At 44.6% G+C, this 72,089-nt stretch overlaps 2 protein-coding genes across 2 annotated transcripts; one reads left to right on the plus strand and one right to left on the minus strand.

The window, feature by feature from the left end:
* Positions 1-3,097: 3,097 nt before the first annotated feature.
* LOC117046127 (60S ribosomal protein L18a) lies at positions 3,098-3,719 on the plus strand. The gene has a single exon (XM_033147973.1). It carries the CDS (start codon positions 3,133-3,135, stop codon positions 3,661-3,663), a length of 531 nt encoding a protein of 176 aa, XP_033003864.1. The 5' UTR covers positions 3,098-3,132; the 3' UTR covers positions 3,664-3,719.
* Positions 3,720-23,110: 19,391 nt separating this feature from the next.
* Positions 23,111-56,115, minus strand: KLF5 (Kruppel like factor 5). The gene is made up of 4 exons (XM_033147974.1): positions 55,821-56,115; positions 51,078-51,945; positions 49,047-49,106; positions 23,111-24,814 (listed from the first exon to the last, which is right to left on the minus strand). The coding sequence occupies exons 1-4, from the start codon at positions 55,998-56,000 to the stop codon at positions 24,636-24,638; spliced, it is 1,287 nt and encodes a 428-aa protein (XP_033003865.1). The 5' UTR covers positions 56,001-56,115; the 3' UTR covers positions 23,111-24,635.
* Between the last annotated feature and the right edge of the window lie 15,974 nt (positions 56,116-72,089).

Below are 72,089 nucleotides of genomic sequence, written 5' to 3' on the forward strand. Positions count from 1 at the left end.
ATGTAAAATCCAAAGGGACAATATCTGCTGCCACAGCTGAAATGGTTTCTGGGAAGGAATAATTATTTGAGGATGTCAGCAGAGAGACTTTTTCCAAGGGTATGCGATGAATGAAGCACAGTCCCTTGGAGGCCACCAGCTTAAAGGGGATTTTGACATATTCAAGCATGAAAAGGCTATCAGTGACTGCGAGTCATGATGGCTATAACTACCTTCAGAATCAAAGGGGTCGTGCCTCTGAATGCCTGCCACTGGAAACAACACTTTGACCCATGTCATGTCTGTGAGCACCCCAAACACATCTGGTTGGCTACTGTGGCAAACACAATGTTGGATTTATAAGCCATTGGGCTGAATCCAGAAGGCTCTTCATATATTTTCCCTCATCCTGCATGGACATAGCTGTCAACCTTCCCCTTTTTTTTTTACAGTGGGAAACGGCGCTGGAATAAGGGAATTTCCCACAAAAAATGGGAAAGTGGTGGCACTGTTCAGAGGTTGGTGCATTCTGGAATAATATATATGAGGAATTGAAGAAGAAGAAGAAGAAGAAGAAGAAGAAGAAGAAGAAGAAGAAGAAGAAGAAGAGTTTGGATTTGATATCCCACTTTTCACTACCCGAAGGAGTCTCAAAGTGGCTAACTTTCTCCTTTCCCTTCCTCCCCCACAACAAACACTCTGTGAGAGACTTCAAAGAAGTGTGACTGGCCCAAGGTCACCCAGCAGCTGCATGTGGAGGAGTGGAGACACGAACCCGGTTCCCCAGATTACGAGTCTACCGCTCTTAACCACTACACCACACTGGCTCTCAGAAACTATTGAAATGTACATTCAAGAAAAAACCAGAATTATTTTTATTAAGTATTGTGCCAGAGGAGTTTAAGGAATCAAAGAGAATATTAATATTGTATGGGATAACAGCAGCCAGAGTGTTAGTGGCCAGAAATTGGAAAAAATAAGATATTACCTAATATTATAGATTGGCAGAATTTAATGATGGAATATTTACAGTTAGCGAAAGCAACCGGAAGGGTAAGAGAACAACCAAAACAAAAAGTTGATAAGGAGTGGAAATTGTTTAAAGAATATGTGGTGAATAATGGTGTAGGAAGATCTTTCTTAGCAGAATTAGACTGAACCAGATGAGAAATCAAATTAGAACTAATAAAGAGAGAAATGAAATGGAAACAAAAGTGTATAACTGTGCGATAAATTCAGGAAAAAGAATATCAAATACAGCGAGACTAATTGGGAGTCTTTTTATTTAACAGTAAGAATGTTTTAAATTTGGGAAATTATGTTAATTTCCCCCCTCACCCCCTCCTTTGTCTTTGACCTTCTGTTACTATTGTACATTCTTCCTTTTTTGTTCTTGCTTTTCTTTGTTGTGTTTCGTTTGTGTTGTTCTTGAGTTTGTTAATTTTGTGAACATTTTTAAACAATAAAGTTATTTAAATTGGGGGGGGGAGGGGGGATAGTTGACAGCTATGTGCATGGAGCTCTCCATAAGAGCTTTCCAGTAGCTGCTTCCTGAGAGAGACTCTCCAACACTCAGAAGCCTGTATGACCAGATTCTTCCTCTGATCTCAGCCCCGAGGCATAGAAGAAGCTAGCTTGGATTAAGTAATCAAAATCAGAAGCATTTATCTTCTACATGCTTATCAATGATTGGGATAACGGCCAACCCTGAAATGCCTCTAAAGGTAAGGTCAGTTGCTCAGTTTCTTGTTGCCCCAAGGGTTAGCTGATGCACAGTCTGTCATCCAAAAAAGAAGAGGCTACACCAGTCTTGCAGAAATGTTATGGTATTGAAGACAGATATGAGAGTACAAGCATAGGATTGAAGTATAGAGCCCAGCCTTCAGGACATCATGACACTCTGACTCAAAGTATATATAGGTTGTGGGAGGCGAATCCATCATGACCCTTAGTATTAGGAAGTCCTCATACAGAGTCAGAACATTGGTCCATGAAGCTGAAGAGTGTCTCTACTGACTGGTAGTTTCTCTGCTGGCTTTCCATGATTTCAGACACTGGTCTCTTCCAGTCCAACCTGGAAATGATGGGCCCCGAAGCTGGAAAACAAGCAGATAGTTTGCCACTAAGCCACATCCCTTACTCTAGGTAAAGGTAAAGGGACCCCTGACCATTAGGTCCAGTCGTGTCCGACTCTGGGGTTGTGGCGCTCATCTCGCGTTACTGGCCGAGGGAGCCGGCATACAGCTTCTGGGTCATGTGGCCAGCATGACTAAGCCGCTTCTGGCGAACCAGAGCAGCGCATGGAAACGCCGTTTACCTTCCCGCCGGAGCGGTACCTATTTATCTACTTGCACTTTGACGTGCTTTTGAACTGCTAGGTGGGTAGGAGCTGGGACCGAGCAACGGGAGCTCACCCCGTTGCGGGGATTCGAACCACTGACCTTCTGATCAGCAAGCCCTAGGCTCTGTGGGTTTAACCCACAGAGCCACCTGCGTCCCGTCATCCCTTACTCTAGTTGGAATCAAATGTCACCTTGCAGTCAAGCAGAACTTGGGGTTATTATCCCATGAACTTGACTAGTGGTGGGTTCAAAATAGGCAATCGCTCAGTCCATATGGCCACTAAATTTTTAGGATTAAGCAAATCCTAAAATGGTGCGCATTTGTGGGTAGCCTGAACACTTAAGTGGAATGTCTGTGTGCAGAAGCAGTATGCTTTGCAGCACAGAGGAAAACAAGAGAGGATAACCATCATTTATACCACTTGATTGTAAAAATGACAACAAGAAAAACCAACCCTCAAAGCCAGTTTGTAGGTTTCCCGTTGGTATCTGGTAGGCCACTGTTGGAGAAATCTTCTGCAACAGCAAATCTCATCAATCAGGGACCATGCTGGCTGCATCTGATGTCATGGAGGACCACAACATCTGGAGAATACCAGGTTGGTGAAAGATTCTGAGTTCTTATAATCCTATAGTGTTGTTTTTTTCTCCTGTCATTGTAATTTATATTATTTGTTTTTATTTAACATATTTACACATCACCCTTCCTGAGAGCAGATTCCAGGGCAGTTTGCAATAATTAAAAGTACAGAGTTTGATGTTAAAAAGAATTATACGAGCTTTTCTGGGTGGCAGCGAGAGAGGCCGCACCATGAAGGCGTCGGGCACCCTGAGGGAGTACAAAGTTGTTGGGAGATGCCTCCCCACTCCTAAGTGCCCAACACCACCTCTCTATCGTATGCGCATCTTTGCTCCTAATCATGTTGTTGCAAAGTCCCGCTTCTGGTACTTTGTCTCTCAGCTGAAGAAGATGAAGAAATCTTCAGGGGAAATTGTGTACTGTGGACAGGTTTTTGAGAAGTCTCCGTTGAAGGTGAAAAATTTCGGTATCTGGCTGCGCTATGATTCTCGTAGTGGAACTCATAACATGTACAGGGAATACAGGGATTTGACAACTGCTGGAGCTGTTACACAGTGCTATCGCGATATGGGAGCCCGTCATAGAGCTCGTGCTCACTCAATTCAGATCATGAAGGTTGAAGAGATCGCTGCTAGCAAGTGCCGCAGACCAGCTGTCAAACAGTTCCATGATTCCAAAATCAAGTTCCCTCTGCCGCATAGAGTTCTGCGTCGCCAACATAAGCCACGCTTCACCACCAAGAGACCAAACACGTTCTTTTAAATGCAGACTTGGTTCATTTGCTCTGAGTTTCAATAAAGTTCTTTTTGAACTTCTGATTATTTTTGTCAGGTCTGAAACATAATTGTCCCGACCTTGCAAATAAAATGTTAAATGAAATGATAAAAAAAAAGAATTATACGAATTAAGTTGTACAAATTAGGTAAATATTGGGCTGCAAATGCTTGGATTAAATGCATTTTATTTAGTACATTTCCATCCTGCTTTTCTTCCATCAGAGAGGCATGCAACCTCCTGTTCAGGCACAGGCTAGGAAAAAAAACCCAACAACTAATTTGTTCTATGTGGTTGCAAATGGTAACCTGAATCCCGCTTTGCATTTTGTTGGTGGCAGACTGCAGTTTGCCCAAAGTAATGTTCCTTTCAGGTGTTCTCTTTTAGCATAGATAAAACAGAGCCCAAATCAGCAACCCCTCTAGTGCAAATTAGGCTAAATATCAAAGAAAACATCAAAAGAAAACTCTGCACCGCCTGATCTTCTTTCCATTACACTCAGATTAGAGCAACGATTTCCAAACGGCGTGCTGTGTGAGGTCTGCTAATATGCTGCAAGAAGTAAATTATATGATTAAAGGCTGCTCTGGGCCCCAAGTCCTAATAGAGGAGGGTGCCCACAGCATCTCTGCGTGATTAATTGCTCTGGCCTTGCCTGCTCTCAGTCAGCCTCTGCTGAGGGCAGCTAATTCTTCTGTACCTTTCCTGTAGGTGTGATTGGATCGTGTAATTACTCCCTTGCAGAGACGCAACAGCATTACCTGTCCTCGGAGGAGCAGACTTTGCATGTGTCTACACTGGGGGCATGACTCTCAGACAGAAGCCACACCCACAACAGTGACTCATGCAGACACAATAAGGATGGGCTGCTGTCCAGGTAGGTACTTCTTGCTGTTAACACTGGGAGGGGGTACCAGTCCCATAATTCCTGGGGAAAGCCTCAGCTATCAGAAGCTTTGGAAAATTTGGCCTAGAGAACTGGAGCATAAGAACCAGGCAGGAATGATTTCAGGCCTGGGGGATCTCTCAGCAAAGTGGACCTCTCCTAAATTGGTGGGCTTACCTGTCAGGGGAGGTAGAGACTCTGGCACCAACAGACGCCATTTAAATTTCCCATAATGCCCCAGTGTGACACCAAACCCTCCAACATTTTTCTGATGAAAATTGTTGTTGTTGTTGTTCAGTCATTCAGTCATGTCCGACTCTTCGTGACCAGAGCACGCCTATCCTTCACTGCCTCCCGCAGTTTGGCCAAACTCATGTTAGTAGCTTTGAGAACACTGTCCAACCATCTCATCCTCTGTCGTCCCCTTCTCCTTGTGCCCTCCATCTTTCCCAACATCTTTCCCAACATCAGGGTCTTTTCTAGGGTCTTTTCTTCTGATGAAAATAGGGACATTCTTAATAATAATAATAATAATAATAATAATAATAATAATAATAATAATTTTATTATTTATATCCTGTCCACCTGACTGGGTTGCCCCAGCCCCTCTGGGTAGCTTCCAACACATATAAAAACATAATAAAACATTAAACCTTCAAAAAAAATCCCTATACAGGTTACTTATGTCCTTGACCAGGAGGTCGCATAACTCTATTGGCCACCAACATGTCTACGATGAAAATAGGGGTGTCCTAAGGAAGACGAGCAGGACATTCAGGGATCAAATCAGAAACTGGGACGGCTTCTGTAAATCCGGGACGGTCCTTGGAAAATAGGGACACTTGGAGGGTCTGTGACAGTATTTTACTAAAAGGGAGCAGAGCAAACATAAGTGGTTGTCCCTTCGAGAGCACACTGGGCTCCTGGCAGTTGCACAAGGAACTAAGGATTTGATTTTTTTGCCGCACGTAGCTGCAGAAGAAGACATTCTTAGTCCATTTCAAGGGTGGTTTTTTTGTGTTTCTTGTTCTTTGCACTCTCACCTGCCTTTCCTCTGGATGGCTTTTCAAGGACAATAAGTAACGAAAACAACTGATCTCTCACGCTGGGGGTTGGGGGAGGCCATCTCATAATACCCTAGACTTCGCATTAATATCACCCTGTTAACTTTTTCTAAGGACCCAAATCTTCCTATAATAAATATCCTTCGCGGTGACAGGTAAAGCTCAAGTCACACATTGCCTTTGAAGTTTTAATGGCCACTCCAGCATCTCGATAAAGCTACTCAGCCTTTTTCGTTGGTAGTAATTTTGCAAAGCCCGAAGCGGTGCGAGTCATCTTTACTGTTCAGCTCCCAAGGACGGAGATCTCATAAAACGCCGGGCTTCAAAGAGGCTGCTCCTTTCCTTGCCCCTTTTAAAAAGGAAATTCCTTCTATGTTCTACACGGAGTCTACACAATTTAACACACGCCTCCCATATTTCGCCCTGCTCTTCAAGCCATCGTAAGTGTCAGCATCTACTTAACCAGCCAGCCAAAAGGGTTCCTTTCTCGCCTTTCTTTCTTTCTTTTTCCTGGCAGGGATCCAACCTTCAACACCCCTCTGAAATGCTTGGGGTAGAATTATCTGCCTTTTACCGAGTTATTTTTTTAATTAGTTCAGGGGTGCCATGGCAACTTGGACAGGGATCTGTCTGTTCTAGGAATCACAACTCTTTATGGCTGTCATCTACAGCCAATTTACTTTATGGGATCCCTACTTAAGTGTCCTGCCCTGAACATATTCATAACTGGAGCAAGGTCAGAGAACGAGAGAGATAGGGGGTTACTTGCAAACATGGGTAAGTGTGGTGTAGTGGTTAAGAGCAGTAGACTCATTATCTGGTGAACCGGGTTCGTGTCTCTGCTCCTCCACATGCAGCTGCTGGGTGACCTTGGGCTAGTCACACTTCTCTGAAGTCTCTCAGCCCCACTCACCTCACAGAGTGTTTGTTGTGGGGGAGGAAGGGAAAGGAGAATGTTAGCCGCTTTGAGACTCCTTCGGGTAGTGATAAAGCGGGATATCAAATCCAAACTCCTCTTCTTCTTCTTCGAGCAAGTTGACATTCTGTTAGGTGAGCTCCTGTGCATTTAAGGATGCGGCAAGAGGAAAGGCAGAGGCAGTGAGATCCTTTCGCTGCTCAGGCCAGGGGGGAAGTCTCAAAGAGGAAGTCATTATGGGGTGGGGGGGTCAAGGATTATCAGCTGACCTGACCTATAGGTGCACCGTGGCTTCCTTGTCTGATGTGAGCAGTCTCCCTCCAGGTTCCTGCACAGGCTGGATAAAGTACCACCAGTTCAAGACCTGGTCTTCCTCACACATTCCTTGGGTAGAAAATTCTTTCCAGTAGCACCTTAGAGACCAACTGAGTTTGTTCTTGGTATGAGCTTTCGTGTGCATGCACACTTCTTCAGATACAGATTTCGTGCATGCACACGAAAGCTCATATCATACCAAGAACAAACTCAGTTGGTCTCTAAGGTGCTACTGGAAAGAATTTTCTATTTTGTTTTGACTATGGCAGACCAACACGGCTACCCACCTGTTACTATTCCTTGGGTAGTGTCTTTACCTTCTGAGGTGGAGCCCTGACTGGCCCACATTGTAATAATAATAATAATAATAATAATAATAATAATAATAATAATAATAATTTATTATTTATACCCCGCCCTTCCCAGCCAAAAACCGGGCTCAGGGTGGCTAACACTAATTAAAATCACAGCAAAAACATAAAAACAATCAACTTAAAATACAGATTAAAATACAAATTCAAAATTAAAACTGCAGTCTCATTTTCAAATAAAGGTAAAGGTAAAGGGACCCCTGACCATCAGGTCCAGTCGTGTCCGACTCTGGGGTTGCGGCGCTCATCTCGCTCTATAGGCCGAGGGAGCCGGCGTTTGTCCGTAGACAGCTTCCGGGTCATGTGGCCAGCATGACAAAGCTGCTTCTGGCGAACCAGGGCAGCGCCCACCAATAAAAGAATGAAGCATAAGTATCAAACAGAAACCAACCCAAAGGCCAGGTGGAACAGCTCCGTCTTGCAGGCCCTGCGGAAAGATGCCAAATCCCGCAGGGCCCTGGTCTCTTGTGATAGACTGTTCCACCAAGTCGGGGCCAATACTGAGAAAGCCCTGGCCCTAGTTGAAGCCAACCTAGCATCTTTGTTGCTCGGGATCTCCAAAAGATTATTATTTGAGGACCTTAAGGTCCTACACGGGACACACCAGGAGAGGCGGTCCCTTAATTAACTGAAAGAGGCAAAGAGAGGTTTATGTCTCCCAAGTGTTGGTTTATGTTTTGCACTGAGCATCATAATGACTTTTAGAAGACATCTGAAGGCAGCCCTGTTTAGGGACGTTTTTAATGTTTGATGCTTTATCACGTTTTTAATATTCTGTTTGGAACCACCCAGAGTCGTTGGGAAAGCCCAGCCAGATGGGTTGGGTAGAAACAATTATTATTATTATTATTATTATTATTATTATTATTATTATTATTATTATTACTACTACCTTGGAAGTTGAACGGAATCCAATCCATTGAGTTCCAAAACATTCAGAAAGCAAAGCGCGGCTTTTAATTGAGTGCAGGAAGCTCCTGCAGCCAGTCGGAAGCTGCAAAAACCCTGTTGGACATTTGGATTCCAAAAATAGTTTGCAAACAGAACAGTCACTTCCGGGCTTGTGGTGTTCGGGAGCCAAAACATTCGAGAACTAAGCTGTTTGAAAACCAAGGTACGACTATTATTATAATCTGACGGTTACTGCAGTGCAACTAAGGAAGGCTGCAGACATGCATGAGAAATGCGCCACTACACCGCCCCCCGTCATGCTTGCGGACTTCCTGTTACCCACACTGCCCAGAGCGCATGTGAAACATCTGATCTCTTCATCATGGCTAAGAATTTGGGAGCAAGAGATTGGGAGTGCGTGCTCCCTGCCTCTTTTCTCGTTTCCTGTGTGAAACCTTCCCTACTTTTCCTTGTTAGCCTTAATCATGGCTGAGCATCACATTGGCGGTGTCAGAATGTGACCTGTGAGCAATGTGGACTCCGACAGCCATGATTAAAAGGCCTTTAGGGAGGACGGTACTGAACAGAACTAATCAGCTGCAATGAAGCCGGAGTTAGTCGTGTCCAAGGGGCTTTGAAGGGACGCGGGTGGCGCTGTGGGTTAAACCACAGAGCCTAGGGTTTGCTGATCAGAAGGTCGGCGGTTCGAATCCCTGCGATGGGGTGAGCTCCCATTGCTCGGTCCCAGCTCCTGCCCACCTAGCAGTTCGAAAGCATGTCAAATTACAAGTAGATAAATAGGTACCGCTCTGGCAGGAAGGTAAATGGCATTTCCATGCACTGCTCTGGTTCGCCAGAAGCGGCTTAGTCATGCTGGCCACATGACCCGGAAGCTGTACGCCGGCTCCCTCGGCCATTAACGCGAGATGAGCGCCGCAACCCCAGAGTCGGACACAACTGGACCTAATGGTCAGGGGTCCCTTTACCTTTACCTTTAAGGGGCTCTGAAAGAAACAGAATGGGACTAACTATATTCTTATGGGTTGCCATCAAGTAACCTTTACTCAGAGTAGACCCCTCGTAATTAACAGACCTAAGCTAGTCACAGCGATTAAATTTCAGTAGGCCTAACAGAACTCAGGCTAGCTCAGTCGGTAGAGCATGAGACTGTTCATCTCAGGGTCATGTGTTCGAGTTCTACGTAGGGCAACAAATTCTTGCATTGCAGGGGGTTGCACTTGACGATCCTTGTGGTTCCTTCCAAATCTGTGATTCTACACACTGCCCAAGCTTGTGCCCCAGAGAGGTCACTTCGGTATCGCTAACGCAGCAAAAACAAAGCGGGAGGCAGCAGTTAAGAGTTGTTGTTATTACTACTGCTGCTACTGTTAAAATTAGCCAGGAATGGCCAAACTTGGCCCTTCAGCTGTTTTGGGACTACAATTCCCATCATCCCTGACCACTGGTCTCTGCAGCCACAGCAGGTGCTGTGATTCTCCAGTGGTTTGACACCCCCCCCCCCCACTGCAGGTGCACTCTATTGTCTCTTGCGACAGACGGATGCCAACAATTCTCTGAGTAAAAGTCAGTTTAAATGCCATGGGGGGGGGCGGGACTTGGGTTGTATTTAATCACAGCTTGCTTCTGTCTGGACTGTGTCCTTTGCCTTTTTTTATATTTGGTAGGCCAGGGCTTCCGAAATGCCTGCTAGCTGACACACTGTTTATTTTTGAATTAAAGTGAGGGTTTTACCTTTAGAATGAGCAAGAGTGGAGAATTATCTCGCCCCTTGTTCTCCTGTGCAAGTCAAGACGGGAACAGTGAGTCACGCCAAGACACAAAAGGGAGCAGTCCTCTTAAGGGTGAGACGCAGACACGTGACAGAATTATTTGCCCCCCAGAGTGTGACTGGACTGAAGCAAGGGCAGAGCAGTGAATCATGCACAGATGGGCAGGCAGCTTCCTCTGAGGGTGTGCATTTTGGGCTCCCAGAATCCTTCAGTGGCTTATGTTAAGGTTGTCATATTTCAAAAAGTGGAAATCCCAACGCAAAAGGGCCATTCCATTGTCACGGGTGGGACACTTTGACCATGTTTTTTGGTATTCACACATGTGTAACAATGTAAATATACATTAAAAATTAACAACCAAAATTTAAACTATGTTCTTAATAAGATACTGAACATTTTACTAATTTTTTATTATTATTTTTATGGATATTTTTGACAATTTTATGAAATGTTAAAAGTGTTGTCACGGGTGGGACAAAAAAAGGACATGGATAAGTTTGAATTATGGAAAAACTCTGTGAGTTGGGAGGTGAATCAATGATAAACTCAGCATATCTGTTTAAATCAATGTTTAGTGGTTACAACTATGCAATCAGGAATTAAGTTTAAGAAATTCAACGATACAAAATTAAGGAAAAAATGCTGTCACGGGTGGGACAATCATCAGAAAACTTTTAACTTGAACACTTCTGTGAAGACTACGTGGGTGGACTTTTGAAAAGAAGGTCCATAAAATAAACTTCTTTTGTCTTTAGCTTTAAAAAAAATGGTTAGACTGCACGTTTGGAATCTTCCTCACCAAAGTCCAGCGCTCATCTAGCATTCTTATCAGGCTCATTTTTCATGGAATGGCCCAAAAGTTACTGAGCTCCAAAAATCTCCTGGTTCCCCCCCACCCCAGGAAAACAACACTTCTGACATGGACTGCCATACTTCCAGACATTTCTACATTTCCGACGGATGAACCCCAGTTTATGTGCTTCATTGTGGCACACATTTGGAGAATTGTGGCTCTAAGCGTACTGAGCATGCTCAAACAATCTCACCGCAGTGAGGGGAACTCAGGAGAACCCTTGGTGTAAGAGACATTAAAGCCCAGTTTCAAAGCATATATGGAACAGGTTCGGGGGCTACGCAGTTGTTGGGAATTGCCTTAAACCATAAGGGCGTGCATAGCCCCTTTCAGCTTAAACTAAATAACATTTGGAATCACTGTGACTAATGTATTTGCAGATGGTACAAGCTGACACCATTTCATAATCAGGTTTCTCTCGTCTTTATGAGGATTTGCTTCTTTGAGGTTCCTGAAAAGACCTTTTATATCGCAGAAATTAGCTGAAACGTCCGGAGGCATGGTATGTACCCTTCAAAATGCTCACATTTCACTTGATTGCTGCTGTTAATATTTCAAAGATGAAGTAAATCTTCTCCCCCACCCTCAGGGCATCTTAGCATGTGTGAACTTTTTGCAAGGACGAGTGGATCTCGGTTCCATCTTCATAACAGAAAGGCGGGGGGGGGGGAAGCATTGATATACCCACCAGAGTGTGGAAAATGATAACCGTATGGGGAAAGACTTTTACTTATGTTCAATTTAATATTCTGAAGGGACTGAACTAAATGCGTCATTTCATGTAATGTACACTCTTTAAAAATGCAAATAGCATGCAAGGGTGGGGGGTTGATAATTATAGGGGTTGAAGCAGGTGAGTAGGAGGAGCTTAACCCTCTCCTCCCTTGATGGACAAAATTTGAGGAGGAAAGGACTAAACTTCTCCTCTCAGACTTTTACAATCCCCAATAATTAACAATCCCTCCCTCCCCCCAGAAGCTGCTATTTGCATATATATATATATTTTAAAAAATGCATCCTAAGTGCAAACATGCATATGATGTCTACAGGTGAAACTTGAAAAATTAGAATATCGTGGAAAGGTTCATTTCTTTCAGTAATTCAACTTAAAAGGTAAAACTAATATACTGGATATTCTGGCGTATAAGACTACTTTTTAATCCAGGAAAATCTTCTCAAAAGTCGGGGGTCGTCTTATACGCCGGGTGGAGAATCTGCAGTCAAGTATATCTCAAACTCTATATTTTAACTGGAAAATTAGGGGTCATCTTCATACGCCCAGTCGTCTTATACGCCGGAAAATACAGTATGTGATAGACTCATGACATGCAAAGTGAGATATGTCAAGCCTTTATTTGTTATAATTGTGATGATTGTGGCATACAGCTGATTAGAACCCAAAATTAACAATTTCAACTTTGGGGTTCCCATCAGCTGTGTGCCATAATCATCACAATAATTATAACAAGCAAAGGCTTGACATATCTCACTTTGCATGTCATGAGTGTATCTCATATATTAAACTCCAGTAGCTAATGAAAACTATTGCTTACATAAATGGACTTTTCCACAATATTCTAATTTTTCAAGTTTCACCTGCAGTTTGTCTCAGCGCCTCTGTTGGATTGCAGCAAAATACAGCCCAAGGGAAGCACTTTTACAACCCATTGACTTCAAGGGGAGACAGCTAAGCATAGGTTTGGTTCACCTATTTGCCCCCAGTTGCTCCTTTGCAGCCACGGCTTTGATATCAGGTGTAGGGAAGGTGGTTTTGGCTGAGGGATTGGCAGATTCCCCCATGCCTGATCTCCTGAATTCAATGGGATGCCCATGTTTAACTTTGGCTGAAGTGGATTTATTTATCCTGCAGAGGATTTGCTGCGTTATCTGTTATTCTGGGCACACTTAAGCTACAATCTTTTATGCATTTACCAAGTCCCACTGAAGGAAAGAATGCTCAGGATTGCACTGCGAGGAGTAAGAACTTTTGACCAAATGTTGGAGAAAGCGAAGGCCACCCACAAAAACAGCAGCAGCCCACGTACTTCTACTATCACTGAATCCTTTAAACATATATGCAGAGCCGATTTGAATTACCTTGTAGTCCTAAAAGGATTTATTTTTACTTTTTTGCCAGCCCCATAGACCCCTCAGCTTGCTGTTTCTGTGAGGTGGGAGCAAGTGGTGGCTTTGGACGGGGTCTGCAGCTAGGAAAGCTGCTGGGACAGAATTCACTTGAGCCCACCCGTAAAACCTTGGCCAACAGGGTCTGGGGTCAGAAGCAGCACTTCCTCCTGCCTTTTCCCTGCTCTTTATAAGTGAATGGGCAGTGTGGTGTAGTGGTTAAGAGCGGTAGACTCGTAATCTAGTGAACTGGGTTCGCTTCCCCGCTCCTCCACATGCAGCTGCGGGGTGACTTCTCTGAAGTCTCTCAGCCCCACTCACCTCACAGAGCGTTTGTTGTGCAGGTAGTGATGAAGCGGGATATCAAATGCAAACTCTTCTTTCACTCTGTTTACTTGTGTGGGTCATGGGGAAAGAGCTGCAACTGGAAACACCGGCACCTTTCACTCAGACCCTATTTTCTGGGGTGGAGCTGGGGGCAATAGAGCCAGTGTGGTGTAGTGGTTAAGAGCGGTAGACTCGTAATCTGGTGAACCGGGTTCGTGTCTCCGCTCCTCCACATGCAGCTGCTGGGTGCCCTTGGGCTAGTCACACTTCTCTGAAGTCTCTCAGCCCCACTCACCTCCCAGAGTGTTTGTTGTGGGGGAGGAAGGGAAAGGAGATTGTTAGCCGCTTTGAGACTCCTTCGGGTAGTGAAAAGCGGGATATCAAATCCAAACTCTTCTTCTTCTTCTTCTTCTTCTTCTTCTTCTTCTTCTTCTTCTTCTTCTTCTTCTTCTTCTTCTTCTTCTTCTTCTTCTCCTAGCAAGTTTCCTTTATTATCCTGGAGCCTGCAGAATCAGCATGCAGCCACGGTATTGCTTATTGGGTCACCCCACTCCTGCATAACTGGGAATTTAAAGTCAATGTCTATCTACCCCAACATGCCATTTCCAGAAGTGGTCAGTAGGCTGCCACCAGGAAAGTCCATAGGCAGATATCAAGGCAGCAACCCTTCTCTGCTGTTTGGCCCTCGGCCACTGGAGCCTTGCTGCTTCCGAGCCACGGCTAGTAGCATTTGATACATATGATTATACATATAGAGTCTAAGCATTGCTTAATGCCGGTGGCCATTGCAACATCCTACAGCAGCAGATTCCGTAAGTTAGTAGGCTATGCATTGTGTGAAGAAGTACTTTCTTTCGCTTTTTTGTTGTTCAGTCGTTCAGTCATGTCCGACTCTTCGTGACCCCATGGACCAGAGCACTCCAGGCACGCCTATCTTTCACTGCCTCCCACAGTTTGGCCAAACTCATGCTAGTCGCTTCGGGAACACTGTCCAACCATCTCATCCTCTGTCGTCCCCTTCTCCTTGTGCCCTCCATCTTTCCCAACATCAGGGTCTTTTCCAGGGAGTCTTCTCTTCTCATGAGGTGGCCAAAGTACTGGAGCCTCAACTTCAGGATCTGTCCTTCTAGTGAGCACTCAGGGCCGATTTCCTTGAGAATGGATAAGTTTGATCTTTTTGTAGTCCGTGGGACTCTCAAGAGTCTCCTCCAGCACCATAATTCAAAAGCATCAATTCTTCGGTGATGTTTTCTTTATGGTCCAGCTCTCACTTCCATACGCCTAAATATTGTCATTTCCCACAAACTGGTGAAAATGGTTCCTTCCTGCTTTTGTTTCCAGTAACAAGGTTATAGAGAGACGTTTTTCATGTTTGATGTCTTATTGTGTTTTTAATATTCTGTTGGGAGGCCACATATAAATAATAAAATTATTATTATTAATTATTACTCCACCCCCACATGCATGGTGTGTGTGTGTGCACCTAAAATCACAGACCTGATGGTCATCTAGTCCAACGCCCTGCAATGCAGAAATCTTGACTAAAGCATCCATGACAGCCAAGCTCTTGTTTAAAAACCTCCAAGGAAGAAGAACCCTCCATCTTCTGAGGGAGCCCATTCCACGGTCAAACAACTATTACCGTCAGAAAGTTCTTCCTATTTAGTCGGAATCTCCTTTCTTGTAACTTGAGCCCACGGACTGTCTGTGGATCGGCGTGGGGATTCTGTTTGTTTGTACTGCGCCATTCCCCCCCCCGCGCCATTCCATTCCCCCCTTCCCTCACGCACACCGCAGCGGTGCCTCCTCCCTCCCTCCTCCTGGCTTCTCCCTGCCCTGCCTAGAGGAGGAAGGGGGCTGGGTGGAGTGTCATTTTAAGCAGCCCCTCTCCAGAGCCAGCCCTTTTGCGCTGCTCATCTTCCCTCCGCCGCCCTGGTGCTCCTGTGCGCCCTGGTGCTCCTGTGAGCTTGCTCTGCCTACCCACGAGGAGAAGCAGCAGCAGCGGTGGTAGCGGCAGCCCCAGGGAAGGTAAGCACAGCGGCAGGGGCAGACTACTTGCCCCCCTCGCCTCTTCTTCCAGCTCCCCCCCCCCTGTACTACTTCTTCAGCCTGCCACAAGTTCTGAGGGACAGTGGACGGGCCCGCAGCTAAAAAATTTTTGCCAGCCCCTGGTTTGGGTCTTGCCGCCCTGGAGCAGGAGAAAACAAGCTTTCTCCATCTTCCATGTGACAACCCTTGAGATATTTGAATCATATATCCCCAGTCTCCTTTTCCAGGCTAAACACACCCAACTCCCTCAACCATTCCTCATAAGGCTTGGTTTCCAGACCCTCAATACCTTCTGCTGGAAACATAAGCTGGGGAATTCATAGGCAGCCTCTTATAGCTTCCATGTGTGCAGGATTCATGACAAAAGCCAAAATCAAGCATGAATCTTGGCCAGTCTCTCTCTCTCTCTCTCTCTCTCTCTCTCTCTCTCTCTCTGGTCAAGAGATGAAGTTTTTGTTGCTCTAATAACTGTTCCATTTCCACCAACATTTAGGAGAATCAGATGGTTGTTTTCCTGATGCGTTAAAGCAGCCGAGATTTGGGAGCCGCCCGCTCTTTAGATGATAAAACCTATCTGGAAATGTCCCGCTAGAGGTTTCCAAGAGAATGTATTAAAAACCAAGCCAGAGCCCTTTACACATTCCTGAAAATGGAAAAAAAATCCTTCATCTCTCTGAGGATCACATTAAAACAACTGTTGGAAAGCCTGTTAAATATGAAAGAGCCAGAATCCCGTGACTCCACGCTGCCTCGGTGTATGGAAGCCCCCACCCCCGACATGGTGTACCCTCTGCGGGTTGAGGAAAACTCAGCTGCGTGGAATCCATGCCTGAAATGTACGATTTGATCCACCATTAGCACAGCATTCCTATATGGAACAAATGGAAGACTGCCCCACAGTTATTGTACTGTATGGGTTTGCGGAACAAAACGCTCGGAGAGTCAAGTGAGCAAATGGAGAGGGTCTGACTGCATTCATTTAACACCCCTCACTCACTCTCGCACCTGTTGCTTATTGTCGAGACAGTTTGCCACTCTGCAGGTAGTGCTGCAGACCCAAAATCTCCAGTATTATTAACAAATTGAGCGGGCATATCTTCTTGTTGTTTAGTCGCTCAGTCTTGTCCGACTCTTCGTGACTCCATGGACCGGAGCACGCCAGGCACCCCTATCTTAGCCGCGCTATAAAACATGAAGCCAGGACACTTTCTGAAAATACCTTCTCCCGCGTGATCTGAAAATTCCTGGGTTCAAGTTGAGAGGTCCTTGGTCAAGTTCCATTTACTTGAAATATCAAACCCATGGGAATGTAATACTGGACCTATTTCAACAGAATTGTGGAACTCTACCTGGGGGGGATGCGGGTGGTGCTGTGGGTTAAACCACAGAGCCTAGGGCTTGCTGATCAGAAGGTCGGCGGTTCGAATCCCAGTGACGGGGTGAGCTCCAGTTGCTCAGTCCCTGCTCCTGCCCACCTAGCAGTTTGAAAGCACATCAAAGTGCAAGTAGATAAATAGGTACTGCTCCAGCGGGAAGGTAAACAGTGTTTCCGTGCACTGCTCTGGTTCACCAGAAGTGGCTTAGTCATGCTGGCCACATGACCCAGAAGCTGTACGTCGGCTCCCTCAGCCAGTAACGCGAGATGAGTGCCGAAACCCCAGAGTCGGATACGACTGGACTTAATAGTCAGGGGTCCCTTTACCTTTACCTTTACCTTTACCTCAGGGGCAGTTCAGCCAAGGTAAACACCCTCTGTTTGGAAGCTGCTAATTTCAGAGATGGCTCTTGACTGGGCCTAGAGCAGAAACTCAGAGAGAGAGAGATGCAGGAAGTAGCCATCTCTCTGAGAACACACTCCTCTATTGCATCCATGCAGTGGCATCAACCACACCTGGTGCAGCCGATTCACCTGCCTCTAGCAGAGTAGAGGGAAGGGTTGTAGCTGGGAAGAAAAGACCCGACTGAAATCCCAGTTGTCCACCAGTGTAGACCAGGTCTGGTGAACCCTCTGGCCCTCCAGATGTTACCGAACTGCAACTCCCATTGACCATGTTTGCTGAAGTTGATGGAAGCTGCAATTCAACAGCATCTGGTTGCTCTGGTTATCTCCCGCTTGGACTACTGCAATGCGCTCTATGTGGGGCTACCTTTGAAGGTGACCCGGAAACTGCAATTAATCCAAAATGCGGCAGCTAGACTGGTGACTGGGAGTGGCCGCCGGGACCACATAACACCGGTCCTGAGAGATCTGCATTGGCTCCCAGTACGTTTCCGAGCACAATTCAAAGTGTTGGTGCTGACCTTTAAAGCCCTAAATGGCCGCGGTCCAGTATACCTGAAGGAGCGTCTCCACCCCCATCATTCAGCCCGGACACTGAGATCCAGCGTCGAGGGCCTTCTGTCGGTTCCCTCACTGTGAGAAGCAAAACTACAGGGAACCAGGCAGAGGGCCTTCTCGGTAGTGGCGCCCGCCCTGTGGAACGCCCTCCCATCACAGGTCAGGAAAATAAACAACTACCTGACATTCAGAAAAAACCTGAAGGCAGCCCTTTTTAGGGAAGTTTTTAATGTTTGATATTTTTGTATTTGATTTCTGTTGGAAGCCGCCCAGAGTGGCTGGGGAAATCCAGCCAGATGGGCGGGGTACAAATAATAAATATTATTATTATTAATATTATTATTATTATCTGGAGGGCCAAAGGTGCCCCCACATCTGGTGTCTGCATTACTGAGCCTAAAGAAAACCAAGTCCGGAATAATAAAACATGCAGAGAGGTGGGCTCACAATAATTTTCTATTATTTCTTATGTGTACCCCAGCAAATTTGAAAATTAAAATCAAGACACGTTTTTCAAAATCAGGAGATCTGTTCTTGGACCCATTTACACACACAAACAAATGCTTTTAGGCACTTTTTATTTTCAAAAAAAAAAGGTCATATATATATATATATATATATATATATAAAGCATCTCATTCTCTTTCAGTAACAATACAGCTGTTTGCTTGATCATTTGCATAGGATATATCGCCATACAAAAATAAGGACAGGGAGTGGGCAGAGTAGCAGGGGAAGAGCAGCAAAACAATACGCTTGTGTGTTTTTTCCCCCAGGATTAAACATCTGAAGCCTTACAAAAAAAAATATGTACATCTTTTCCCATCATCTATTTACAATTAAGAGCAATGCTTTTTTTTAAAAAAAAAAAAGCTATAAACAACTTTAATTTATCAAGTTTGTGGAAAATTTTCTTAAAAAAAAAATCTCTACCATATACCACAAAAATAAATAAAAGACGCAAACAACAGTCTGAACAAAGTCTCCACCCCCCCCCCCTTTTTTGGCATGTTGGTTAGTTAACTATAGTTTCTACCCTTTGGTTGACAGCATGACATTGTCTGTGATGCAGAGAAGCCCCAAAAGCACATGCAAGGGCTTTCTGAGCTGGGCTGTGCACAACTTCAGAACCCTCTACCCACGGATTTTAGGCTCCAAGACATGCACAGCGGGAAAGAACAAGGAAACAGGCTAAAAACTTTTTAAAAACAAACCAGAGTTTCTAAAGCAGCTTGTTAATTAGCTGTTGGGAAGGGGGAAAGGCTCAAAACTCTGCTGGAAAGAAAAGCTTGCCTCGCAAGTCACACACACACACACACACACCATGTAACTGAATTACTTTTTTTTTTGCAATCTGACCGTATCCTACAATTTAATCCCTTCCTCTGTTGCTCGGAGTCCAGCATTAAGGACCTGGTTGGCAATGAAGGATAAGGCTCGGAATAATTTGTGGTTTTCTGGGGGAACCTGGAAATGTATCAGGGGCTGAATCAGGGTGAAGATCTGTCCTGGTCAACAAGCTTCCTTGGAAGGCAGCTCATCTTATCATTACTAATCTTCCTTTGCAAAACACAAGGAGTATTGGCTGTGCATCGGCGCATTCAGAATTCGCTTGAGCAACCAGGAGGCCAGAACAACACTCCATGTAAATTGGCCATGATCCCTAAACCACGCCCCAGAATCCTCTGCAGGATATAGAGTCTCTGCAATGGAAGGGCAGGTCTTCTTCAGCAGAGAAGTCAATGTGGCAAAGGTTCCCTGGTGGCTGAAGTCCACATCTCTCCTCTTTTATACTTTTTTTTTTTTTTACTCTTTTAAGACTTTAACCCAGTCTTCACGAAGGCGCTACATCTGCACTGCACAACTTAGCAGTGAACCTCAATCTGGTGTCAAGTAGAGAACTGATGGAACTGAACGAGAAAAAGAAATGTCCCAGAAGCGTGTCTCTAAGGGAAATAATTTAACACATTCTCCTGTTTTAAGAAAGCACTCCAAGTACTGCTTCTTTCAAAAGCGTCGCCTAAGATGTCCACCAGGAATATATGTTGGTCAAACAGGACTATGCACAGGGAATGAATAGGACAACCTGTTGACAGGTGGGGTTAGGGATGAGAGAGGGGAAAGACCATGAGAGAGAGATTTGCCCTTCCTAAAGAGACCAGAGTGGCCATACTAATAATGATTTACTCAGTTTATAGGCAAACTCGGCCCTCCAGATGTTTTGAAACTACAATTCCCATCATCCCTGACCACTGGGTCCTGTTAGCTAGGGATGATGGGAGTTGTAACCCCAAAACATCTGGAGGGCTGAGTTTGCCTGGTTTATATCCTGCCCTTTCTCCTGAGTGAGTGGTGCCACAGCAAGAATTCATACAGGATTTGTCTATATAAACGAGGACCTGATCTCAGCTACAATCTAGTAAAGATTTTGGGTCTCAGATTCCAGGAAGAGACCTTAGCTGCAACTCTACGTTCACTTGGGAGTAAGCCCCACAGAATATAATAGGACCTACTTCCAAGTAAGTTTACATAAGCACTGTTAAGAGCACACATTACTTTGTCCCACTGAAGCCAATTAAACCCGGAAGTGCTCAGCTTTTGTCAGGATTCAACCCATTATAATGCCTGAGGCAGCAGTCTTCAAAGCTAAGGTCTAAGTAGTAAATAAACAGAGTGGGACTTATTTGCAAGCAAACATGGACAGGATTGTTCCATGGTCAATGCAGAGTTTACTCTTGTGTATCTAACTGTCTTGTACCGCATGCTAGCACCATTTCCATTACTGCCTCTGAAAGAGATTAACCTGTGAAATTTTGTGTTGAATTAAAATTAAGTTTGAAAGGACTTCCGGCGGCGACGCCATCGCGGGCGGTCATGGGTTGCCTCGGCTGCGAGGCGACCCAGTCCGTCCCGGGGGTTGGAGCCCCGCTACCGCAAAGCGGGGCTCCGGTGGGGTGCGGGAAGAGCGTCCCTCACCTCGGGCTCCCCGGCGGGCCCATTATGGCTCTGAACCCTTCCCTCGTTCCCCCTGTAAAGGGGGAGTGGGGGTGAAGGGACAACAGAGCCGGGCTATAGGGGATATGCCCCAACCGGGACGTGGAGCGGCGGCCGCCGCTCGCGGTGAGCGACATCGTTCTCCCTGAAGAGGAAAATAAAAAGGAAAGCCCGGTGGTCGTGAGTACTGGATTGGATTAACTTTTTGACATTTAGCGATCTGGGAGGTATTATGGAAAGGAAGCCTGCCTCCCTCCCTTCGGTGGCAAGAAAATAACTGTTTTAAATGACTGCTGCTACAATGATGGTTACAATGTTCTGATTTATTGAGGAGTGAGACTGTTTAGATCTCCCTTTGGGGACTAAGAAGATGGAGAATATCTCTGTTTAAAGTTATGCTCTTTGCGCCCTGGCTTCAGGGAAAATGGCTGCGAAAGTTTGAGACTGTGTGGAAAACTACTGGCACTAAGATGGAAAATCACTGGAATTGAAACTGAAATTTGATACCTATGATTTGGTACCCTGATGCTCGATGCAAGGAATATTGTGGACTATGTTGGGATCCGTGGACTTATAAGAAAAGAGGACAATCTGAGGAGTGGTTCCGGAATAAGGTGGAGAAAGAAAATGGTTAGAAGGGGGATAGGGTGAACTGTATTAATGGTAAAACATAAATGGTTTATCATGGTACCCTGAAGCCGGCGTGTCAAGATTTTCAGTCTTTTTTGGAATTAGAAAAGGGATATTTTGACTTTTTTGTTATTAGCAGCAGTTTAAGTGAAAGAAGATATTTGTTATGACTCGATCCAAGAATAATATGTTAAGATATGGAATTTTGTTATTAATCATTATGAAGTTATGGTATGATTTGATTTTATTCAAGTTAAGAAGTGAGATATTATTATAAACTAAAAAATAAGATCTTAGGTAGAATGTTTAGTTCTGTTTTAAATGAATTTAATTTTTAGAGATGTGAAGTTATTAAAGTAGAATTTGGATTTGAAACCGAAGGAGAGAAGGCAGGGGAAGTCAATTGTTAAAGATTCAAACAAGAAGTTTTTTTTTTTTTGTATTCAAACAAGAAAAAGAATCTTTGGTATGTTTGTATTTGTTTTGATATAATTGTGGGTGGGTTGTGTCTGGGTTAATGTTGGTGTAGGTGTTGGATTGTTTTTTGTTCTGAAAAAAAACCAATAAATTCTTTATTAAAAAAAATTAAGTTTGAAAGGGCACCACTTGATTATTATTATATATATTTTTTTTTTTTAAAAAAAAAAAAGCGGAACTAGTCACAGATCATTTTCTGTAACCCATGAGAATGGCAGAACCGTTACTCTTGAAGACAGAACACGGCTGAAAGTTATCGCAGCAGACTTTATTTTTCCTGTTCGGTTCCGACATTCAAAATCCACCACTCTTTTGTGGTTCAACTCGTCTTCCTTGTCATTTTGAGCTAGGTAAGATGGTGGAGCCATCGGTGTGGTGAGATGCAGACAAAGCTCTCGTACCTTTCAATAGCTAGGCAGAAAAGGGAATTTCAGCAGCGGGAGCTCAAAGAGCCACAAAACACAGATTTTTTTTTTTTGCTCTAGGCAACAGCATTCCAACTGGTAGTGCCTCCCCCCCAATTTAAAATGGGATGAGGTTTGAGTATGAGCAGGAACACTGCCAACTCCGCTCTCATCCTGTCCTCAGCTATGGTATATTGAGCTAGATTCCAGCAACAGAGAAAATTCCCTCTCAATGTTAGAACTCCAGTTTTACAAAACGTGTTTATGCTTCAATTAGAAAGGGGTGTTTTTGTGTGTGTGTTTTTTTTGGGGGGGGGGATTACAGCATAGTTTACATTTTAACTAGCAGACTCAGGGGGAGGAGAAACTGCAGTATCCTTTGCCTTTGCGAAAGGTACAAGTCGTGTCCCAGCCGCTGCCATCCCCCAGATCCGTATTACATAAGACAGATACACAAAAAGTTTCAGTACACATTATCACTAGCTGCACCGGGAATGCCACACACACACACACGCACACAAACAGGTGGTGTGCATTTGATACCAGAACCTGAGCTGGGCCTGAACATATAGATCAAGCAGGCTACGAACCACACCAACATCAGATTCCCACAGCCCCCTTTCCATTCTCCAGACAGCTGATCGATACAGCACACTCAATACAGTTGAATCGGGGGCAAAAAAAAAAAATCCACACAGAATTAGATTGTACTGGTGTTGAACCAGCTTAGTGTTTCGATATTCTAAATCCTTCCTTTTTAAAGCAATATTAAGTTTAGCTTATAGTAAGAGGTTTAACATTATGTATCAGATCCATCCTTGTTATTTAAGCTCCTGGCAGTTGCTTAACAGTTCATATTTTGCAAATATTTTGCACTTGTAAAACGTTTTAGGGGGAGGAAGCGTGATCTGTTTTGGATTCTCAGTGCATCACATCTGTGTGAACAATAACAAAAGTGATTGAATGGCTAGCTCATTATGTGAAGCCAAGGTGGCGAACTTTTTTCTGAGAGGTATTTTAAAAAGATGGTTCAATTTTTAAATGTGCCATATTAAAACTGTCCAAAAGTTAAGATGGTTGCTACTTTTCCCAGCTGATTTCTAGAAAATCCTTTTGTAAGAAAACATTATAAGCTGATCTGCATATTTACAAAATCTTTGTCATAGCAAACATGCAACTTACAGAACATTTTGTTCTATGGCTATTTATGAATTTATATATATATATATATATATTTCATCTCCACAGAAAAAAAAACTTTTTTAATATAAAATATAACAAGTAATAAAACATCCAGTAAAATTCTGACAGAAAATAAATGGTGGCTTGTCCTCTTAGATTCACTTAGCTGTAAATTAAATTAGTTTTCCTAAACACTGCTTACCACAGCAAGAGTGTCTTGGTCAGGGCCCCAAAAACATAAGATTCCAGAGCTTTTGAGACATAATACTTACATTTAGGGACACCTCGTCATGTTATATTTTGCAGACGTGAGCTGGGGCATTTCTATACATCATAGTTAATTGGTATGGAGCTGATTAAAGTGTCATAGCTTTCCTCAAAGGAATCCTGAGGAGCATCGTCTGATCTGTCACAGAATCCCCCATCACAAAACAGTACCCAAGAGTCCCCAGGAAGAAGGTTATGGGCATTAAATACCTGTGGTGCAGATACGTTCATAGACACTTGTTTATATCCACAGACAAGAAGAGATTGCCAGACAGCACTGGCTGTTTCTGTACTTCACAGTAACCCATAAATCAGAGCTGGATCATGAATGAGCAGTCGCTGTCTGTGTGTGTGTTTCTTGACTGCTCCTCAACTGGCGCATGTGGGAACAACACAAACCTGGCTTATTGTGCCACCTGAAGCTGGGACCATGGTTTGCAGGAACAAACCATGGTTCTGGGTTTGGAAAACATGCCAAGCCAAGGTCTGCGGTTTGTTTCTTCTGCTCACGCAAGCGGAGTGGTGAAGCAGCAGTAGCTGGGAATCAGGCATGGCCACATTTTGCTTGTTCGCGGCTTACTGTGATGTGTGAATGTAAGTCGTCATGTGGTGTAACAGGTAACGGCAAAACCCTGGCTTCCCGACACATGTGATTAGCCAAAATCTGAGAAATGGCTCCCATGACTGCACAGAAACCACACGCTTGTGCAACCTGTTCTGGCAAAATGTTTTTGCCTATGTATATATGAAACCGATTAATCCTATCTGCAAAATATAGACCATGGTAGGGAGCCCTGAGATGACATCTGGGGGGGGGGCTGAAGTCAAATTCGTGAAGAGTAAGTCACGTGGCCGTAACATGGTAAAAGCATCAGTACTGTGACACAGTGTCTTCCCTGTTTCCTCATAAATATACAAAATATACACTTCCAGTTTCTTTCACAATTTTTCCTCTTTTAAAAATGGAGAGCAGTTCGTATGTAGTCAAGACACTTAAGCTAATTCTAACTGAACGTATATATACTTTAATCGAGTCACTAGGAAGTTGCATAGATACCAAGAGCCTCATGGACAAGTCCAGCCTAGTTCTGATGTCTCTTCATGTGCAGAGCCAAGTGGTCAGACCGAGAAAAGCTGCGACTGCACACGGCGCACTGGAAAGGTTTGGCCCCAGTGTGCTTTCTGTAGTGGCGGGTCAACTCGTCGGAGCGAGCAAATCTCCAGTCGCATCCTTCCCATGTGCATTTGTATGGCTTCTCTCCTGGAAACAACAAAAGGAAAAGCACACAAAAAAATTAGTCACCACTCAGTCAAATACCACTAGCCAAATTCAGATCCAACTGACAATTGATGGAGAGCTAGCACATCAGCGAGACAGCTACGGCAACCTGCTTCCTTGTGTGTTAGGCTTCCAGGTGCCGGGATATATCCACGTGGTAGAACAGTCAATAATCTGGTGCTCCCACTTGCGGTGCAATGTGGGGCGGTCGACCACTCTGTTTTGCACCGTGTGTGGACTGATGCTCAGGGCTTCTTTTGCAGCATGGGAGGTGCTGCAGGGCTCCCACTTCTCACATGGCTAGAGTCGTATCAGAAGCCTCCAGCTTGAAACTGGGACACCCCAAAAGTGCGAGAAAGAGAGGCAGCAAGGACTCCTCCTCCGTGTTCGGGGACATCTGGCATTCTTCAAGGAGAACGGGAAGGAAGCCTCAGCTTCCACACTACCAACCCACCCATAAATTTCTTGAAGTCCTCAAGTGTCTTTTCACAACTAGCCATGTGCAATTATGAGTACATTTAGCCAGGCAGAGGGCAACACAAGAACCATCCTGCTGGATCAAACCAAAGGTCATAGAATCATAGAACCATAGAGTTGGAAGAAGAAGAAGAAGAAGAAGAAGAAGAAGAAGAAGAAGAAGAAGAAGAAGAAGAAGAAGAGGAGGAGTAGTTTGGATTTGATATCCCGCTTTATCACTACCCAAAGGCGTCTCAAAGCGGCTAATATTCTCCTTTCTCTTCCTCCCCCACAACAAACACTCTGTGAGGTGAGTGGGGCTGGCAGACTTCAGAGAAGTATGACTAGAGATGTAAATTTTTTTGGAAAAATTGAAAAAAATGCTACAGTAGCACTTCTTTTTTCTTTTCCAGATTGAAAGTCATTCTGTTACTAGCAGTTGTAATACTTTGTTACCTTTCTTTCTTTGTTTGTTAAACAAAATGAATTAATAAAAATTAAATAAAAAAAGAAAGTCATTCTGTTACTTTAGAAACATAAAATATAACTACAGACAATTTTAATGGGCATAATTTCCCCTTCTCATCTCTAAGTGTGACTAGCCCAAGGTCACCCAGCAGCTGCATGTGGAGGAGCGGGGATGCGAACCCAGTTCACCAGATTATGAGTCTACCACTCTTAACCACTGCGCCACACTAGAAGGGACCCCAAGGATCATCTAGTGCAGGAATCTAAGCTAAAGCATCCATGGCAGATGGCCACCCAACCTCTGCTTAAAAACCTATCCAGGAAGGAGAGTCCACAACCTCCAGAGGCAGACCGTTCCACTGTTGAATAGCTCTTACTGTAAGAAAGTTTTTTCCGGATGTTTATGTCTATGCCACGCAGCCAATGAAGTGCCTACGACGAGGCCGCAATGCAAGGTATCATGACAACAGTCCTACTTTACTAGCTCTCACAATCTCTATCAAAACAAAATAAAAATTAATTCCTTCCAGTAGCACCTTAGAGACCAACTAAGCTTGTTCTTGGTATGAGCTTTCGTGTGCATGCACACGAAAGCTCATACCAAGAACAAACTTAGTTGGTCTCTAAGGTGCTACTGGAAGGATTTTTTTTTAACTATGGCAGACCAACACACCTACCTACCTGTAACCATCTCTATCAAGACATACACAAATGTACACATGGAATGCCTCTACAGCCACCGATTTTTAATCGTTTCATTGTCTCCTGTGTAAATGAGAGAGCCATGAGTGACAACAGGCTTCAAATCTCATCTTCACTACGGACTCTGTGAAAGCAGCACGACACCTGAGAACTGGGGTGCAGACGCCTTGAAGCTAACTCTTGCACAGGGCTGCATCAAAAGCAAGCAAGACTGTAAAAAAATGTGCTAAAACACTTCTTAGAAATATCTAGATGACAGTCTTACGACCTCAAGATCAGGGACAGGTGTACATTATTCCAGTTATGTATACAGACATCAGAGATGTCCATCATACAGTTTAGCCCAAAAATGTACACTAGAATTGCAGGGATCAACCCAGAAGAAAGTTTACTTACTGAACATTTCAAGGAAGGCTGTGGAGATAAAGGTACAGCAAGGCAGAAGAGGAGGAATGAGGGAGGGAGGAGAGAAAGAACAAACAACATTAAAAGACAAGTATTACCAAAAGAGAAGTACGCCTTCCAGAAAAGTAGACGTAAACACAAAGTCCACAATCCAGCTAAAATATTCTAGTAGCACCTTAGAGACTCAGTTGGTCTCTAAGGTGCTACTAGAAAGAATTTTCGATTTTGTTTCAGCTAAAATATGTTATGACTAAATCCAATTGAAACCAGTGAAACTTGCGAGTTTCATAGGCCCCATTGAAAGCAATGGGACTTAAGTTAGCTACAACTTTCAAAAAAAAACTTGTTCCGCCGGTTCAGTCACAGCAAATTCTCGCTGAATTGTGTGGTTTGCGTTTACATCCACTTTTCTGGCAGGTGTACTTCTCCCTTGGTATTGTGTAGAAAGAAAGGATGCGATGAAGTGGAACAAGGAGAGCAGAATTTGTTTAACTAGGAACCAAGGAAAAGGGCACAAAAACTATGTACTCATTAGTCAACGGAAGGCCTTTGTCTGTAGGACTTTTCAAAGCTTTTTCTTCCCCTCCTGCAATCTAGAGACTTGTCTCAGTATGTGAAAAGCCAGATTCTCAAGCAAACCAGTTCTGGGCCTGATTTGACGCCCAAAACCTTTTTTTCCTGCAGCAATAGATTAGAAAGTGGGATTCATCCAGCCAAAAGTATACTTTTAACAGGAAGAATCAGCTCCAAAATGTTTCTGATTGATGGCCGACTGTTAGCAACGCAAGTAGCCGGCTATTCTGAGGTGACAAGTACCTGCAATTCCCAGTGACTTCAACTGGCACGTATGATACTTAACACCTCCAAAATTTTGACCACAGATTTATGTAAGTGCCCAATATAGATTTAATTGCACGGCTTTACACAGTCCCTTTGGAACATGTTGTCGCAGATAGCTAAATATATGGCCATTAATTTAGTACCCTAAGTGGGGTATTTTTAAGCACACCTATAAAAATTTGTAACTATTTTTGTTGAAATTATGAGAAGAGTATTCATAGAAAGTTAGGCCAGGGAAAAAAGATTTTTCCTCTTAAGTATGAAGGGATCTGTTCCAGGGAAGTTTTATTTATGTGGCCAAACCTTAGTCATTTAAAAGATCAGGATCATTTCTATAGCTTCTGTTGTACATTACACAAAAGTGAACAGAGATTGTGAAAGGCTTTTTTCTACTATGCAATTATCATCTTAGGGTGTGATCTGACAGCAGTCACAGTGTTTCTTAAACTTCGAGTCTCCAGCTGCTGTCGGACTACGATTCCCATCATCCCTAGGCTAGCAGGACCAGTGGTCAGTTGGGAGTTGTAGTCCAACCACCGTTGGAGACTCAAGTTTGAGAAAACCAGCAAGATCTGCCAAGGTGAGCAGGTTAGGATCCAGCAGATCTCTTGGCTGTGCAGGAGGTTCCTGACACAGGTGGGCTACGCTGGCATAACTCCCTCATCCTCAGCTCAGTGGAAGATATACCAGTTTATTCCACCCATCCTGCCACAGCCAGCACCCAGCTGGCTGAGCTGAACAGGAAGGGTCTGAAGTGAGCATAAGCCTGAAAAATGGGATGTTTTATGGATGGGATTGGGAACGGGGAGGAATAGGCTGGATCCTAAGTCTTGGGTAAGTGACCTGGTAACCCAGCGCAAGTTAAGTTGGCCAAAAGGATGGTGTAACTCTAACACTATTTCCAAGGTTCATTTCTCCTCTGCCAGGCTTGGGCCAGCTCAGACATGAGCTCTCTCGCTTTACACCAGCTTCTTGTGTGTAGGATTGATCCCTCGGGTTTGGGTTCTCACAACAGCGCAGGGAACAATAAATCTCTGTGAAAGTGCGAGAATCACAAGACGGCCGTTTTCGTCCAGCCAAATAACTGCCTCCACGCTAAAAACTAGCATGCAAAGAAGGCAACAGGAAGGAGGCCAGGCTAACACCGGAGAGGGCAGATTTCAAAGTATGGAGAATGTTTCGAATGGAGCAGCATTCAGCGGTGCGAGATGCCTTGCGGTCTGAAGCAGCACATCCTACAAGCAAGTTCCCCATTTCTGGTGTTTGGGAGGACTCAGCCACAAGTAGCCACAGAAAGGACATTCCCCAAAGTTCCCTACTTTTTCAGGGTAGACCCCTTCTTTGCCCTCACTGGGTACAGCCTGTGTTCCTCACACCAGATACAGGAGACAGAAAAGGGCACGGGTGGGAGGAGGAGGAGGCGAAAGAGGGAATGAATATGCGCAAATTCAGTTACATGCATGTGTACACAGGTTAATCCAACTTTGGTCAGTGGGACTTATTTCCATCTAACAGTTACAGGTGGGTAGCCGTGTTGGTCTGCCATAGTCAAAACAAAATAAAAAATTCTTTCCAGTAGCACCTTAGAGACCAACCGAGTTTGTTCCTGGTATGAGCTTTTGGTATCTGAAGAAGTGTGCATGCACACGAAAGCTCATACCAGGAACAAACTCAGTTGGTCTCTAAGGTGCTACTGGAAAGAATTTTTTATTTTGTTCCATCTAACAGTGTTCAGGTTTGATATATTGGTTGGGGATGAAAAACTACAGGATAAAACCTCAATTCTTATAGAAAAGGCAATTTATTTCTTTAGGGGTAGGAAACAGCAGGGCAGGCATCGGACAAAGAAACGCTATCGCCCTGATTTTCTCTGTCCTGGATGACTCAACTAAATTATTGTTCTTCAATATGGCGGCTGCTCACGCTGGTGTCCTAGGACTCCGAAACACTGGATGATTCGTGGATGTTCCCACCTGTGGGGAAACTGCTCCCACCATTCAGAGGCACAAGAGGAGTTTCTCTCATTCCTACGGTAGGAACACCAGAGAAGCAGCCAAACAGAGTTCAGACGTTTGCATCCTCGACACAAAGACAACGTGTTGCAATGTGAAGTGCAATTCTCTATACGACACAGCACAAAAATCCTGAGCAAGGTCGCCAGTTAATATTCTGCAAGCAAATTGCACCTCAGAGAAGCCACCAAAATTATGCAGCTGCTTTTGGACAAGGCGTTCTCCAGCATTTTCGGTGCTAGAACAGCGTTTTCTCAAGCTGCCAATAAGAGAGACACACTCTGAATTGTTAAAAGCAAACCTTGCCAGGTTTGGAAGTTAAGTACGCCTCTGATTTTGAGTGGATAAGAAGGACTTTTCTTCGGAAAGGTCCGGCCTGTGTATCTGATTGTGACATTAATAAATTATTATTATTATTTGTTTATTAATTACTACTACTACTACTACTACTACTACTACTATGGATAGTCATGTGCAGGCCAGAATCCACCACCACCCCTCCCCAAAAAAACCCCACACAGAGGCTGAAAGCAACCAAGACCAGAGCAGTGAACTGTCCATAGGAAGCCTCTTCCACAGATGGACATCACAGATGCTTTTGATTCTTAGAGAGGAAGAACATGATTTGGGGATTACTGAGCTAAAGCCACATAAAATACGAAGGCAGCCAATGTTCGCCTGCCGTGCCAATAATTAAAACCTCCATTGCACCAAGTGGGAAAAAGAGCGGAAGTGTGTTTGTGAGCAGAGTCGACCGCAAAATGGAGTCCAACATGCGATGGAGAGGAGGGACTACAACACTGAACTACAGAATTCTAGACCAGGGGTGGCCAACTTCCAAGAGACTGTGATCTACTCAGAGTTAAAAACTGGCAGTGATCTGCCCCCTTTTGGGGGGGTTCATGTAAAAGTTGTTGAGCTTCTTTGGGGAAGAGGAAAGCGACATTGAGCTTTTCTTTTTAGGAAGGAAAGCCCTATGTTTGGTGGTTCAGGTCATTTTAGGGGTGCAGGGCAAAGACGTTGAGTGTTTTTTAGGGGAGCCAAAGTTTTTTTTAGCTTCTTTGGGGGCAGCCACTGATCTACTGGTGATCTACCACAGACGTCCAGTGATCTACTGATAGATCATGATCTACCTGTTGGACATGCCTATTCTAGACCTTTGAAAGCACTGTGGACCTCTGTGTATTGTTTTTAACTAACCAGGGCTAGTTCTCACCAAGCTGTTCCACTTTAGAAAACGGGGGCAGGTTTGCAGAATTCAATGCTTCTTCATACGAGAAAATTCCCTCTGATGAGGAAACAACATGCTATGGAGAAGGGTTTTTAGCCTTCTGGAAAACCTGGTTTGTCATCTTTTCCCATTTTTAGGAGGAGTTGGGGGGTGGAAATTCTGTCCTAGGACACCCTAGCCCAGACATGGGGTTTTCAGCTCAGTGAAAGGTGGGCCTTAGTTTGTCTGAATTCCCACTTATATGGCGACCACAGAAACAAGATCCCAGGGTATTGTGATGACTCATAGCAACTGTTTGTTTATATATATATAAAAGAATACTTACATACAAGCCTGCTATACATATAAAACAAACGGTAATTCTGTTTAAAGCCATGTATACAATACATATTGCCAGATAAGAGTGAAGTACAATATGTATTCCTTGACTCGTGTAAGTAACAGCATTTTCCTAAAAGTAGGATGGAAAACACTATGAAAGATCAGGTGAATATTTAGGTAGGTGAAATGAAACATCTAAGAGCTTTTGAGAAAAAGCAGAAGAACACCACTCACATATCTGCACATACTTCTCGGCCATTTAGCCAAGAGAAAAATTTGACCCAAGTTCCACATACAAAAAACTGTTTCAAGTTATTTTAAAACTTATTCCATTTCTTTGCTGTGCTGAGCTTTAAGGGGCAGAGGAATCCGAGGTTAACAAGATTTGTTTGCTTAAAAAGCAGAGAGACACTGAACCCTTTATTCGCTATTTTTATGGGTTACGCAGTAATGCAAGCCTAATGACTGCACAAAATACAGAAGCTGCAAAGTTTCAGAAAAATAGTTGATTCTTCTCCAGAAAATTTAGAATGAACATCGAGAGGCTGTGAAACCCAAGAATGCCATCAGTCATCAAATACAACCGTGCTTGGAACATGGTCTCTGTATTAAAACAGCTATTTCACTGTAAAAAGGGATATTTAAAAAGAAAGAAAAAAAAGTCTCTAAAGTACCAGCAGAACTCCTCCACTTCAGAGCAGCTTCCACAGAATTTGTTAAAATGTCAACACCGCTCAACTAAAACAGCATGGAGGAAACTGGTACCAAGTTCTGGCGAAGCAGCAACACTCCAGCCCTTTCTTCCCAAGCCAGAAATATTATACACATCACTTCTGGGAAAACAGAACTGCTTTCCTTTTAAGTTATGTTTCAAACAGGAGGATTCCCCCCCCTCTTGCTCTCTTCATAACTTTAATTGGATTTTTGCATCATCTCGCAGATTTCAAATATTTTGTTAGGCGCGAGTTGATCACCCAGTGTATTTTAAGCCCTTGAAATTGCTCATAGGCATCCCGTCTTGCAAGTAGATTTATTTACTTTTATTTTTTAAAGAATACAAAAAACACAGTTTGGAAAGCATGTGGAATACATTTATGTTAAACTGTTGGTTGAACACCAACATTTGGTTTGGAATCACTTTAGAACAAGACCGCACAGTACAAGATAAGAAAAGGAAACTCAGAAAAATAATAACCATCTACTTTCTCCTTATTGAGCGACTACGGGTGCTACAAATAAAACACATCTTTCTTTTGATGTGCCCTGAAGATGAATGCTGAAGACTACAGCGTCGTCCCACATCCAGATCTTCCATTTCCATGCAGTATCCAACCCTAAAGCCCAAAAATATCTTCTTGGTGCCACAGAACTACCCCGTGCTCAGTTTCAGCTTCTGAACCATGCTGAGATAGACTAAAAATACGTTACATGCTTTTGCCCTGTAAATGATATCACAATTTCTGCTAGGATGTTGTTTTATCAACAATGGATGTTGTCATGGGTGCTAGAATTCAAAATTAGGAGAAGCAAAGTGAAATTCTAACTTTGGGGTGAAATGTCAGGTGTTTCTGCGTTCTTCTGCTCCCAAGATTGCATTTCTAGGAAATTTCTGTTGTGTAGTTTTGGTCTTTGCATTTTTTGGCACAAACGAAAGATGGGAAACTGGAACGCAGATAGTGGAAGTGGGGAAAATATCAGGTACTTCTGGGGTAAAGGAATGCAGAGGCCAGGAAAAGGTTCCAGCTCAGCTTCTCTTCTCCCAACTATGAGGGCTGACTTTTGAAATAAGGTGTGCTTCTAATCTAGATTTAGAGAGAGGCTTTGTGGGGAGGCGGCGGAAGAGGCAGAGTTCTGGGAAAGACAAGAGGGGCGATTAGGGGTGCCCAGCTTAAAGAGCACAGAAAACTCATTTGGGAAGTGTATGGTCAAGTCCCCTTATTTCAGATCCCAAGATCAACTTTTTTAAAAGTAGGGCTGACAACTTCCCTTCGCTTTTCAGTTAGATTAAAGGTAAAGGTAAAGGGACCCCTGACCGTTAGGTCCAGTCGTGTCCGACTCTGGGGTTACGGCACTCATCTCGCGTTACTGGCCGAGGGAGCCGGCGTACAGCTTCCGGGTCATGTGCCCAGCATGACTAAGCCGCTTCTGGTGAACCAGAGCAGTGCACGGAAACGCTGTTTACCTTCCCGCTGGAGCAGTACCTATTTATCTATTTGCACTTTGATGTGCTTTTGAACTGCTAGGTGGGCAGGAGGTGGGACCGAGCAACGGGAGTTCACCCCGTCGCGGGGATTCGAACCGCCGACCTTCTGATCAGCCAGCCCTAGGCTCAGTGGTTTGACCCACAGCGATTACTGATCTTTAATTATTCACTCTAACCGAAAATCATTCTAGCCAGGTGTCAGGAAACCCCCGTTATTCCAAAAGCGAAAGAATGGATGAATAAAGCTTTGGCAATTTCAGAAATGGGTTCACGAAGTAATGTTGTACATAGGAGGGAGGTGAGACAGGAGAAGGATTCTGTACATCTAAGAGGCAATTTCAGGAGGCACCGCTTACACCTTCTAGAATTCCCTATTTTATACAATAAATTAAAGATACAGGAGCCCTCCCTGTCTTTTTCCTTCTGGTCACCCTCAGGGTAATAATCCAAGCAAATCCAACTGTAAAACTTGTAGTCTGCTGCTGAAAGAGAGAGGGAGAAAGGAAAAAAAAAATAACCTTGTTCAAAAAAGTTTTTAAGACAGGTCGACCAGATTGATGCAGTACTAGAAACTCCCATGGCAACCTAATCTTTGAGACAGGTTGAACTGGAAGCCCAAAAGTTCTGGGTTCAAATCTAGACAGAAAGTTATGAGTTCCAATTTGCCAGACCACTGTGCTTTTCAGCTTTATAGTACGGGGATTGTTCCGACTTTCTGTGGGTGGCAGATGCATTTGAAGTCCTTTAGAGAAGCACTATTTGAATGTTAAGTATTGTTCCCTCTGTTTGACAAAGTACCTGTTACATATCAAGGTAGATTGTGGTGCGTAATCTTTTTTAAACACCTGCCTGCACTCGGTGGTCTGTCTACCTCTGCTGAACAGGACTCGCATTTTTTCATTTTGGGTGGGACAGAACAGCAACAACTCTGCTTCAGTCTCCACTAAACTGCTGCACCAGGACCCAATGCTGTTATTCCTAGGGCACGGCAAGTACAGTGTTTTCTTTTTAATTTTTTTTTTTTTTAAAAAAAGGATCGTGCTCTAAAATAGATTCCACAGGGTGGAGTTTTGTTTTCTGGCGGATTGAGAAAGGGAGATTCAAGAATCCTAAAACAAAACATTTCGCACGCACACGCACAAAGCAGAGTTGTACAAACAGGACCAATAAAATAAGTTGCACGGGCAACAGGTAAAAAAGGGAAGTTTATTCTGTTAATAAAGGCCAGCTTGTCTCTCCACACACACCTCACTGCAGTTGTGAATAAAGTGTGTGTTCTGCTGAGAGGAAGAGGCTTAGAATAACTGAGTCACTTGCGTGACTTCTCTCTATTCTCTTCCTTCATTCCTGTGTTTTTCTAGCTGCCTGTCACTCGTTCTACCTCTCTCCATTCCTCTACTTTGTGCCTTCATACGCATACCACAAAGATGCTCTCCTGTACCCACAATACCTGGGTGTGTGGGATTAAACTCAGTGGGTCACACATCTGAGCAGACATTTAGAGGACTGCACCACTGACTCATTTCTTTCAGCCACCTCCTGCCCTTATTTTGCCTTCTCGTTGTCAAGTTGTTAGCCTTTCGTTTTACTTCTAAACTAGACCGTGAGCCCATTGAACGTGGCCTAGTTTTTCCCAAGCACTTCTGAAATAACCAAGGTTCATTGTGTCTAGCGCAGTGTGGGCACGAAATGAGGTTAATCCAAAATAGCATTCTCTATTCATATATCCAACAGGAGGGGAGAGAAGAAATTGCCTGAAAAGCCCTAGTCATGCTTCAGAATGATAGGGATTATTCTAAGGGATTTTCCAACTCGTGCACCAAGGAATGCCCCCACCGTACAGAGTATTCTGAGGAATACTAGGATGGAAAACCACTGGCCTGCTAGGTGTTCTTGCATCATCCATGGCCACTGACCATGATGGCTGGGTGACCAGCAGAAGTTGTCTTCCAACTTCTTGAAAGCTACAGGTTCCATATTGCCTCTTAGCTTAGAACTCTGCCTCTGTCCCAGAACAGCAGAAGCCCTTCCTTCTTTTTTTCTTTCCTTCCATCCATCTAGAATTCAGCTGGAAGAGATGTCAAGAAGACATCCTTTCTCCTTTCACAAAGAGCCCTTGACCAGTGGTGGGGGTACCATCCAGTTACATAAATGGATGGGGAAACTGTGGCCCTCCAGAAGATGTTGACCTACAAGCACCATCAACCCTAGCCAGCATGCTCAACAGCTAGAGGACCGCAAGTCCACCCCACCCATGTTAGAAAATGTCTAAGAAGAAGTCAAGATCCAAGTCTTGCTGAAAAAAATTGTTATGTCTCCTATCTGTGTCTGTGTGTGTTTTAACTGCAATGTATTATGGTGGATGGCGCTGTGGTCTAAAGCACAGAGCCTAGGGCTTGCCAATCAGAAGGTCGGTGGTTCGAATCCCCGCGACGGGGTGAGCTCCCGTTGCTCGGTCCCTGCTCCTGCCAACCTAGCAGTTCGAAAGCACGTCAAATTACAAGTAGATAAATAGGTACCGCTCTGGCGGGAAGGTAAATGGGGTTTCCGTGCGCTGCTCTGCTTCGCCAGAAGTGGCTTAGTCATGCTGGCCACATGACCCGGAAGCTGTCTGCGGACAAACGCCGGCTCCCTCAGCCAGTAAAGCGAGATGAGCGCCGCAACCGCAGAGTCATCCGCGACTGGACCTAATGGTTTACCTTTACCATCCTTATCAACTACTGCAGGGATTGGGGGGGGGGCTATGACTTCCCCCAGATGTTGTTACATGCTGGCCAAAGCTGATGGGAGCTGGAGTCCAATAATATCTGGAGGGCCATGGGTTCCCCATCCCACCCCTGAAGTGGTAAAGGCCTTCCTGTTTATTTACAAGATGCTACTCTAAATCCCCAAACTCGGCCCTGCAGATGTTTTGGGACTACAATTCCCATCATCCCTAGCTGACAGGACCACTGGTCAGGGATGATGGGAATTGTAGTCCCAAAACATCTGGAGGGCCGAGTTTGGGGGTGCCTCCTCTAAGGTAACAAAATGGATGCAGGAAGACGCATCTTCTCACAAGTTTGCAGCTCTCGTTTCCATCCCAGTCATGCTATTAATGTGCTAAGGTAGTAATTCTCATAAGGAAGACATTCCCAATATATTTCTCCTGGCTGAAGTGTACTCCTGAAGCCATGGAAAGCCATAAACCGAAAGGCGTCGCAACAGGAACTCTGCCACTTAAAGAGAGGCAGTGTGGTATAGTGGGAAGAGTGTTCATTCAAATTCCCTTCTCAGCCACAAAATGCACCCAGTGGCCTTGGGCATGCCATTATCTCTCGGCACAATCCGCCTCGTAGGGTTATTGCAACTGTAAAGTGGGATAGCCCCCACAAAAGCCAAACTGAATTCTTAACAGGAAGGTCAAGAGACAAGTGTGATAAATCTTTTACAGTAACCTGACGAACACTTAGGTAGTCAGTACAATGCATACAAGGCAAGGGAAAGGAGTCTTGCACACACTTCTTATCAAGGTTGTCCACACCCACAGAGGCAAACAGAAACATTTACTGCAGTTATTGGACAACTAAGACAACAGAAGCCTATGAGAAATAAGTTAGCCCTGAATGGAATCCCTTTTCACCCGATTTACAGTTCACTCACAACACACACAAACCTTTTAAAATTCTAAACAGTAACCCAAATCATTCAACGGGTGGGGGGGCGGGGAGAGAAGCACTTGACAATTAACATTGTTTTGGGTCAAAAAGCAAGCCATAACTTTCTCGCTGCTGGTGCATATAAAGCTGCAAGAATCTTGCCCACATCAGCTTGCACTTCTGAGAATCAGGGCGGTTCACAGAGCATCTCGCCTGGAAAACTCTGAAAATGTATAGAGCAGGCATGTCAAACAGGTAGATCGTGATCGACCGGCAGATCACTGGATGTCTGCAGTAGATCATTGGCTCCCCCCAAAGAAGCTGAACATCTGTGGCTCCCCCCCCCAAAAAAGCTCAACATTTTACCTCCTCCCTGAAAAAAACTTTACAACTTTGACCCGAACCCCCCAAAAATGGGCCTTTGCCCTTCCTAAAAAACAACTTTGACCTGAACCCCAAAGAAGGGGGTAGATCACTGCCAGTTTTTAACTCTGTGAGTAGATTGCAGTCTCTTGGGAGTTGGCCACCCCTGGTATAGAGAAACCTATTCCTAGGTGGAAATCCAGCCAGATGGGTGGGGTATAAATAATAAATATTATTATTATTATTAAACAGGATATAGAGGGCATTGTCTTCAATCTGGTCTCGTCAGGGGAGGAGTTTTCCTGAATGTTGCTCTGATATTGGGAGGTTCCCCTGCCCCCATACAGAAGCATGGAAATATGAACACTATTTTTTTTTAGAGGAAGAGCTATTTTGGTTCTAAGAAATGCACCAGGTACACATTTTGGGACTCACAAGTAGTGCACACGTTATTTTTGGATTCTATCAAAGTCATCTTCATCAGGGCGATCCCAGGTTGCTGCACCATATAACCTAAGCAAGGTATAGTTTTAGCAACCAAAGCTTTTTTTTTAAATTAAAAAACCCCATCTGTTCTAACCAACGATGACCCTTTGCTTTTATAGGCCCCAAGAAGCAGGCAAAATTTTAAACTGTCTCAAAATGAGCACACCATAGAGTATTTTCACACACAAAATAAATAAAGCCTTAACACTTAAAGGACACTGTCTCTATCCAATGATATGAGCATCCAGAACCCAGTTAGGCCTTTCAGCAAGCACCACTTTGGTCTTACTGTGCAGGTGGCCCAGTACAACTGGAACTCTGAAGTTCTTTCATTCGAAATCCTACAGTGGCCAAATGACCAGAAAATGTCAGCGAGGCCTGCTCCTACGCCACTCACAGCAGCTCGATTTGCAGAAAGCTGGAGGCGGCGCGACGCCCTGTTACCGTCTGCAGATGAAACTGCTGCTAAAACGCATTGGCCAACCCAAACGTTGGCACAACTGCTTGACAAACCATCCCCATGAATCAAACACCTGCTTCTCCATCAATTGATCAGATATTTGAAAGCAGTCTCTCTCCCCCCCCTCCCCTTGCACTTTGGGTTTTGCATGTCCATCCTTTTGGAGTCGATTATTATCTCCATTTTACAGAAGAGGAGCTGGATGAGGACCAAGCTGGTGAGATGTTTTACCAGTTCCCTATTCCCACCCACGGTTTCTTTCTGTTATCTCAAAAGCGCATACAGGCACGTTGTCCTCAGCTGCCGATGAGAAGACTGTCCCACTCTGAAGTCCTTGCCCAGAGAAAGCCTGGGATTATTAGAGCCTGGGATTATTAGAGAATCCCAACTGGCAGAATTTCTTCCTAGCCCAACGGTATAGCAGAGGCAAGTCTCTTCCCACCAGGCATTCAAACACACAAAAGAGACTTGTCAAATTTTGAAAAGAGGGTCTGTAATAAATCCACACCATCTGGCATGTGTATTTATATGTTCTGTTATACAGGGAGAAGGTTTCCTCGTCTTTGGTTTGGGTTCCACAGCTGCTCAGCTGTGCTCTGCCATTTTCACACTTCACGCTTCAAAGATGGCACTTTTAGGCTGGACACCCCCGCCCCCTTTTCAATGGCAGTGTTTATACAGTTAAGATTCAGAGACCACCACTCACTCGGTTCAAAACAATAAAAAGTTAAGTCGAGAAATCCCACTCCGGTCTAGTTTGAACGCAAGACGTGCTTTCAATCAGAGATCATGTTAGATGTATTTAGCCGTCTAGGACAGGGTACTTTTTAAACTGGAAGAATCTTCTATCATATGTAGATGAGACTTAACTTTTTTAAGATAACTGCCACCTACCAAATAATGCTATTCCATCAATTTTAACTAATAAAAAGACTGCTTTCTCACAAGAGACCTGTGTGGATTTTCTTTGCAATCTAGCCTGATGAAGAATTCTGCAGAACCTGGAAACTTGCTAACGGCTGACATTTTGGCCGATCCTAATAAAAGTATTTCAGGCTCTTTGCTACTTATAATTTGATGGCCCTAAATATTTCAAATCTTTGCCCATCAGTAAGCAAGCAGCCTACAACATTTGCTTCGGAACAAATGAGGAGGCTGGGTGGGCCTTTGGCTTTCCAGGTTATTGGACCACAACTCCCATTATCCACAACCACTGGGCTGGGAGAAGCTGGAGTCCATCTGCTTCAGAATGCAGAGCTGCTAACAACAGGATCCCAAGCGAAAGCTTCAGAATTTGTCACAAATAAGAAGCGTCTAAGCAAATAATGGCGGTTCCTCTGACTCAGTCCCCATTTGCTTTCAGAATTAACCGTGTTTACAGCTAGCAACAGTCTTCCTTATCAGGCATCAAATATCCTGGAACTGAAGCTTAATCCCTCTGAGAGAACAAGTGACATGCTTTCAGCAGACATTAGGCATTTAATTAAAAACAAAATTTTGTTGGTGGTCAGAACTAAAAAAAAAAAGCCTCGTTGGTGCTGGCACAGTTAAATCCATGATGGCAAATAAAAATGAGATACATGAGCAGTTCGCTAAGCCTCCTACCCCTAATCACACTGGTTTCTAAGGCAATAACTGGACATAAAATGAAGAGCTGAAGCAGACGTAGGGGTTTGTCAGCATCTGAATTCTTGAGAGCCACTTTTTCTTCTAGGGGAGTAGTCCAGAGGCTGACATATACTGCACCAACCCATGCCAGCAGCCGGGATTTATTATTTACCATGCTTTGATTAAAAATCTGATCAACCACTAGGAATCATACGAAAGTTCTGGGGAGAGCTAGTTTGGCTCAGCTGCTCCTGAACTTGGGCAACAAAAACCTGCAACCACACAGGAAACACTTATATAAAAAAAAACAAAGTACGCTGTCTATCTCATGTGTGCTCTGCTATTTTTCTCCCAAGGAAGGAATGGGTTTATAGAGCTCGTAAACATGGATGCCAAACCATTTGCCATTGTTGCCCAATTACTCTGCATTCATGCCTGTTGCACCCTGTGCTCCCCTGGTGTTATTTCAACTCGTACTCCATTTTCAGCCTGTTTTTTTTTATGAGGCAACAGACAGAAGGCTAGAGAAGTCCTTACCCACACCCAAAGTACACAAACTAATTGCCAATAGAGAGGGGAGAGGTCCGGCTTCCAGGTAAGAACCAGTGAGTTGGCAGAGATCTTTTAACAGCAAGACTGCACTGCAAACACTTATCCACAGTGATGGGATATAACTTCGCATTACACATCTTGTGTTCGAGCTGCTAGTACTGCATACTATTCGTCAGTTATCAGAGGTAGTTCAGAAATGCATATTCGTTCCTCAAGGAAGGAGCTGTACGATCAAGAAGTCCACGTGTATGTTATTACTGGGACCTAAAATGAAGGCATGGCCCTCTCCTATATAGAAATTGCATTTCTGCCAACAACTGAAAAGCATGGCTACAGACAGAGGCAATTCATACTCATGTTTTAAGGTTCCTTGTCCCAACTCATGAAATTAGGCTCTTTAGCACATTCACACTAAAGATGGTTTTTCACAAAAGATTCAGTTACAGGTAGGCAGCCATGTTGGTCTGCCATAGTCAAAGCAAAATAAAAAATAAAAGAATCCTTCCAGTAGCACCTTAGAGACCAACTAAGTTTGTTCTTGGTATGAGCTTTCGTTTGCATGCACACTTCTTCAGATACCAAGAACAAACCAAGAACAAAAGCTCATACCAAGAACAAACTTAGATGGTCTCTAAGGTGCTACTGGAAGGATTTTTTTAGTTTTTATTTTGTTTTGAGGTATCTGAAGAAGTGTGCATGCACACGAAAGCTCATACCAAGAACAAACTTAGTTGGTCTCTAAGGTTCTACTGGAAGGATTTTTTTATTTTGTTTTTACAAAAGATTGACAGATTCAACACCTTTTGCCCCTGTTCTCAACTTACTTCCTGGTAAAAGCAGGAATCTTGAATCTGTTTGTTTTCCTCGCATCCCATCCCTCTAAAGGAGAGAGCCCACAATCGCCAACAACCTCCCCTGATGTGTCACGCGAGCACCACTAAAAATTGCAAAATTCGGTTAAAATAGCCAGCAATGAGAGAAGCAGGTGCCATGACTGCGCCATTCGACTGCCTCGTTTCTTGCAGCGCGGAAAACTATAGGGCAGAGAAACAATCTTGGGAGGAAGGAGGCTGTTGGGGCTGGCCGCAAGATAGGACAACAGGCAGCAGGCTAGACACCCGCCATATCTGAATTCAAAGCCTTCCTCCATGAAACTCAGACTTCTGTGATATTTACCCGAGTTTGACAGAGCTACTTGCAACGGTATAAGCTTCTGAAACACTTATGAAGTGATTCTGACTTGGACTGAGGCGTATCAGCGTTCTAGTTGCCAGTCACTTGTTCTCATTTGATCCTCCTTCCTACGAGGATAAAATAGAGGAAAGGAAGGGCCTCTGCCTTGAGCCGGTTGAAGGAACGGTGTGATAAAAATAAACTTTAAAAACAGGTTGGATTCTAGAGGCTGTGTGAATAGTCTCTCCCGTCTACACTGGTTCTCAGACAACAGTTTCCTCCTAAGGTTTTTAAGAGTGCCTGGCTAGAGAAATCAAATACTAGAGTTGGGGCAGACAGAGGCAGAGGTTTTAGATGGCCAAGCCTTAGAAACTTTGGTGACGGGGATTGTACGCATCTTGTTACAGGAGTGCCACTTCTGTTGGAAGCACTGAGGGGGCTTCCATTTCCCGGCAGCATATACAAGCTATATCTATAGATAGATGAAATAGTTTCTAGCATTAAGTGCAGGACTATTAATGGCAAGGCAAGCATGTGATCGAAGAACATGTCTGCCCAGAAACTCCCAACGCAGGAAGACCCAGAGGTTGCTCAAAAACATCTTCCGTACCAGCTAAGGAACACAAACGGCAGCTTGCTCGGCCCGTTAAAACAGGAGTTCACCGTGCAATCCTATGCATGTCTACTCAGAAGTAAGCTCCACTGAGTGCACTATGGCTCACCCTCAGGTGCAGACTTCATATCATATCTCTCACATCTGAGTTGGGGAGGACAGGGGTGTTTCAGGATGACATAGGGCTGCACGATTCATGCCGCACCAGCAACAGAACAAACCATGCATCCTTGCCAGAGAGGTTTGCTAAATTTCTTGTTTTTTTATGGCTATTTGGAACCTCCAAGAACAGGGAAGGGAATATTTGGTGGCAGGCCACAATATGTGGTTGGGGGACAGCTTTGTGGGTGACAAAGTTCAGGCCTGGGAGAGCAAGCAAGAGGGAGAGAGAGAGACAAACAAACCTCCAGGCAACTTGACCGATACACCTTCTTTACAGAAATTAACCCGAGTGCTTGCAAAAACACTGGAGAACTATTGGGGGGGGTGCCGCCTTGACTTTTTTTTAGAAAGCTGCAGTTGCATTTGTATAAAACCTCTCATGCGCAAATGCTACGGCAGAAAAGTTAACTATTCATTTTTTGAAAACACACACACACAATTTGAATCCTTTTATTGACTTCTGGCAAGCAAGTTCAGGTCAGACACCCTGCCAATAACGCCAGTTGAGGGTTTACGGCACAGCAGCCTATAATAAGGATTTCTGTCCACCGTCGCGGGGGTTGCGTAACGTCAGTTATGAAACTGAAGTTATTGCCCACAGCCAATGGAGAAAGAGAGCCTTGTGCTGTAGCTTTGGAGAAAGTAGTTTAGCACCAATTTCCCTCTGAAGCTGGGATGACAACCTGTGGCCTCATGTAAGGTCGTTTTATTGAAGAAAAAGAAGAGGTTTGGATTTGATATCCCACTTTATCACTACCCGAAGGAGTCTCAAAGCGGCTAACATTCTCCTTTCCCTTCCTCTCCCACAACAAACACTCTGTGAGGTTAGTGGGGCTGAGAGACTTCAGAGAAGTGTGACTAGCCCAAGGTCACCCAGCAGCTGCATGTGGAGGAGCGGAGACGCAAACCCGGTTCCCCAGATTACAAGTCTACCGTTCTTAACCACTACACCACACTGGCTCCAAATCCAATCGGCCCCAGTCGTGATCACCAATGGTGATGGGAGTTAAGATTCCAACAGCATATGGAAAGGCCACAGTTCCCCATTCCTGCTGTAGAAAGCGAGGATCAGGTTTAGATTTAGATGTCACCAGCAGCATCTGGGCATTAGCATTAGAGAGACCAGGTTCAGGTGTGTCCAGCAAGCCAGTGGTTGAATGAGGTTGTGGATCCCATAGTCGTACCTTGGTTTTCGAACAGCTTAGTTCTCGAACGTTTGGCTCCCGAACGCCGCAAACCCGGAAGTGACTGTCCCGGTTTGTGAACTATTTTTGGAAGCTGAACGTCAGACGGGGCTTCTGCAGCTTCCTGCAGCCAATCAGAAGCTGCGCTTTGGTTTCCAAACCTTTTGGAAGTCGACTTCCAAGGTACGGCTGTGTTCTCCAAATTCCTCTGGCCTCTGCGAGCCCATTGTCGCTCACTTTCAGGCGTCAAGGCAGGTTGAGGTTTTGAGCTTTGGCGATTTAAACCCCCAGATTTCTACAGCACAATAAGGGCAGGGCTTGCTTTTCACCAGGCCTCCTTAGCTGCTTAGGGCAGTTATCCTTTTCAGTTACTTTGGCTACTTTGAAATAAGTCCTGTTGCGTTTATGGGGAGGGAGAGAAACAGTATACACAGGGCAACAGCCTTAAGCCCAAGAAATAGTGACTGGGCCAAGGTAGCCCAGTGAAGGACATCATTCAGAGGAGACGCAAACCCAGGTATCGCTGATTCAAGAACAACATTATAGGCACCCTGCCACACTTTAGAACCTTCTCCGTAATTGTAGATTCCAACAAACCTTTGAGCAAGTTAACTACTTCAGGACTGAGAAAATAAATTACAACAAACCATTAAAAAAAAAGATTTTTTTAAAGTCACACCGCTGCTTAAATCTTTGAGTGTTGCCAACTGACCAGGAGAAAAGGGCTGGCCTGTTCTAGCGCCTTTAACAGCTGCGTGATCTTCAGAAACCAACGTGTGAGCATGGAGATAAAAAACCACCCGCGAATCTCTGCAGATGAAGCCTGCTTAGAAGGCATGGCGACAGAAATGGAAAGGTATCTGAAGAAGTGTGCATGCACACGAAAGCTCATACCAAGAACAAACTTAGTTGGTCTCTAAGGTGCTACTGGAAGGAATTTTTTATTTTATTTTGTTTTGACTATGGCAGACCAACACGGCTACCCACCTGTAATAAGAAATGGAAAGGTTAGCAGTGCTAGACCCTTATTTGCCCAACAATTGCGTCTCAGAGCCTGTTCCTACCACTCCCATTCCCATGTAAGCTGTGCATTTATTTATTTTTTTGGTCCCCTGCCCATTTGTCTTATTTCTCGCAGTTTATAAGTCCTGCAAGCTTGCTCCTATCTGAGCTGAGCACCTCTCTCACCAACTGCTGCCGCCTTTAAGTTTGCTCTGAAAAGAATGCCATTAAACCTACCGAAAGCCGCTCAGGTGGAGACAGGTTGCTAAATAAATACTATGAAAAGGCACAGGGCTCCCAAATACAAAGGAAGAAAGCACACGCTCTGTTTTGACTTCTAAAAAAAGCAAGATTGCTGCTGCAGGCTTCTTGTATTTTAAAGTGACAGATCACAGAGAGGGGTGGATGAGAGTCAGGTTAAAATGGATTGTTAGGAAGAAAGAGAGAGAAAACAAGCAGTGGTCCTCCATAGATACTACAGAACAAGTTGAGCCAGATAAACAGGTCTGTTAAACCCCTAAGGGGATTGGAAAGAGTATCACACAAAACTTTAATAACATGCATTTCATGACCTACATTTATTAAAGCTACAGTGTTTTTATAAATAGCTTTTTTTCTGGGGGGAGGGGTGTTTCTAAGCCAAACGAGTACAAAGAATTTAAGGGAAACAGCTAAATATAAGCTTCATAATTTAATATGGGTTTTGTTTGGGGGGTTTAGGTTTTTTTTTTTGTCAAAGGGCTCCCATAATCTTCTGGGGAAAACTTCTTTCAGAATACTCAGCACATTACAGCGACCAGACATTAACTTCGGCAGCTTTGTGGAAATAGATCCACCCAAAAAATCAGTCACCTTTTTATACGTTTCCATAAAAAAGCCTTCAAAGAACAATACACTTCAGAAGTGTGCATGCACACGAAAGCTCATACCAAGAACAAACTTAGTTTTATTTTGTTTTTAATACATTTCAAGTTGAGTGAGTCTATCTTACCACGAATGATCACTGAACAGCACACCATATACGTATATATAAACTCCAAAATGTTAGTACATATTATCTCCATGTCAAAGTACAACACTGACTTGCATAAGTATATAATGTACTTAAGACGACCAGATTTTATTCAGAGTGGACTTCTTTCTGTTAGAGTCATTGACCTGTGATGAACAGGACTCTTAATCTACAAAAAACTTATGCCAACCACAATAAATGCGTTAATCTTTAGAGCACAACAGGCTTGTTTCTGTGCTGATTTTAAATTACCAAGTTGTTGTAAGCTATAGAACACTTTAAATATCAAGTCTCCTTCCATTTATGCAGCAGGATATTTTACATTATTGAATGCACAAATAGAGACTTTAAAAAAACAACAACCTGTTTTAACATTCCTAGCTTTAAGTCTTTTACTGTCATTCTGTCTGGTTTTCGTTTTTTGGTTGTTGTTTTTTTAGGAGGGCAGTTAAAGCAGTCCAGGAAATTTTGGCTGCTTCGACTTTTGCGATTGTTGTTCATCGAGGTTTTTGCTGCTTTTAATGCACGTAGCTCCACAACTGCCTCCAGCAGGAACAGTGGGATATAAATTATTTTTCATAAATACTGCCGCAGCGGTGACATATGTCACATTCATTTATTTATTTGCAGATTTATACCCTGCCCTTCAAACAACACGTTTCAGGGTGGCTTACACAATTTTCAAGCTAAAATAACTTGAAAGCTACTGGGTGCTAAATTTAGCCTTCGAGAACCGATGCTAAATCTTGGATTAGCAGAGGCCTGGTGGCTATTCTGCCGAAGAGTATGAATTCGTGGCATACACAACGTGCAACTGGTTTAAATGGAGAAACACAAACGGCGGGGGTTTCTGCTTTTTTTATTGTAGAAGTCAACTTTCTACTTATCTTCTTCTCCCATGTGCACAAACCTTAGAACAGCACTTCCCAAACATCATTTTACGGAAGAGGTCTGTAGGCTCAGTGGCAGAATATATGCTTTGCACGCAAATGTCCCCGGTTCAGTCCCAGGAATCTCCTGGCGGGGCTGTGAGGGATTTCCCCCCACACACACCCCCTGAACCCCATCTGAAGACCCTGGAAGCTGCTGACCCTCACTGGGAGCTAGGTGCATAGCTGTCAACTTTTCCCTTTTTTAAAGGGAAATTCCCTTGTTCCAAATAGGATTCCTCGCAAGAAAAGGGAAAAGTTGACAGCTATGGCTAGGTGGTCTGGATTAGGAAGAAGCAGCTTCTTGGAATAGCTGAGGCACACTCTTTTCTGAATGAAATGTGCAAGTTAAGGAGGAGATTACCTGCGCCCACATTTCTGCAGAAGTCACTCGTTTGGGTGTGCCCTTCAAGTAGAAGGAACCAAACTCATGCAGAGATATACAAGGAGTGTTTCTCCCACGGGAGGGCAATTCTGTTCTGCCTTGCTACTGGAAGCAACTGAGTCGGTCAGAGATACTCAGTGCAGCAGAAATTGACCACTCCAAGCAAAGGATGGCTTGCAAGGAGGCAATAACAGGTTGGTGGTTCTGAGATGCAGCAGGCACTCTCTTTGGGTGGGTACATTCCCAGGCAGCTTGGGAATTCTTGCCTTACAACAATTGCTTTTCCATGTTTTTGCTTCTCCGTTTTGTTTTTCAACTGTTCTTTTAACAGATAACAGATTCGTTTATCAAAACCACATTACCATAGTAACACTTTTGCCCGGAGGCAATTCAGTCTTTTGACAATGAGCAAACGCTGAATCCATGCCCTTGTTCTGCAGATGAAATGAGCCTCAGATCTTTCTTCAGTTTTTTTTAAGGTTTTTTTTTTAATACTTTTGAATTTTAGAAGTATGAAGAGGCCATTTCAACCACAATCTCAATGCACATGAGCTAGCCACACACACCCCACAAAAAAAAACCCTGAACAGCAATGTTCTTTTGAAAATTCAAAAGTACTTTGATGCATGTAGAATTTTAGTTTACTCTGCATATTCCAAATGCATGCTCAGGAATAAGCATTTATTCTACACCCAGGCCGCTTTTAAAAAAAACATTTCATTTTAAGTGCTGTGCGTCTACTTTTACACAGGAAAACATCAGAACTCTCACACTGTTTTATATCATGCCGGACTGTTAGTCCATCTCTTTCAGTACTGTCAAGACTTAATGACAGCTGCTCCTCAGGGTTTCAGATGGGAATTTCCCCTAGCCCTACCAGGACTTGAACCCGCTACCTTTTGAATTCCAAGGCCTGTGGCTCCACGACCGACCCAGCTACAAACCTACACCAAATGCACCACTTAAAAATATTTGCATAAGGAATTTTGTTAATGTTATGAGTTCAACCAGCAGGACCCGGGAATGCTAAACAGTCATCTCATACTCAAGTAACTCTACAGCTTGGAAGAACTCCAAAAACACAAGATAGCAAAATAAATAATAATAATAATAATAATCTAGTTACAGGTAGGTAGCCGTGTTTGTCTACCATAGTCAAAACAAAATAAAATAAAAAATTCCTTCCAGTAGCACCTTAGAGACCAACTAAGTTTGTTCTTGGTATGAGCTTTCATGTGCATGCACACTTCTTCAGATATCTATATAATGTTAGTCACTCTAGTAAGCAACATGATGAAAGCTTCTGTGCTAAGCACAAAAGTGAGCTAACTGTGCCTTGAATAATATACATCAGAACCAACTTGTTCAGTTTAATAAACACAATGTATTCTCTCTCCCTCTTTTTCAAAAAACAGAGAACACTTCTTATTTAAATAGAACTAGTTGTCTTAAGAGGAGGAGTCTCCCATTACTTTCAGGTAGGTTACAACAGTCATTTGGGGACCACTTGGAAGAAAACAACAGTGTAGTTTGGGTTTTGTTTGTTTTTCACAAACTGAAACAGTATGGAGATTTCGGTGTTTTATAGCACAATCCGGTTTTTCATTCCAGGTAAGTGTCACAGGACTGCAGCCTTAATATAGTTTAAGCCAAGATCGAAAAACAACGTTTTATGTCCACGAAACTGAAACGCGCACACAATGTAGGGGGAGAGAACCCTCCAACCAAATCGCAGCATAATTCTGTCGGGAAATGTTTAAGGAGGGGAGGGGGGTGCAGAATGGAATGATAAGAGCTTCAAAGAGGGTATTTATTCACTGCCCAAATTAAACCTCTTATTTTAAGAAGTTCAACAAGTGTCCGTTTTCATTTTATTAACTACTCCTGTTTGGCTGATTTATAACTCTCTCTCAGCTTGAAGCAAACCAAATGAAACCTTCCAGCAAAGCAGAGAAAGAAAGAAGGGCAACTTATATTTAGAGGACATTTAAAACACAGTAAACACATACCAGTATGAGTTCGCAGGTGGGCTTTTAAGTGGGAAGATTTCGTATACACTTTAGTGCAACCTAAGACAGAAAGACAGAAGAGACGTTAAGGCTCATGTAGAAACATTTAACATTCACCGCCATCACCAGCACGTTGATCTCACTATATTTTAAGAAAGTTACTCAAATCTGCCATATGTCACATAGCAAATATGCTGTTAGTGGGATATGCTAACAGCAAAAGGGCAGATCCCAACGCTGGTTTATAGCAGTAAACCCACAAATAGCACAATCAAGACACACCCAGAATGTCAACGCCAATATCTATATATTCCTAAACATGTCCATTAATCAGACAGCATTGTTATTTCGCCAAAATCTCACTGCCATTTTCAACATCTTATCTTTCACTTATATGCGGTGAGTTGATACACTATACCTTTCGACGTGTAAATAAGACTCCTAGCAGTTAACGTATAGTGTATTGTTGTATTAGGAACTATACTAGCAAGGAATTACACAAGCGTGTGCTACATGGCCAGCTGTACAAGAGCATCAAGCTCTAGAGCAGTTTTCCCCAAATTTGGGTCTCCAGCTTTTTTTGAACTGCAATTCCTATCAACCCTGACCATTGGTCGTGCTAGCTAGGGATGATAGGAGTTGTAGTCCAAAAAATAAATAAAAGCTGGAGACCCAAGTGTGGGGGGAGAAGAAGAAGAAGAAGAAGAAGAAGAGTTTGGATTTGATATCCCGCTTTATCACTACCTGGAGGAGTCTCAAAGCGGCTCACATTCTCCTTTCCCTTCCTCCCACACAACAAACACTCTGTGAGGTGAGTGGGGCTGAGAGACTTCAGAGAAGTGTGACTAGCCCAAGGTCACCCAGCAGCTGCATGTGGAGGAGTGGAGACACGAACCCGGTTCCCCAGATTACGAGTCTACCGCTCTTAACCACTACACTACACTGGCTCTCACTGTTTGGGAGACACTGATCTATAGTGTCTTAAGTGTTGTCACCATGTCAGAAGACAATTCTGCAGGTGTGTGGATTCTCTACAGCAAGCGAGAAAAACCGATGCCATTTTAGGGCCCGCCCTAGTCTCCGAAGGTATCTAAAACTCTCAGCTACAGCCTAGCTCTCCCTCAAACCACTACATGGTAAAGAAAGCAGAGCCAATGTTAAGTGCCACCTCTCATGTGCCACCACACCACGGCATGCCATGCCAGCTACTAGGAGTGGAACGGGACATGATCCCAAGAAAAACGTTCCTTAAGGAGACATGCGTGTATGCATAGGACTTCCTGCTGAAAGCAGAAGGAAAGAGTTGGCAGCAGACAGCAGTCACTGACTACCAGTGAGATGTATGCCCAACTGCTCCTGAATTCAGCCTCCATCAGCCCCAGGCAGCCTGGCCAAAATTACAAAGGACTGTGGGAGTTTTGGTTCAACAACCTCTAGAGGGCTACCATATCAGCGCTAGAACTGCCATTCTAAGCCCATGTACTTGGAAGTTAAGCCCCACTGAGTAGGACTTACTTCTGAGAAGTCATGGTTAAGGCTGCAGTGTATCAAGTTCAAATTAGTCAAGAATCTGACCCAAGGTTTACGTCCAAGGCCCAGTTGCTGGTAGGACATCCAACATGGCAGAACGGTTCCTGGGTTGTTAACACTTCAGGTGCTGGTGCAAATGTCTCCCTCATATCTAATAACTCCCTCATATAGTTCTAGCCTAGATCTTGCCCTCCTCCCAACCACCATGGAAGGCGGCAATTATGCAGTTCCCCACTTGCATAAGATCCAAGTCAAGTAAACCTATTTCCCCACCACGGCCCACTCTTTTGTAAAAGGTTTGGTCTTTTTTGGGTAGTCTACCGTGTTTGCTCATCTGTCGTTTCCATACAGGGCAAAAGGAACAATGGCAAGTGTTTCTAGAAAGCTGCTCGGTTTTTAATTTTTGCTCTGATCCATGCTGACAATGGTTCATATTTTTAACCCACGGTGAAGAAGTCAAGGGAGAGCCTTCTGGTGCTCCCCACCCCCTTCCCAGCTTACCAGGATAATCACAGTAATGAACACGCCTCTTCTCCAAGTCTGGGTTACTCCTCCTGTTGTACCTGGGCGCTGGGATGGCCGGCGAATTCATCGGGATGTTCGCAGGCACACTGGGATTGTGGATCGCCATCTTGGAGGCAATCGTAGCAGCGTAAGACGGAGGAGGGGTCAAATTCTGCAGCATTTCCGCTTGCCTGTCTGGGCTGCCAGGCTCCGAGCTTGGGGGGGAAGGCGGGAAGTAAGTGGCTTGTTGCTGGAGAAACTGGTTTGGCATGGTGTATGTGCAAGGGGGCATGGCGTGAAACTGCTTCATGGCCGCCTGCGGCATAGCGGAGGACAGGGTGTTAAGGCCCGCCATGGCCGAGGACATGGAGACGTTGCTGAAGGAGTCCATCACCGCAGCTTGCGTAGTCGGGTTGGGCATGTCTAAATCGGGAGAGCTCAGGAGCTGATACAGCTGGCCTTGTTGGGGCACGGAGACGTGGATATCTGGAGTGGGAAGCTCCTGCTTGATGAAGAGGTTGTTCACGTCGGGTGTCTGGTGGGGGCTGAAGATGCTCGTGAACTCAGGGAGCGCCTGTGTGGGGTTGGGGACAGGAGCAACAGTTTCACTCTGGTGGCTGAAGGCTGTCACGGGCTCCGTCTTGATGTGGGTCACCGGGGGCCTCTGCGATTTGTACAAGCCCGTCCGCAGCTGTGTGATATCAGGAAGGTAGATGTTCATGTTGACGCTGTAAGGCACCCCTTCACTGTTGGTGAAGAACTGATCGACCACGGAGGCACTCTCTCGGCGGTACTTTTTATGCTCAGGGAGAACCGGGGCAGGAGGGAGCTGAGGTGTCAGGTATTTCTCCATTTCACATCGGGCCTGAAGAACAAGAAGATTAAAAAAAAAAATTAGCCATACTATACTGTACAAGAGAGCGCTCCTAAAAAGAGATAACCTGACCAATGGCACTTTCATCTATTCTCCTTTCGTATATTACAGGTTTAGGTCTGGATAGCTCAGCTGGTTAGAGTGTGGTACTGATAACACAAAGGTTGCTGGTTTGATCCCCGTGTGAGACAGTTGCATATTCCTGCACTGCAGGCTGTTGGACTAGAATGTTCCTCAGGGTCCCTTCCAACTTTACCATTCTTTACAAGTCCTGGTACTGAAAACCTAACAGGGCCGTTCCCCAAAACAAACCAACAAAAAGCATTGATCCGTTAAAAAGCGAAATGTTGCCATTCAAAATCCCAGCACACAACCCAGACAAAATCAAATTCTTATGTCCTATTGGAAAAAACAGAAGCAATTTAAGGTTGGGCATTAACTGTCTCTCTTTGAAATTAGTGGGGATTAGAACTTTGGCTGGATCGTATCAGTTGTATTTTTCACAGTAACTACTTAAAGAGAAGAGTAGAAATAGCAGGTTGAAGGGGGAAATATGGGGGGGGGGGAATACAAACAGGTAACAAAAGCTTTGGCACCAGAAGTTCAAATTACAACGTTTAATAAAATGCTGTTCTCACTCTTCAGGACTTCCTGACTACAATAAGGCAATTCCACTAAAAAGCGTTTAGATTTTTATCAACTATCTCTTGTTATCATGACTGCAATTAAAAGTTGGGTGGTGCAGTTTTAATACGTGCTTTCCTGCACGCAAATCCTGTACTCAGTTTGGCTAATTAAAAATTAGCCTCTTAAGAGACTCAAGAGTTTGAAGAAATTCAAATGTGCAGTTGTATGGAGGGAAACGAGAGACTGCAGCAGATGTGAAAAACATTGACCTGACTGCATCCTTGTAAAACTTTTTTGCCTGGGCCCTTATGAGGCGATTGGAAGCAGCTTCGCTTTCCATTTTGATTCCCCCCCCTCCAACTACCACACCTGCAGGATGAGAACAGCGGTGTGTGCAAATGCGCTGGGACAAGTTAATTAGGAGCCTCCAATCTCACGGTTTGGAAAACCAATCCCAGAAGAACAAACATAAAGACTTGCGTCTGTTCCCAAAAGGAACAAAGCTATTTCCGTGTAACAGCCATCATCTAGGAAAGTTGTGGGTGGGTGGCTGTACCACTTCACATTGCAGGGGGCAGCTCACAAGATGAGAACACTTCCCCTGTGCAAGATTGTGCTGGCACCCAAACTCTCCCATTTGCAAGGCTTCTATGTGCAAGGGAAGGGTTTGTATTGGGGCAGGGGGGGTCTTCGAGCATGAGAGCCCCCATCTGCAGTCTGAAATACTACAGCCCAGGGACTGTGTTATACCACCTCAGTGAAAAGTAGGCACTTAACCTAAATCCAAGTCCCTATTTTTCAATGAAGGCTGCCTGACTTCACAGGGGAAGAGACCTTAAAACAGGAGCTATCAGATTCAAATGCAAATCGAATGCCATTTGCACAACCCTAAAGACGCACATTTGTTACAGACCCCCTTCCTGCATATGCATTTGCCACCCAGCCCGACTGGAGAGCAAAGGTTTCTCAACCTGAGTCAGCCTATAAAACCATATCCATCGGCAAACATCCCTGTCCTTGAGGAGATCTTTAATTACCAGCAGGGAGGGAGCGTGCGAGGGAAAAAGAAAGGGAATCTTTTGCCTAGTTTAGCAGTGTTAGGGGATCCGTGGGTGGACGCAGCCCGATACATTACAAGCAGAGTCACCAGTAAAACATTTATCATGTACCCTCCAGTGAGTAAATGCTGAATTCCCCCTTGCTCTGTAAGGAGTCCATTCATGCCAGAACCCTTCCATACCTCCCCAAAGTGAGGGTCTGCTGACCAGAGGAACACTGGGCAAACAAGTTTATTTTCAGAGCCTCTCTGAAGCCACGGTCACCACCAAAAAGCCCTCACCAGAGAGGAGGAACAGCAGCCCTCTTGTCTCCGATCGAGATCTGCACCAACATGCCAGGCGACTTTTTTCCAGCTCTTGTTTACAACCCCAACGGAGCTTGCTTTGATGACAGAAACACTATTCTTGGGGGGGGGGGGAGGAAGGGGGGGGAGAGGGAGTATCGCTGAAACCGGGCTGCCTTCATTTATTTGCTAGGTATTTTCCTCCATCGCTCCTCCCACCCACCTTTCGGGGGATTGCGACATTCTAATAAATAAGATCCTTGTGCAAATCAATTAAAACCAATATTCCAGCACACACTCGGGCTGGAGATTGGGGGGGAGGGAAAGAGAGAGAAAGAAAGAAAGAAAGAAAGAAAGAAAGAGAGAGAGGGAGAAGAAGCATTGCTTTGTTTAGACCCACTTGAGGCTTTTTCCACTCATTATATCCACTGACATTTGGGCTTTTTTTTTCTTTTTAAAGAAAGCTTGCAAAAGGATAAAAACGTAGGAGAAAACGCTCAAATAAGAACAACCCAGGGCTAGAAATAGTTGCAAATTAAAACCGGTTGCGTTCCTACAAAAAAAAAAAAATTATAATATGCCAGCGGTTTGTGCTTTCCCGTTTTAGCTCTTCCAGCTGTTTGCATGTGGATCCGTTTCCAGCCGGTTTTCTGGGACGAGAAAAAGTCCCAGACCTTCTCTCTTCCTTCTCTCTCTCTCTCTCTCTCTCTCTTTCTCTCCCCCCCCCGCTGCCCTTTCTCCCTCTCGCCCCATCTAAAATGACCGTGCGTGGGCGAGAGGGACAGGCAGCGACTCTAATTCGGCTGCTGAGCAAGTGCGTTAAGGTGGCAGCTGTAGCTTTCAACACAACTGCCCGGGCCAGTTTCTCTCTCTCTTCCCCCCCCCTCCGCCCACCCCTTCACCCACTTGCTGCCTGGGCACTGGATCAGCCCCAGGGCTCTCTGCTGCCAGTGGGTGGGTGCGTGGGTGCTGCGTAACTCCCACTCACTCTAAGGGCGAAGTGTGGAGAGCCTGGCACCAACTGGCTCGCTAGGTAGGGCGGCAACCCGGATCCCAAGGGTGCCTGGGGAAGGAAGCGGGTGCCCTGGGCCTGGGAGAGGGACGGGGCGTCCTCCTCGAAGGGCAGCTGCTGGCTCTGTTTGGTGGAGATGGGTCAACACATCTGCTCCAGGGAGGAATGGCATGGGGAAACTGTGAAGTCCGCGAGTTCCTAAAGAACTGCCAAAGCCGCCGCCGCCGCCGCCGCCGCCGTCTAGGCTTGGCGGGGCTCGGCGAAGTTGCCGCCTGACTTTTCCCCGGCACCGCCCAGAGAAACAGCGGCCCTTCACCTACGCTGCAGAAAAAGGCTCCGGAATAACTGGCTCCTTGCAAACGAGCCTCGCAACTTCCTCCCCTATGCACACGTTAAGAGCAAGACGCGTGTCTTACGCCGCGCCTTCGATCGCAGCGGCGTGGAAAGCCCCGCCGTTCACACAGAGGAAACGCGCGTTCAGTAATCGCGGGTCGTTAACAAGCGGAGTTCTCTCGGGAACTACGCGCTGCCCGAGGTTTCGCCCTTAAACGCCAAGAGCCCCCCCAATAAAGCGACAAAAAAGGAACCGTGTCCACCTAGGACGGGGCAAAGGCGAGGCCAGCCGAGCGGCACCCCGCACCTTGGAGAGCCCGAGTTGGCTCCCTGCCCCAAACACACCCATAGCGAGCCAGCGCCGAGGCGCACCCAGCGCGCTCCAAACCGGGGGGGGGGGGCAGGGGGCTCGAGAAAGCCCACGATCCGAGAATCGTGTCTCCACGAGCTGCACTCTGCCCGTGTTCAGAGGCAAAATATTAAATAATTTAATGCCGATGGGGAAAGATGCCGAGGAGGCTCCACTCCTGATTAACCGCGCCCTGGGCTTACCTGCGCCATCTCCTCGCTGGGGATCCTGGCTCCTGCGCCCGGTTGCTGCTGCTTGAGCTCCTCGGGACCCTGCCCCGGGAACTGCGCGGCTTCCCGGCCGCCCAGCACGGGCTTGAGCTGCGCGAAGACGGGTTCCTCGGGCCCCAGGCGGGCGCTCATGCTCAGCACCCGCGTAGCCATGCGGAAGGCGCGCCTCGGCGCGAAAGCGGCAGGACGCACGGAATGGAGCCTCGCCTCTCTCACTCCAGCCCGACAGCAGCGCGCATGAGGCTCCCAAGCTCGCTCTACCTGGCTGAGGTCGCTCCGCCGGGCCAGCCCCGTCCGTGAGCCCGCCCTCCCGCCTCTATTTCATCGCCTCCGCCCAGATGAGGGGCCGGCTCTGCCGGGCGGGAACGCCCACGGGCCCGGCCAGCGCGCCCCGCCCCACGGGTGGCGGCCAGTGCGCTGCTCGGCAGGCCTGCAAGGCGCACGGCCGGAGGGGAGTGAAACAAGCTGTTGAGCTTGGGCACGTTTCTCGGGGCGCTGCCCCAAAGCACCCCACCCACTTTCTCACACACCCCCAGCCGCTTGCTTTCCCCCACACCGCTCTCTGCCGCTAACTAACTGCTACCACGCACTCCCTCCGCTCCACCAATTCCCTTTCCAGACTCCGGAGCGCAATGGCTCCTGCGCGCAAAGGGGAACAGCTGGCCTGAAGAGGCCGGGGCGATGAAAGGCCAAATCCGAGCTGTTCTTTTTCGAAAATAGCAGCACTAAATTCTGGAATTGAGCGCAGGCAGCAAACAAGCGGTGAGCGTCACCATGGGGGGAGTGCGCGCTCTTGGGGACGCAAGCCCCTCTCGGATTTGGAACGGGCACGGAGCAGGAGCCGGCCGGGGGCGATCCAAAAAGGGCTTACGCCGGAGTGGGTTGCCCCTCGGGTCTCTCTCACCACCGTATGTAACAGGAGCCCGAGCCCGATGGGGCAAAAATCAGATGCGTTTAATGGAAAGTTCCTAAGCTAGGGTTAAATGGTGTGATGTTTGCTTTCAATGTGGAATAACTCAATACAGTATTTTTGAATGGTTGCTGGAAGGCGAAATGTCCGCTTGCGTAGAGGCTCAGTGGTGGCTCAGTGGTGGCAGCACTATTGTGACTTGTGTGATTCTCCTGTTTCTGCAGCCTCATGCGTTAACCAGAACATCCAGCCTTGGGATAGGATTAATAAGGAAGGGTGCTCTCAGGTTTTTTTTTTCTCCGGGCCACACTTTAAGAATAAAAATTTGCTCGCACCACACCGAATGGTCTTATCAATAAGAAATACATTATATTGATAAGAAATACAGCTACGGTAGGATTGCCCTCAGTATCACTTGCTGCTCTTGCTTCATTTTGAAAAGATGCCTATCCATATTCTGCAAGTTAAAAATAAAATCACACTATCCTAAAGTGTTTAAATGTTTCATTGATCGTCCTTGTTTCAGCCCACCACTCTTGCCACCCTCTCCTGCCACACCAGTGTGTCACACCACGCCATTTGAAAACCACTGTATTAAAAGGTAAAGGTAAAGGACACCTGGATGGTTAAGGTCCAGTCAAAGGTGACTATGGGGTGTGGCACTCATCTCGCTTTCAGGCCAAGGAAGCCGGTGTTTGTCCACAGACAGCTTTTCCCGGTCACGTGGCCAGCGTGACTAAACCGCTACTGGTGCACAGAGGACCGTGATGAGTGCCAGAGCGCATGGAAATGCCGTTTACCTTCCCGCCGCGGTGATACTTATTTATCTACTTGCAATTGGTGTGCTTTCGAACTGCTAGGTTGGCAGGAGCTGGGACAGAGCAACGGGAGCTCACTCTGTCACGGGATTCAAACCACCAACCTAATGATCAGCAAGCCCAAGACCACACTTTTTTACCACTATATTAGTGGCATGTGGCTCAGCAAGATTAGGCTTTTGCCACTAGAGTTTCTGAGCAGGAGCTAGTCGGTCTGTAGTGAAAACTTGAATTTAAGCACGAGAGTGATATTTGTAACTAACAGTTGAGTCTGTCCTGGACATGGAAGTCACTTGCATTATGTGTAGAGTAGGAGTGCGCGCTCTGTGTGTGTAGAGGTCAGTGGGATTTCTGGCAAGGTTATTTTATGGAAGAGATATGATTGTGCATGATGTGTCATACAAATATACCTTGATGGTCTCTCTGTCCAGGTTTTAGAGAGTTCTGCACTTCAGAAAATTGCTGGTTCCATTTAATCAGAGATGACAGCAGGACAAAATAAATTAGTGTTACAAAAACTATTGTTGTTGTTGTTGTTATCACTACTTCTTGCTGCTACCTCTAATAATACATTTGGATGCTACTTTTCCTCCAGGGAGTTCAAGGTATTATTATATTTAAATAAATTTGTTGGTCTCTTACCTTGCCCAAGGCAACCCAAACAAATTACAAACAAACAAACAACACATAGATAAATTAAAACCAAGTGGGGAGAAGCCCCCCATTTTATCCTCAAAACAATCCTGTAAGGTAGGCCAGGGTGAAATTGTCGGTCTGTAATATAGGGTTACCAGATTTTTTTCAATGAATCCGGGGACACTTTAAAAAAGAGAGAGGAAAAAAGCTATTTTAAAAAAATTAAGTAATATATTTTATTCTGTGGTCTCCTCTGTCACATAGCCTTCCTCTGGGCCCTGGCCTGCTCTCTTGGAGCACTAGCTGCCGTGGAGGTAGAGGTAGGGGTAGGCTCAGGTCGGGCCTGGGCTCAGCCACGTGTCCTTGCCCTTCCGATGTTCTCCTACCTCCTCCTCTCCCCTTTCCTTTTGCGTTGGTTCCGGGGGTTTTCCTGGCCCCGTAGTGCCACTGGGCAGTCGGCTGGGTGCTATCACTCCCGGATCAATTTGGGACACGGGTGTGTGTGTCATTGGCTCCCCCAGTTGACGCGCCGGGTGTCCCTGGTTCCCCTTTGGTAGTGGCAGCAGTAGTGGCAGTCTCAGCAGACCGGAGCTAGCCTGGTAGCGCAGTTGGCTCTGGCTGGCTTCAGGAGCTGCTAGCTGCTGTGACACCCACCATTTTGTCTTGCCGGAAGTCCCCATATGATGTGTCGTGCCCCGTTGAACCAATAACGCAACATTCATTCCCTACTAATAAATCTACAACACTTAAAACATAAATGCAGGGACATAAAATGAAATCCGGGGGCATTCCGTAGATGGATTTTGTCAGGGGACAGATTTGTAAATCTGGGGACTGTCCCTGGGAAACGGGGACGTCTGGTAACCCTACTCTAATATGACAAAACACCTGAAGAAGTGTGCATGCACAAGAAAGCTCATACCAATGACGAACTTGTTGTTGTTGTTCAGTCGTTCAGTCGTGTCCGACTCTTCGTGACCCCATGGACCAGAGCACGCCAGGCACGCCTATCCTTCACTGCCTCTCGCAGTTTGGCCAAATTCATGTTAGTAGCTTCGAGAACACTGTCCAACCATCTCATCCTCTGTCGTCCCCTTCTCCTTGTGCCCTCCATCTTTCCCAACATCAGGGTCTTTTCCAGGGAGTCTTCTCTTCTCATGAGGTGGCCAACGAACTTAGTTGGTCTCTAAAGTGCTACTGGAAAGAATTTTTTATTTTTTATTTTGTTTTGACTATGGCAGAACAACAAAGCTACCTACCTGTATCTAATATGACAGTGTGCAATGAATGTAATACAGCAGTTCACACTTTGGGAGCACCTCTCAAGTATTTGAGGCGATTCACATGTGTTATCACTCTTTTAAGAAGCCTGCAGAACATGTAGGTGCATCAACCCAGGTTTGTGGCCAGCCAAGGACCTGACAATCTTGTCTAGTTAGAGATAAAAAGGAGCTGGGTTTATGAAGCTCCTTGAGGGCATGCCATGCAATTAAAGTAGAAGGAAACAATTGAGGGGGGAGGAGGACAAGATTTCAAGAGGGCTTGCTTAAGGATACCTTCAAGATCAATCTGCAAAAGAAGAAAGACAAGGGAAGTAAAAGAGAAGGCAGTTTTATAAGAAATAGAGAAACTCAATCTTGTGGCAGCATAAAACTGGCTAGCTTAATTAAGCTTTCATCTATACATATGCATATAACGAAGAGCGGGGAGGGTGTTGTAAACACTGGATCTATGAAATGCAAGAAGTAGACATTTTTGCTTAAAGCTAAGATGTATGCAAGTTACAGATGCTTAACCCACAAGAGGGTCTTCAGCTGATAATTTATCTTTTGTTATGCTAATTTAACACCTTTGCTATGGGACAAAAAGAAGCCTTGTAAGGACAGGGGAAAAAACCTAGCAGGGCTAAAAAGCCTTTGTTCCAGTTAAGCCCTAGATGAGCACCGTCAAACCTGTTGATAGTCTAGCAGTTTTAACTGGAGTCTCCCTTTGTTTAAGAAGAATAGCCAGTTTCTGATGTCCCGATTTCTGCCGTTTATCCCTTTGCATGGAGGCTGTCCTGGCCAGGGGGGGGGTGTGTGCCCAGGTGAATGAGCCTCCGATATTAAAAGCTGCAATAGTACTACCAAAGTGGACTGGGTGCTGGGTGGCAATTTCTGCACCTGCAACATGTTGGAGAGCTGGTATAGCATAGTGATGGAGAGCTAGACTAGGAAAAAAAGAGAGCGTTGGACTAGGATTTGGGAGGCGAGGGGTCAAATCCCCACTGGGTGACTTTGGGCCAGCTCGGCAGCAAGAGGAGGAAAGAAGGGTTTGTTCCAGTTAAGGGGAAGCATTGCAATCTGAAACTGTGTGAATGATCTCTGCCTGCTGGGTGCTTAGTCACTGATGGCCAACCACAAGACACTCCAATATTAGGGAGGAGAGAAAAGGAGAATCTGCAGGAGGAGGGGAAATGTTTGAAGATAGGTACATGATGCATACAGTTACGGTACTTGGAAATCTCTGGTCATTGCATTCCACAGACTCCTAATCTATTAGGTAAGGGTGGGGTGGGGATCACAAAAAAGGCCAAGTTTAGCCTTGAGGTGCTCAGTTCTCATGCTGGTGAGCTCCCAAGAAAGGCCCTCAGGCTGTAAATAATTTACCTTTCAGATTTGTTGTGAGAGGTCTTGCGATGTGCTAGCGAGAGTAAGATGTACAGGCCCCACTTCAAATATCACCTCAGCACAATTGGCAACTTGGAAAAAAAAAGACAACGCACGTATTTTGTAAACTAAGAAATCTTTAATAAAAAATATTGTATGTATGTACAGGTGAAACTCGAAAATTAGAATATCGTGGAAAGGTTCGTTTCTTTCAGTAATTCAACTTAAAAGATGAAACTAGTATATGAGATAGACTCATGACATGCAAAGCGAGATATGTCAAGCCTTTATTTGTTATAATTGTGATGATATGGCGTACAGCTGATGAAAACCCCAAATTAACAATTTCAACTTTGGGGTTTTCATCAGCTGTATGCCATAATCATCACAATTATAACAAACAAAGGCTTGACATATCTCGCTTTGCATGTCATGAGTCTATCTCATATATTAAACTCCAGTAGCTAATGAAAACAATTGCTTACATAAATGGACTTTTCCACGATATTCTAATTTTTCGAGTTTCACCTGTATGTATGTATGTATGTATGTATGTATGTATGTATGTATGTATGTATATCACCTCAGCAAAAGGTTCTGTCTAGGATCTCTTGGCCTCAGTCCCCCATTTGCAAAACAGCACTGTTATGGTTATATAGCATTCAGGAGGTGCATTTCCATTATAAATTCCAGTAATTATTATTGTGTCATGAAGGTGAGACATTCTAGAAAAGCTTAAATAAATGATGGAGGCAAGGAAATGATCCGGAGCCTGACAGAGCCTTTACACAACTACTCAAAGTAAGTCCTACTCAGTTCAGTGGCCTTAAGGCTTCTGGCCTTAATTGATTAAATTGGTAGATTGATCAATGGAATCTTGATTCATCAGTTGGAAACTGATTGAATCTGATTAACTTGAAGTCTGATTGATGTAGCTTGTTAATCTACTGATCTCAACAGTTTAATTAAAAGCTAGTTGCTTCATAGTGGAAGTCAATCTTAATTGTAGACGCTTATAGCTTTAGGCCCTGTTGGTGGGAATGTACTTTAATATGGAATGAGAAAAGGAAATATGAAATATGCCTGTTTAAAGCGAATTGATGATCTGGTTAAAATACTGGTGCTTAATCAGCTTAAAATCCTTTTATTGGCCATGCTTTAACATTTAGATGACTCTTAGGGTGCAAGCATATACTGTACCCAGTTATCTGGGAGCAAGCCCTGTTGAACTTAAGTGAACTTACTTCTGAGAGACAAGTATAGGGTTGTGCTGTTTTTCATGGATCTATATTGGGACTATTCAATCCTGCTGAGCTAAGCACTTATGTGATCTAAAGAAATGGAAAAAATAATATCTCCCTTATGTAGTATCAGTAGTCGGCGGCCTTTGGCCTCCCGTTTGACTTCACTTGTTCTGTACATCTGTGGAAGAGAAGGCACTAATATGGATCCAAGGAGCTGAAGTGCAAAATTGCTAAGGCGCAGATGTGCAATCTGGAACTGCCTTTCTAAAATGGTACCACTGGGAGAAGCATCTACAAATCACGCTCATGAAAGGGATCCACACCACGCTTTCATGAAAATACATTTTCCTTCCTTGACTGTGCAGTAACATTGTGTGTGGTAACATTATTCCCTATTAAAGGCAACATGTCTAGGGGTGAGGTGAACTATCAAATGGAAAAAACAGAAACAAAACCAAATGAAAGGCTGTAATTCTGAGCACACTTGCAAGGGATAAGATCCATTGAGCTCAATGGGACTTACAGCCAAGTTAAAAAAAGGGGAGTAAGGGTTAAAGGACCCCTGGACAGTTAAGTCCAGTCAAAGTACATATGCACTGCCTTGTGCTGAAAACTGTTTTTGAGAGGTTAAGAATGCGCTCATACACCAATTTACTCAAAAGGGAATCCCATTAAATTGAATAGGATTTGTGTCCTGGAAAATGGGTTTAGGGTTGCAACTTGAAATTATTGTAAAATAAAATAAAATAAAGGGTGGAATATTGCACCCTATGCCAACTTATCCCCCCCCCCCCTTTCTGGTATAAAAATAGCAATTTTGTCAAGAGCGAATGGTATCAGTACTCATTTCTTTGGACACCCAGAAATGCCAATACCATAGGCTAATTTCATGATCAGGGGTGATCTCTTGTGGGGGGAAAGAGAATCAGTGGGCGGGCCCCTAAATCAAAATTAGATGAGGGTCAGAGCATAGAAACCAGGCATTTCGGCGTCCTCCCCAATGGCTCATGCAAGCAAGCCAAACAACATTCTTTTCTAGAAAATTCACCTTCAAAATGCTCTGTGGTGCAACTAAGGAACAGCACCATCATTTCCACATCTGTGAGGCCGCTCCTAATCTCAACAGCATGGCTAGATCCATGCTTGCAATAACTAATGGAGCTCAGAACACCCAAATCTTATGAAGGGAAGAAGAAGTTGGAGTAAGTGCTTTACATGCACCAAGGTCCCAAGATAAGTCCGTGGCATCTTCAGGTGAGGCTGGCTGGGTAAGATTCCAGAGTTTCAGATAAGAGTTGGTGTCCATCTGTGTAGACAATACTGAATTAACTGGATTAGTGGGTCTGTGCTGCTTCCCATTTTCCCAAGGCCTGAAGGAACCCACACATTATCAGGGAACATTCTCCACATCTACATTGGCTGCAATCCTTTCTTTACACACTTATCTGGAAGCGAATCTCACTGGACTGAATATGCGTCCACATAACAAGCATGCTTCATGATGCATCCATAGACCCATTTCCTAACAGTGGAATCCCATGCATATGCTTTAATTGCACACAGCCCCATTTTCTCTTTCTGTCCCTCAAATACAAACACAGAGCAAGCTCAGTTACCTGTACCAACAGTTCCCTGCCCTGTAACAGTATCCCAATCTCTTACCTGAGGTGGGCAACTTGCTCAGTTGACACAGAAGACAAAAGGCCACGATGAGATGTCAGGCTGTTCTCATTTTATTGTAGTTCTCCCCTCCCTGTATTTTTGAAGGCTAGCCCAAATAGACATGTTCCTCGGTGATGGTGTGTAAGTAAAGGCAAAAGGTAAAGGACCCCTGGACGGTTAAGTCCAGTCAAAGGCGACTATGGGGTTGCGACGTTCAGCTTGCTTTCAGGCCGAGGGAACTGGCGTTTGTCCGCAGACAGCTTTCCGGGTCATGTGGCCAGCAGGACTAAACTGCTTCTGGCACAATGGAACACCGTGACGGAAACCAGAGCACATGGAAAGGCCGTTTACCTTCCCGCCACAGCGGTACCCTATTTATCTACTCGCACTGGTGTGCTTTCAAACTGCTAGGTTGGCAGGAGCTGGGACCGAGCAACGGGAGCTCACCCTGTCGTGGGGATTCGAACCAATGACCTTCTGATCGGCAAGCCCAAGAGGCTCAGTGGTTTAGACCAAAGTGCCACCTGCGTCCTTGATGTGTAGTGTGAATGAACCACCAGAGATTAAACTTCCAGATCATATCAGGTCAAGCACCATATATTTCCGAAGGGGACAGTTCCAGTGGTGTTGTCAGGGTAGGACTTTGGAACTAAGGTCCAGAGCCCCACACAGCAAAATGAGTTGTAGCAGAGGCATTCTGTCCCATTTTGCCACCTGAGGCAACACAGGGACATGTTGCTGTATTACTGTACCCCAAAACCCTTACCTGGGAATCCAAAAAAGTGGCTAATTCACCCTGCCTTGAGGAGGAGGCCCCTCCAGAATGCAGCAGGTTTGGCTTACCACAATTTGAAGTAATACATATTGCCATCTAAAGAGTCCCCCAGGTAAGAATCCTATGTATAGAGGGTAAAATTATCTAACTGCACCATTGGACAGTTCCCCCATGCAGCAGAGTGCCATTACTGCCCTGCTATGGGAGTTCAGATGATGTGTCTGGAATGGGCAACTGAGCCCTAGGATGGATTTTTATATGGTGGTTTTATTTTCAACCTTACCCAATCCATTCTGCCTTGCATAGGATATCCTTCAATAAAGTAGTATACAAAAGCCATATGCCAATTACAAAGACCAAAAAAACAAAAAATAAACAAACCCACCCAGAACGAGGCTCTTATACACAAACAGCTTCTTAGTATTCCTTTGCAGCAGCAGGTAAAGATTTGTCTGACTCAAGCCAAAATTTCAGAAGGTACATCTTGCACTGTACATGACCCAAATACAGATTATTCACATAGACATGTCTTTGCAGAGGTCTGTGCATGCATTTTCTCTTGTGTCATAAATTCAAGCTGAGTACGCAAGCACATCCCCACATAATTCTTCCTAGTTTTCTGTGACTCAAAGGCAGTAAGTGGGACAATTAGTAACATTTCAGCTCTTACCCATATTCAGATTCTGGAAGGCCAAACCGGTTTGAACACAAGCGGCTGAACCAAATGGTTTTCCCCCCTTCCTCTCCCCCACCCCTTTTTCTTTTTACATATCTGAGGAAGTTTCGATCATTTCGATATGAATGTATTATTTTGCCGATGATGCAAACCCTGTTTCCAGGGCTCATTGCAGCATCTCCTTCTCTGAGAGTTATAAGAAGAGAGAGAGAGAAATGGAGGGGAGAGGAAGAAAACAACTTCAGGGCCCAGATGTGGTCCAAGCAGCATCTGGGACTGTCGCCCTGTGGGAGATTCGTCGCTACCAGAAGCCAACCATTTAGCTGCTGATTCGCAAGCTGCCCTTCCCAGCGGGAGATTGCACAGGATTTCGAGACTGGCTGCACTTCCAGAGCGTCGGCAGTGATGGCCCTGCAGGACGCCAGCGAGGCTTATTTGATGGGCCTTTTCGAAGTACTGATGTGTGCGCCATCCACGCCAAAGCGGGTCACCATCATGCCCAAAGACATCCAGCTAGCTTGCCGCATCCGCGAAGAAAGGGCTTAAACCATTGTTAAAATCCCCACTGTGAAATGCTGGCTCCACTTTCTAAGCACTCTGTATTGGGAGCTAAAGTTAGCAAGGAAAATACAAGAAAATAAAATAGAAGGATTACACAACAGTACCAAAGTAGTAAACTAGAAGAGATAGACTGACAACCTGGGATGAAGACAAGTGGAAGCCGTAAGGGAAGGGGAAGTAACAGATAGTAGAAATAGACAAGTATGGACAGAAGAAAGGAAGAAAGAAAAGTATTACTAAAGGTTAATAGAATGATTTATATGAAATATGGAATTGGATGTTAGTTTTGCTTTGTATTATTTACAACTGAATTATTGGGAATATAGGAAGGCATTAATTGAATGCATTTTGTGGTTTTTTAGGAAGAATTTAACATGTAATCTTTAAACATTGCTATTCTTTGGTTATTGTTTGTTTGTTTGTTTTTCCAATGTTCTTTTTTCTTTTGTATAGATGTAATAAAGTAAAAAAAAAATAATAAAATAAAATAAAACCATTGTTAAAATAGGGGCTCCTATGTGTATGTGTGGCTGAAATTGTGCTTTTTGTTTTGTTTTGTTTTTTATGGGATGGCATCCAATTTCATTGTACTTGTACAATGACAATAAAGAAATCTTATCTTATCTCATCTCATCTTATCTTATCTTATCAAAGGAGATCTGCGGTGCAGGTAGTCTAGCCAGAGAAGCTTGGGTCAAACTCTGTCTTTTACACATACAGTATGTGTAGATCACCAAGATGAGAGTGCCACCATCAATGAGCCTGCGTAAGGAAGCTGTGCTTATTGCTCTGTACCCACCTTGCTTGTCTCATCACTTTCTTTCATCACGGCTTGAAAGAGGTTACTTTGCAAAAACCGAAAGTTTTTCTTATCTGTAAATATTTCCTTCTGTTTGTTTGTTAGACAGTAGTTTGCACAGTGTGCGTTCAGTCTTTCGCAGACTTTTAAAGAACAACCAGCAACAAAACTTCAGCCTAACAACACTACCCCTCCAGCTGTGTTTGGAGCATGTGTTTCCTCACTGATGTGTACCAACTAATGATCATAGGGTTAAACCACAGAGCCTAGGGTTTGCTGGTCAGAAGGTCGGCGGTTCGAATCCCCGCGATGGGGTGAGCTCCCGTTGCTCCGGTCCCAGCTCTGCCCACCTAGCAGTTCGAAAGCACGTCAAAGTGCAAGTAGATAAATAGGTACCGCTCTGGCGGGAAGGTAAACGGTGTTTCCGTGCGCTGCTTTGGTTCACCAGAAGCGGCTTTGTCATGCTGGCCATATGACCCGGAAGCTGTACGCCAGCTCCCTCGGCCAGTAACGCGAGATGAGTGCCGCAACCCAAGTTGGACATGACTGGACTTAATGGTCAGGGGTCCCTTTACCTTACCTTGGGTTAAGAACTTAATTCGTTCTGGTGGTCCCTTCTTAACCTGAAACTATTCTTACCTGAGGTACCACTTTAGCTAATGGGCCTCCCACTGCTGCCACACCGCTGCCACACAATTTCTGTTCTCATCCTGAAGCAAAGTTCTTAAGCCGAGGTACTATTCTGGGTTAGTGGAGTCTGTAACCCAAGGTTTTTGTAACCCGAGGTACTACTGTATTTGATCTCCTTAGTCCTCCAGCTGTTGTACTTTTTTTTAAAGCACACTACAGCAAATCAGTTAGAGTCAGCATAACTTAAGAGACTGCTTTCTTCCTTATATCCTGTTATAACATCTCAAACCCACCAAGCATTAAAAACTGTTGAGTTAAAATACAGGCCACCAAGTCACAAACCTATGCACACTTAACTATCAGTTAGGTGCATTTAACACAGCGGGACTTTATTATGAGTACACATGTAAAAGACAGGGCTGTTCATTGTTTGTCTTTGCACATTTACATTATTAGCACAATAGAGAGTCAGAATTGTTGAAATGTACATTTGGAAATGGCACCCTGCTGTTAGTCCATGTTTGAAGCAATTTTACAATGATTTACTTTACCAAAAAAGTAAGGCTTATTAAGCAAAGGTTGTACATGTAGCCACTATCTTGTTGTTGTTCGTCGTTCAGTTCTGTCCGACTCTTTGTGACCCCATGGACCAGAGCAAGCTAGGCACACCTATCTTTCACTGCCTCCCGCAGTTTGGTCAGACTCATGTTGGTAGCCTCTGAGAACACCGTCCAACCATCTCATCCTCTGCCGTCCCCTTCTCCTTGTGCCCTCCATCTTTCCTAACATCAGGGTCTTTTCTAGGGAGTCTTCTCTTCTCATGAGGTGGCCAAAGTACTTCAGGATCTGTCCTTCCAGTGAGCACTCAGGGCTGATTTCTTTAAGGATGGATAAGTATGATCTTTTTGCAGTCCATGGGACTCTCAAGAGTCTCCTCCAGCACCATAATTCAAAGCACCAATTCTTTGGCCACTATCTATCATGTATATTACTCTTTTAAAGCGGGGCAGGAACTAGTGGCAGGCTTCCAATGCTTACAAAACAAGGTCCCACCATTTCATTTTCTAAAGTCTGTCTTTCTTTGAAGTCATTTTTCTTCGCTTCGTCCACAGTGAAGTCATTGTGACAAAGTCTAGTCGATTTGGCTGCCCCTTAAGCAAAGGAGTAGCTAAGGAAAGTGTCTGTAACTAGCATTGATCTTAAAAAGGGATTTGTGTTTTGATTTTTTTTGCAACAAGCCTTTCCACTTCCATCGCCTTACTTGATCTGGACTAGTACTATAGTATTGATAACAGGGCTGCCTCTCTCGTTGCTCTGCAGAAATGAAAGTTTATTCTGTTAACAGTCGGAATGTACTTGGCTTTTACCAGTATGGAAGCAATTAGCCAGAAACCGCTATGTTTTCTCTTCCAAAATCTGGTAAGTGGATATTAAGCTTTTTCAAAAGTATGAAGCAGCAGCTGAGTGGAAACGTGGTTAAACTTGAATTATATACTAGGAAAAAGATCAGGGAAAATAAATCCATCTTTAATTCAAGAGCAGACTAATGTTGTCTCCCTCAGAATAAAGTGGGACCACAAACAAGCACTATGAAGCAGGCTGCTGGTCTGCTGAATGGCGGACTGTAATTGAACCACTAGATTTTGTACAATCATTAAATAATTATGTATTTAATTAATGCGCGTACCACTTTGCATTTCAACAGAAATCTCAAAGTGGTTTACACACCCTAACAAAAAGGAATTAATACAAGAAACAATACAGTCGTACCTTGGTTTTCGAACAGAATGCAATCCGGAAGTCCGTTCGACTTCCGAAATGTTTGGAAACCAAGGCACAGCTTCCGATTGCGCAGGCTTCCAAGGAAACGTTCGAAAACCGGAACTCTCACTTCCGGGTTTCAATTGTTCGGGAGCCGAAACGTACAAGTACCAAGGCATTCGACAACCAAGGTACGACTGTACAGATTTCATACGCTACTCAGAATTCCACATTTTTTCTCTCTCTATACAGTAATAGCTTTGCAAGGAATAATATAATAATAATAATAATAATAATAATAATAATAATAATAATAATAATAAATTTTATTTGTACCCCCCCTTCCCCGCCAAAACCGGGCTCGAGGCGGCTAACACCAATAAAATCACAACAAAACATAAAAACAATTCATTAGAATACAGATTGAAATACAATTTAAAATTCCATTTAGACTGCAGCCTCATTTTAAATAGCCCACCAATCACACAATAAAAGAATGCAGCATCAGGGTTAAGCTGAAACCACCCCAAAAGTCAGGTGGAACAGCTCCGTCTTACAGGCCCTGCGGAAAGATACCAAATCCCGCAGGGCCCTGGTCTCTTGTGATAGACCGTTCCACCAAATCGGGGCCAGTACTGAGAAGGCCCTGGCCCTAGCTGAGGCCAACCTAACATCCTTATGGCTCGGACCTCCAAAAAGTTATTATTTGAGGACCTTAAGGTCCTACACGGGACATACCAGGAGAGGCGGTCCCTTAAATGTTGTCATGCTGCAGTTCACATAGCCAATAGGTTGTCTCTGTGGAAAGGAAATGATGTGCAGATACCAGCTGCCTGCAGTCCTCTTGACCAGCCAGTTCAGCCATGATTGGTAGAACTAAACGCTGCAGTGACCAGAAATATACACAGTATTCCCAGTGCGGCTGCACCACAGGTTTGTGTACTATGATGTTGACAGCTTTATTTTCATTCCCCCCTCTAATTTTTCTGAACATGGAATTTGCCTTTTTCTGCTGGTGCTCACTGGGTCAACATTTCCATCCAGTTATCCACCAGGACCCTAAAATTGCTCTCTTTTGGTCAGTTACTACCAGTTTGTACCCCATCAGTTTGGACCTGAATAACTGCATTTGCCATTTTAGTGCCTGCTCCTCTAGTTAAATGAAACCCTTTTGGAGCTCCTCGCAATCCCTTTTTTTGCTTTTAAGACTGTGAATAATTTGGCACCTTTCCGCTCCTGATCGTGTATGAACAAGCTAGAAAACACTGGTCCTCATACAGATCCTTGGAATATTGCACTTCCTGCACTCAATTGTGACAAAATTACAGGCTCTCACCAAACCAACAGAGAAATTTCCAGGACCCTTCATGAATTCCTGGAATTCTTTGGGGACAGTGGTAGCAGCTTGGTGTGAAACTGATTCAGGTTTGTTGTCTACATTTACTGTTAAGCAACAATACAGTACAAGGTTTGCATTTGCAGATCAGCAATTCGCCCAGCTCCTGTTCCACCTCCTCTAATCTTCTGTGTGTTGTCATATAAGCCTTCCAGGAAATAAAGTGAGTGCATACTTAGATATTACACAGCACACTGGATGTATTAGTCCCTCTACTGTACAAATAAAACTGCATTTACAACAGTTGCTAGAAAACAAATGGCGTGCTGGTTGGCTTGTTTTTATTAGCTTCTTTCCCACACGGAATGATATCACGCTGAGGATCCAACTAGACAAATGGAAAACAAAGCCCTTGCTTGGAGAAGAATATGCCTGCAATCAAATGCACACAGTCTTAATTAATTGTGCAAATGCTAGAAACAGGCCTTCGTCAGAGGAATCTGTGCTGGTAGCGTGCAAGAATGCCTCCACTCCCAATTTTGGTCTTTATTTCATTAATTTTTGTTAAGAAATCCATTCGTTTTGCAATTTATTCATTAAAATGATATTCGTTCTTAACATTTGCACTGTGGTGAGCTATTGTATTTTGCTTTTTTTTGCTGACATTTGTGGTGGCCGCAGTGGTACAGTTCCCCAGAAGGCCCTGGAGGGACATAACATACAACTATTTCGTATGGTTAAGTGGGAAGGGGGGGCAGAGCATCTTTTATAGGCTTGTTTGAAGAAAAAGAATGTTTTTTCTGCTCTTTTGAGTTGCACGTAAAACGTTAAATAATGACTTTTGCTTATTCTAAATCAAATACAGGTAGGTAGCCGTGTTGGTCTGCCATAGTCGAAACAAAATAAAAAAAATAAAAAAATTCCATCCAGTAGCACCTTAAAGACCAACTAAGTTTGTTCTTGGTATGAGACTTCGCATGCATGCACACTTCTTCAGATACTGGAAGGAATTTTTTTGTGTGTGACTAAATTAAATAATGAAGCTCAACATCAAAAAAACTAAGATCATGGCCACTGGTCCCATCACCTCCTGGCAAATAGAAGGGGAAGAAATGGAGGCAGTGAGAGATTTCACTTTCTTGGGTTCCACGATCACTGCAGATGGTGACAGCAGTCACAAAATTAGAAGACACCTGCTTCTTGGGAGAAAAGCAATGACAAACCTAGACAGCATCTTAAAAAGCAGAGACATCACCTTGCCGACAAAGGCCCGTATAGTTAAAGCTATGGTTTGCCCAGTAGTAATGTACAGAAGTGAGAGCTGGACCATAAGAGGCTGATCGCTGAAGAATTGATGCTTTTGAATTATGGTGCTGGAGGAGACTCTTGAGAGTCCCAGGGACTGCAAGAAGATCACACCTATCCATTCTTAAAGAAATCAGCCCTGAGTGCTCACTAGAAGGACAGATCCTGAAGTTGAGGCTCCAGTACTTTGGCCCCTCATGAGAAAGAAGACTCCCTAGAAAGAGACCCTGATGTTGGAAAGATGGAGGGACAGGAGAGGGGGACGACAGAGGATGAGATGGTTGGACAGTGCAGTGTTCTCGAAGCTACTAACATGAGTTGGCCAAACTGCGAGAGGCAGTGAAGGATAGGCGTGCCTGGTGTGCTCTGGTCCATGGGGTCACGAAGAGTCGGACACAACTGAACGACTGAACAACAACAACAAAAATTAAATAATAAATGTGATAATGCAACTCCAACTCGCAAGGTCGGATTTTCCTCT

The sequence above is a fragment of the Lacerta agilis genome, chromosome 4 (genome assembly GCF_009819535.1).
Source record: "Lacerta agilis isolate rLacAgi1 chromosome 4, rLacAgi1.pri, whole genome shotgun sequence".
Taxonomy (NCBI): Eukaryota; Metazoa; Chordata; class Lepidosauria; order Squamata; family Lacertidae; genus Lacerta; species Lacerta agilis.

Bases quoted from the DNA above. Each gene is read 5' to 3' on its own strand.
- LOC117046127 (XM_033147973.1), top strand. From the start codon at position 3,133: ATGAAGGCGTCGGGCACCCTGAGGGAGTACAAAGTTGTTGGGAGATGC.
- KLF5 (XM_033147974.1), bottom strand. From the start codon at position 56,000: ATGGCTACGCGGGTGCTGAGCATGAGCGCCCGCCTGGGGCCCGAGGAA. The intron at 51,946-55,820 runs GTAAGCCCAGGG...CTTGTTCTTCAG, and splicing joins CCAGCGAGGAGATGGCGCAG to GCCCGATGTGAAATGGAGAA. The intron at 49,107-51,077 runs GTAAGCTGGGAA...TTTCTGTCTTAG, and splicing joins TCATTACTGTGATTATCCTG to GTTGCACTAAAGTGTATACG.